This window comes from Netta rufina, assembly GCF_964035555.1.
Source record: "Netta rufina genome assembly, chromosome: 15".
Taxonomy (NCBI): domain Eukaryota; kingdom Metazoa; phylum Chordata; class Aves; order Anseriformes; family Anatidae; genus Netta; species Netta rufina.
In genome coordinates this window covers 9,653,003-9,707,651 of record NC_140138.1, presented here as the reverse complement: position 1 = coordinate 9,707,651, position 54,649 = coordinate 9,653,003, and the positions used below count along the sequence as shown (strand labels likewise).

Genomic DNA, 54,649 nt, shown 5'->3' with positions numbered 1-54,649 from the left:
CCTCATCAGCTGAGCTATGTTCTAGTAAAAACACTACAGGAAAACTCCTAGGAAGGGGGTATAAGGAGAAAGAACTGAATAACAGAAAAAGATGGATGAAACCAAGGTCCTTCCAAGCCAGAAATATTCAGTAATTCCACGTATTTCTTAACCACAGCATTGCAGTGCTTTAGAATACAAATTACCCCTTTAACCCACCAAGTTAAGGTCTACTGTGTGATACAGTATTTGCACATCTGCTTAATGAGATGGGAAAACCAGATGTAATGGTCTCTGCTGGTGTGACAGGATGATTGTAAAAGGAGCCTTTTGCAATAAAAACAGTCCTGCCCTTTTGAACCTGTTGAATTGTGAAGAAGACACAGGCATGTTTTTGCAAATGATGATTTGGTATTTGCAACTAAATGATCCTAAACTCATCTCTATAGCTCTTCCTTCGCGGCTCAGAAGCTGGTTTCATTGCTGTTGATTTTGTTTTTTTCCTAAGCCCTTAAGCAATCTCTTTTCTTCTGTTTTGGTCATTTGCTTCATAACTTAAAAGCTTTTCTCTTAGCAGCCGTATTTAAATGTTACTGGATAATTTTTGCTGCATTTTACAGCTGTACAGCCCTGGGGCTCAGTTAAAAAGCCCTGCTGATTTAGTTGAAGAAACTGTATTTGACCACATCTGTTTCTGTGCTAACTTGCATCTCTAGGCCGCTGTTGGAAAGGGGAAAGCTGTAGATGCCAATTCCTCCCCCTCCTCTGTTAGGTTTGATACATTTTTTAGTGTTCATGTGATTAGGAAACAAATATTTTAAGATGTGATTTATTAGTGTGAATCAAATAGGAAGAGTCACAGCACAGTTATATGAAAGAAATTGCAGGGGATGAAACTGTTTTTCTAGAATAAGTCCTCTGTGAGTTTTTAGTGTAACTCAAACTCTCAGCATTCGTCTTACAATTTTATCTTTGAGTCCCAGAGAGATGACCTTGAGTGCATGAGAGACCGAGTTTGCCTTATTCTATAAAATTACACATTTTGGCTGTTGTAGAAGATACTCTCACTTTTAAGACTTGACTTGAGCATCTTCCTCTCTAAAGGTGTACAACCCTGGGACTTTCGTTCAGCTCCCCATTTGCTCTGCCCCTCTCACCAGCACTGTGCTGTGTCCCCAGGGGCAGGGAGCCCAGCTCTGCAGCACCCTCGGGCTGGCAGCATGTCCCTTGTGCTGCCAGCAAGCAGGGACACTGCTCCTCTGCTTCAGAAAGCCCCACGGTGCTTGCTTCTCAGTCATTGTATTAAAATAAACACTAAATAGATTTTTTCTATAAAAATAGATTTCACTTCCTTAGGAATTTGCTTCAGTGGGGACTGTGAGATATTCTCCCTCTAATGATTTATATTACAAAAATAGCTCTGTCCTGTGTCTGCAAACAGTTAGAAATGGGAGCTTGGAAAAGAAATCTAGCAGCTAACTCTGAAGCCATGCAGCTTGAATAAACCAATTGTAAACAAAACGGATTATAAAAGCAACTGTAAAACTGAACTTCCTTTAAATACAGCATTCTCTCCTCGGAAGTCTGAAAATACCCCAGGCTTTTTTCATACTCTGTATCCAAGCGTTTTTGGCCTAAACGCAGGGAGTGAGTTCCAAGCAGAAGAGCCTGGCAGCGCTTTGCCTTCTCAATGGGACGCTCGCGCTGCCGTGGCTGCACCAAGGCAGCAGGCTGGCCAGGCTGCGACAGTCCTGTCCTTACTGTGAAATCAGGCAGGTGAAAGAATGTGGCCTTGAATTCATATTTACACATGTGACTTAGCACTTATATTTGCCTTCAGCACTGCTGGCTGGCACACTTGGTTCGGGCCTAGTGGCTACTGCAGGAGCCAAAAGCCACCGAGGGCTGCGCTCTGAGGGGACCAGGCTGTGGGCAGCGCAATGGGACCGAACACAACTTAACCCGGTGGTGACGGGCTCCTTCTGAGGCAGAGCTTGTATCCCAGGGCTTCATAAAATAATATGTGCTGCCTGCCTCCTCAGAGGCTGTGTGCCCTTTGGCTGTTTTTTTTTTTTTTTTTTTTTTTTTTTTTTTTTTTTTTTTTTTTTTTATCAGTGTTTACTATAGAAATAGCTTGAGGAGATTATGCTGCGTCATTCGGTTCCCTGCCAGAATGTATGTTAAAGACACACTAGAAAATGTGTGAGTGCAAGACAATAGCTGTAACTTCCGTGGCATGAGCTAGGACATTGTAAATCATGTGAGGCAAGGAGGATTTGAGCATTTTAGATCAAATTTACCCACTTTGTCTGGAGACTTAAGAAAAGAGAAAAATGTGCTTTTACCGGTATTGCCAATTAGGGAGCTGCCAGGTGGCTGGTTAATAACCCAGCTGCGCCACAGAAAATGCAGAATCAGCAGAGGCTGTTTGTGGGGGAAGGCAGAGGAGTGCTTTGAGGGCACAGCAGCAGGCCAGGAAGAGCACGAGCTGTAGGAGATGTGACAGGAGAAAGATCCTGGGGCAGGTAGTGCTGAGCTAGAAGGGGCCAAGAGCTTAGAAATGTTGCACAAAAGGAGGAGGGGAGTGTGATGAAATACAAAGAACAGTTTAGGCTCGCAGTCAGTGGGCTTTAACGGGGCAGGCAGGTCCAGTCTCTGCTGGGACACAGCCGAGGGCAGAGGTAAGTGAGCAGCTTGCTGCTTGCTACCTTGGCAGCTGGAGCAGATCTGCTTTTCAGAGCCTGGCTTGCACTCCCCAGTAGAGGTACTTGCCCACTTTTGTTCCCTGCTGTGTGCTACTTCACTGCTCAACGTCTGCATCAATCCCTGCCATGCCACTAGCAGTGCTCTCTGTCTCTGCTGGGTGCAGGTCGCAGGGGACAGTCCTGCAGCTGGTGGTCCAGAGCTTTTGTAATGAAATCTCATGCCTGATCAGAGTGCAAACAGCAAGGCAGAAAAAAGGCCTCAAAAACCACAGAGGGAAGCTGCGCTTCCATGAAAACCACAAGGAGACAAACTTGTTGCTAAAGAAGGCTCTGGAAGAGTGAACCTCAGATGCCTTTAGAGGGATGATGCTGTGGGGGAACAAAGCTAATCCTGCAATCAAAGGAGCATCTAGACTCTTGTGGGCTGCCAACAGCAGCAGGGAAGCACCAGCTGTCATGGCTTGCCATTTATAAAAAACTTCTGGAGATAAGGGTCTTATTTTTAGGCAGACTGGTAGCTGGCTATTCCAGCAGGCTCAAGCAATGATGATAAGGACCTGGCATATGAACAGCAGAGTAGGACATCTCATCTTATCTTGCAGCGCCACTTTTCTCCTCACTTTCCCTGTTGCAGCAGGAAGCGGTGCCAATTGCTTTAGCAGGACTCAGATGAAAATCCTTAGAAGTAGCCCTCAGACTTCTTTCCTCTCCTTCCTTCCTCTGCTTTTTCTGAGTGATGCTCTTCTCTGTTAACTTAGAGGCATGAAGTAGCTGAAAGTCTTTGACTAGGGCTGGCAGGACACATGCAGACACGGCTCTCTGAATACTGCTAGTCCTGATTTTGGTTTGCCTGAGAAGCTGCTGAACTCATTTCCTATGCTGGAGGTAGTTTTTGCTATTTGCTGGGCTGGTTGTAGTGATTCAAGTGCATCCTCTGGATGTAGCTGATGCTATTCCCATTGTGTATTAATACAAGTAAGAAGAGAAATCTATCATAAAAAAAAATCTGTGAACACGGTGTTAATTACATTGTTTTCTGTGTTGAAATCTTGCATTTGTAAGCCTCACCATCTGCATTGCAGCCACTGCATGTGGGAAGCATGGAATGTGTCTTATCAGACACAGAGTGTGCACAGCAAAGGACATCCAAAGGTTATGTTGTCATCATGTCAAATGGGTCTGTTTATTCTGAATGCTGTAGAAGCAGAGCTTAATCAGAGCATCAGCCATATGCAGATTTGAAATTAGATTTTACAATAACCACCTGTCTGCTGTTCTGAATCCATCAGACTCTTTGGGTTAGAGCAGTGTTTGCCTATTGAATATATTTGCTGAGAGAATGTAATCTAAAAGCCTTCATGTGACAGCGTAAAAGGCACCTGAATGCATGTATATGTATGAGTGTGCAGTGGCGGCACATCTATCTTGTGGTTTTGTACTAGTCTGCTACTAAAGCACGTGAATTCATTCACCGTAACAATCAATAGCATTAGTGAAACCTCATGTAAACTTCATTCTTTTGCTCTCCTTTTTGGGTTCATGATGCTTATATGTGCCAGCCAAAGAGCCTGTTGCCTCAGGAGGAAGAAGAGCATTGATCTGTGGACGTGCCAGGTACACCACAGCGAGCTCCGGTCTGTGAGGGAGGATGGCCACGGCATTGGGTCTTCCTCTCTTCTTTATGTTGTCAAAGGAGTAAGTACAAACGTGTGCGTGTTTGTATAGCGAAGTGTGACATAGTTTTTGTGACTCACAGCATTATGACTTTAAAGAGTCAAAAAAAAAATCTGTCTTAAAAGTTTAAGCCTCTACTATGTTGTAACATGAAAAAAAATCCATGTACTCGCTTATTGCAAGCTGCATTAAGGCGGTGGTGAGTCAAGATGAAAAGAGCAGTGATATTCAAAGTAAAGACTGACATTTTAAACACTGGCACTTGGAAAGAGGCTGTGGAATGACAAAGAATCCAAGAGCGCAAATTGACAAACAGCTTGTACCACGGTTTAATCATATGCTCAAAACTGCCTGAAACAAAGTATTACAGTTTTTGTCTTGCTTATCTCCGCTGTGGTAGATCTTCTACAGCAGTAGCTGCTCTCCCTGGGGAAAAAGAGAATTTATGTTTTTAACTGGGAGTAAGGCCCTTCCCACCCTTCCCACGGAAGTCAATGGGAGTTTTTCATTGAATTCAGTGAGAACTTAAACGGGCCGTTAAATGAGATCAGTGGGGCGAGAGCCTCCAAGTCCCCCAGACCCTCTCGCTGCCACAAGGAGCAGTAGTGACTCATGTTTTTAGGCTGGCCAGCATTTGAAACTCTGCCTGCTCTGTTCTGCAGAGCAGCATGCTTTTACCTCTCACCATACTATGGTGCAACACATCGGGGTGCTGGGCAGCAGGGAGGCACCTAGCAGCTTGCAGGTTCCAAATGCTCAGCTGGGCTGGGCTGCAAACCTCTGGCCTTCCTGCATCTGTGCTTTGCTCAGAGCAGTGTGCTCGAGGCTGGCCAACAAAGTGCCCTTCATCTTTCATTGGTACTGCACAAACCAGGCCCTTTCTGCATTGCATGGCGAACACGTTGGGCACAAGATGGGTTTTTTTCTTCTCCTCTCAACGCATGCCTTTGCTCAGGAAAGGAAAGCAGGAGGGTGCTGCATTGCAATTTCTCATGCAGGGCTTCAGTAGTTCTGGTCCCCTCCAGAGCTTGGGGCCAGGATCTGTCAGAAAATCTCCGTCTGGGAGGCTGTTTCCCATTGAAGGTATGTATTTGTGTGCTGGCAGCAGGATGGCTACAAGCCCCTGCCTGGTGGGCAGCAGTGCATCTCCCCAAGGAGCGGCACATGGATACGGGCACTCCGCTCCAACAGCACAAGCGCTGGCTTTGTGCAGGGTTTTGCGGAAACCCGCGGGCTGGGAAGGTGCCAGCCACAGAATTTCCTCCAAGGCTGTGGGCAGGAGCCTTCATTTAGGGCGGCGTGTAGGGATGCTGTAATTTGTGTGCTGCCAAGGCGGTGCTGAAGAGGAACAGCCCCATATCTCCACCTTTCCTGAGATTTCATTTTTGGGAGATTGACCTCAAAATGGGCCGCTTCCCTAACTGAGCTCCCTTTAAATGCTACCCAGGCCCAGCCACCTGCTTGGTGGGGTTTGCCCGAGAGTTCCCACCACTGGGCTGCATCCCATGCCCCCTGTTCGGCCTGGGGGCTGACCTCTCAGCAGGTGGGCACGAAGCCAAGCAGCGATGCTCAGCAGGGACTGTGGGCACCTTCCTCCAGCTCCTCCTCACCCGGGGAGACGCGAGCGTACGTGCTATAACTCCGTGCACTTAACCTCCTGCAACAACCGCGTCCCTGTCACAGCTCAGGTGCGTTTAGGACATCTCTTACCGTCAGCTCTTCGGGGGAAAGCACAGGCGCAACAACCGCGTTACCCAGCGCGGCCACGCCAGCTCCACACTTACATCCCTGGGCTTCTCCCGAGCGTCCCCCCGGGGGCCGAGGAGGGCTTCCCAGCCCTGAATTTCCACGCCGGGCCCTCTGGAGGTCAGTGTTTGCCCGTGCTGCGGCGGACCTGTTGCACCCGCGGGCAGCGCCGAGCCGCGCCGAGCCGTGCCGGGTGGCCGCCCGCCGGCTCCCCCCCCCTCAGAGCACGAAGCCCCCCTCGCATTTTCCCGACGAGCCGGGGATGGGGGGGCCTCGGTGGCGGCTCTCCCCGCCCTGACGGCGCCCCCCAGCCCCGCGGTGCCTTCGTGGCCGCCCCCTCCCCGCCCGGGGCGGTGCCGTGCCGTGCCGTGCCGTGCCGGGGGGCGCAGCGCGGCGCAGCGGAGCCCCGCGGAAGATGGCGTACATCCAGGTGGGTGCGGAGCCAAGGTGCTGAGGGGGAGAATCCGGCCTGGAGGGGGTCTGGGAGGGGGCAAAGGGGGGGTCGCCGTGCGCTGTAGGCGCCGTCTGCGAGGCTGGGGCGCAGCGCGCTGGGTGCGCGCAACTTTGGGGGAACTTCTGGGGGCTCCGGGCAAGGAGGGCGAGGGGCTGGCAGCGAGACCCCGGCTTTTCGTGGTGCTCCGGACATCGCAGACAGCCCCGCACTGTCCGTCCGTAGGAGCGGGGTGGCTCCGGCTGCGGGAGACCCCCCCCCGAGGACTGGGAGCCTTGAGCCAGAGAGGGCTGCCGAAGCCCGCAGGAAACCCGGGGGGTGGCGGTGACTTTGGGAGCCCCCCAGCCTGGGCATGGCCCGGTAGAGGCTGGGGAAGAAGGGGGAAAACGAGCGCCCCCGGCTGCGGCCAGCCCGAGCCCCCGGTAAGGCTGGGCTGAATTGGGGCGGTTTTTGTAAAATCCAGAGCGATTTTGTCCCTCTGGCCCTGCAGTTTCCAGCCGCTTGTTTTTCAATCTCTGTGGCTCCGGAGGCTGCACCCCCAATTTTAAGATGAGCAGAGCGTTTCCAGCTGGATGAGACGTCCAGGAGCTGGAGCTCTGTTACAGCCCCCTGCTGTCCCCCGCCATCTGTGACCGTTCCCCCCCTGCCATCCCCCTGTGGAGCCACCCCGGCAGCACCTCTGGGCTGGTGCTCACGGTGGTCACCCCCTTGTCCCCAGGCTGTGGCGTTGGGGTGGTGGGGCTTTGGGGACCTTGTTGTCCCCACACTGCTGTGCTGGGTGCCACAGGAGGGGCACAACACAGCCATCACTGATGGAGACCCCATCCCAGCATCACTGGGGGACACCACCGTGTGCCTTAACCCTGCTCTGAGTGCTGGCTTGGAGCAGATTTCCCTCCCGTGGGTGCTACTGGGGGTGCCGGCCCCCTACTGCCTTCTGTCACATCCTTCTGCAAGCCTCTGCCCTTCCCCAGCGCCCACCTCCTGCCCCACGCCACCCAGGTGGATGCACGCAGCTGCTCCTGTTTGCTTTCCTTTCATGGGTCCCTGCCCTTATACCCTGCATGGCACTGCTGACTTGGCTGCCCGTTTGCACAGTAATGCCTAGCTCTTGTTATTTCTGCTCTCCCCTCTCCTGGCGGAGATTTCGGGGTGGTCACAGAGTCACTGTTATGTTGCCTGTGGCACTTGTGCTCTGTGGCTTGGTGACACACGCGAGCATTCACCCTTAACTGGTGGCCGGTGGTGGCCTCCAGCACGGCTGTGTGACACCAGCCTGCCTCAAGTCCCCACGGGCTGCTCAGAAATACCACCTCTTTTGCACGGCGCGTGCTACGGCGTTTGATTGCGTGGCAGGAATCCAGCAGGTTCATTTTACAGCAATTTAAATATTCTTGTTGCAGCTTCGCTAAACCGCCGCCACTTTGGCTGCGGCACCTTGGCTGCAAGTTCGCATTAATAAGGACTGATGAGCCCTTTAAACCATTCAAGATTTCCTTAACCAGTTGGTCCGCGGGTATCTAATCGCTCTCGTCACATTGCACTGCAGCGTTTTCAGTCTCTAATTTTTGTTGCAAACGAGTTGCAGCCTTCCTGCCAGGCACTGGTTTTGGAGAAGTTTGGAAGGGAGGCTTGTGCTGGAGGGCAGCCCACGGAAGTGATCTTGGATCTGAACTCATCTTAGGCATCCTGGCTTCTTCATAGAAGCCGTCTCTTGTCCATATTGTCCCTGAGCATAGTTTTGTACACATGGATGGGTAGGGAAGAGGAGTTTTGGTTTTGCTGCTTTTTTTTTAAGGACTTCCCTTTTACAGAAGGACAGCCAGCACAATTAAAAAACTCTTAATCATTAGCAAGAGAGACAGGTAGGAAAAGCATTTCAGCAGGCACATGAAATGCTGCTAAATCTCCAGTTGTAACTGAAGCAAGGTGGGTATAATGTTGCAAGGACGGCTTCGTGATTAAAACACTGGCTTGCGCTAATTTCTTCCTTTGCTGTAGATTTTCTCTGTGCCTTCGGGGAAGTGGCTGCAGTGCAAGTGTTCAAGCTGGAGTGCACGACGCAGGCTTTGAGCACTTGACTTCGGGTCTTCTCTCCTCCGAGTCACGTCGGAGGCTGAGGCTGAAGAAGCCTGGCTACCTCGAGTGATGCGTGCACAACGGAGAGGCGCTCCTAGAAATGCTGCCTCTAACGAGCTGCCCTTGAAGCTCTGTTGATAAGGGCAGGATCTGGATAAAAGCCTTTTCCACCGCGGCGTGTAACTGGAACGTTTGGATGCGGTTTGCTGTCGGCTGCAATTAGAGACAGGTTATTAGGAAAAAGCAAAGTGGTCGCACATGATAGCCCTTTAGCAAGGTGGCACTGAGCAGGATTTTCGTGCTTCAGGATGGATTTGGGAGTTTCACTCCTCAGGAAGCAGAGGGAGCTTAGCGGGACAGGGCTGGAAGCAGTAGAAGCCGATGCCTGCCCAGGAGACCTTGCCTCTGCCGAATGTTGACCGTCCTGCCAGAAATAAAAGCCTGTCCCAGTCTGGGGCACACCATGGCAGAACATTTGAAGTTATTTGAGCATTGCTAACCTGTTTTTGTCTCTTTCATTTTGTTCCCCTTTGCTTCATCATGGATGTCTAAAAGGACAGTTGGAACCAATAAATGAGGTGAGTTAATCTGATGATTCACTCTCTGCTCTGTCTCCTCGCTCCATCCTGAGGGGATTGTCTCGTATTTTCTGACTCTTTACTGATGTCCTAGATATAAGTAATGCACCACATTCAGGGCTGGTAATTTTTAATTTATTTTACTTTTTGCAAGGCTCAGATTTTGTTTATGGAAAAACTGTTTTACTGAAGCTTGAAAGATGTTCCTGTGGAGTCTTCTCTGCAGACCTGCATTCTCAAGAGAAATCACATCCTTTTTGCAGTGTGATAGCGCCCTTGTACCAAGTACTTTTGGGGGATATCTGTGGAGAAACGCTCACGTGCTTCATTTCTTCAGCTTCTAATGAACTTTCCAAGTTCCCATACAATTGTAAAGTGATTCCACTCTGGATGGGGACGTGCAGTGCTCTCGCAGCTGTGTGTCCTCCAGGACCACAGAGCGATTCCCTTCACTGGCAGTGGCCTGGTGCTGCTCAGTAAGGCCTCTTACTGCAGAATTGGAGCTGCCATGGGTGGGAGATGGCCTCAGTTTGGGCTTTCTGCTCCACTTGAAGCAAACAGAGCTTTGGAGCGGGAGGAAGGCTGCAGGGATGGTGTGGGCATGGTGCAGTATCTGTCCTCCCTCCGATGGGGCATGTGATGGGTTTGTGAAAGCAGAGGAGCGCTGCTACAGGAAATGCTCCTGGTGCCACCATGGAAACCTCAGAAATGAAATACTTTTTAGGATAAGTAACTTAAAAAAATAATCATTGTAGGTTCTTCATTAAGTTAATCGTCCTAGCAGAGGGGAGGAATGCGGACAGTATGCTTTTGCTAATCCATTTTGGCGGTGAATTTGTTGGACTGTAATGCTGTATGCGAATGGATCATATGAATATTACATGCTGATGTATCTACAGGGATGGAATGTATTCATGTTGCTATGTTAAGCTTTTCAAATTAAATAGACTCTTGCAGAATTAAGTTGGGGCTTTCACTTACCTTCTGGTTTAAATTCCTTTTGTTATATATTTGCCTATCTATTAGTTTGTTGATGTGCGTGGTAGAACGAGCATGATTCCACTCCAGCATGTCATTACGCCATAGTGTTTTGCAAATCACCCTTTTGCCAACCTATGTAATAATACATCGCTACCAGAGGGAAAGTACCTGCCATGAACGCTTATTTTCCTGCCTTGTTATGGCATCCCTGAAGTTGGACTAGTAACTGCACAGCACATGTCTGTTGATATAGAGGGAATAAATATAGTTCTTTATAAATAAATATGTGCTGTTGCAGAAACACAAACATAAATACAGCTGAATGTTATTTCTCAATAGCTATTGATGGGTTGTAATCTTGTACTTTGGTTTCCAATGGCTTCAGGGTCTGCTCGCTAGGATCTCGGATCTCTTGCTGTGCCGGTGGACTTGTAGAAATTGTTGTCAGAAGTGTTTCGACTGTAGCTGTTGTCAAACAAATGAAGATGAAGTTGAAATCCTGGGACCTTTTCCTGCTCAGACTCCAGCCTGGCTGTAAGTTTAGATGCACAATCCCACAGCCCTAACTGAAGGGTAGGGCTGTTCAGCTGCGGTGGGAGAGTTAATACGAAATGGTGAGAGGACTTTCAGAGTTCAGAGGATGCCATACCCTGAGGAAGGGTCTCCTGCTGAGGGTGGGAGCATAGGCTACTCAATGGTAAAAAAAAAACAGCAGTCCCATTAGCTCAAATAATAATGGGAATCTGGAGAACACTTTCTGCTAGGTAAAACAGGAGTTAGCTTGTAAGCTAGCATAGCAAGCTGATTGTTGGGTTGGCATCTAAAGATACTTTTCTTCCGAAGTCCTACTTCCTTTGCACATGCTCAGCCTTTGGAGCACTTTAGCTTAGTTGAAATGCTGATGAGGTTGTTACAGAAAATTTTCTTGTTTTGGCATTAAGATGGTCATAACCTAGGAAGAGGAAAGGAATACCTCCTACGTGTTCTAAGGGGAAATCCATCTGACGGTTCATTTAGCAAGACCTGATCTCTTACGTCACCTTAGTACTTTTCAAGATTTCCTCTTGAATCAGTAAAGAACAAGAGTGACAACTTTTGGCTTTACCTGGTGCTTTGAAGAAAGGCAGTGATGTCTTCCCCATTTTACACCCTCTCCTTGGGGAATCACAGAGGTGGCTGTGGAGGCATTAGTGAAACCAGGAAGAAAATAGAGGTCTCCTGGATTTTAGTGCTGGCTCTGTCTGCTGGGCCGGGCTGTCTTCTGTGAGGGCAGAGAACTTGATGGAGATGGCTAAACCTCACTGTGTCCAGAAACTAGGGCACAGGAGTTGCCTGTTTAGCACATCACACGCTGCTGAGATGTTGTGCCTGGGCACTAAGGCCCTCGGTTAATTTCACCCACTGTTAGGTCTGGAAGGTCTGCGTGCTGTGGCTGCACGAAATAAGTTGTCTCATGTTTAAATCACAGTCTTGTCTCTATACCTTCTTGAATCATGGTAGAATAGGATGGTAATTAATACTGAAGCAATAAAAATAGAAATGTTCGAGATGTGTTAGAGTGGTTTTTAAATTTGGAGCAGCATATTTAAGAGTCTGATATATGCCCAGAAATGGATTCACCTGCAATTAGTGGGAAATGGAAGCAAAATCAATGCTAAATAGGAAAGCATTTGGGCACAAGAGAACACAGTGATGAGGTAGCAGTATTGGACGTAGAAAGATTGCTGCAGAAACAATTACATACCTGGGAACAAGCAGCCAGGCTTGGTGCGAGAGGGTGCTTCAGAGCTGTGCTGGGGAGCAGAAGGGATACAACGGGCAGGTGGGGGGTGACTGGCCCCATGGGTTTGGGCTGCTGGCTCCTCTGTCTGCCTCCAGGGCACTGTCAGCATGGAGGCTCTGCTCCTCTTGTGGCCTTAAAACTCAGGCATGTGGTGATTTTGTGGATGAGCTGGACTTTGCTGCTGGCTGAAAACACGGTGACCTTTGGACTCACAAAATGCTGTCTCCAGCCTGTATTATTTTCCCCCAGTCCATCTGAAAGCCTCGGTGGTTAGTTTCTTACAGTGACCAAAAGCAGAAGGCAGCACACTTAGGAAAAAAAAAGCCCAGTTCTTCAGCCACATCATGCTTCATGCTGCACTTACTGATGGACTTAGGAGCCCCCAGCCTGGGTCATGTCCCAGGGCTGTGCCTTTAGTGTCACATCTCTCTTTCCTTCCAGCTTCAGGCAGCCTGGTACAATTAGGGCTTCTCTTTTCTGCTGTAGCAATGAGAGGAGGCAAGTTTCCAAAGCTAGTGCCTGGGAAGGGCAGGCAGGAACCAAGTAATTGTGCTTGGAGTGGAGGCATGGATGCTGTCGTGCCTTAGGATGACGGAATCACCATCTCCTCTGGTACTACTATAAATCTTGTGATCTCTAAGCGTGGCTGTTGACACACATTGTTGTAGGGCTCTGCTTGCTGAAGAAGGCTGCTGGATCCTGCTCCCCAGCAGGGATGGACCCCAGGGGCTGCCAGGAAGGATGGTGATGCTTTAAGCTTCTGGGGTGACCTTGTTGGAAAGCAGTGAGGCAGCCCCAACTGGCTGGAGTGAGGAGGTGAGGAAGGAGCTGAAGAGATGCAACTGAGAGGAAAGGGATGAAGGTGAACTGTAGAGAAGCAAGGGTCTGGAAAATGAAGAGGAAGGGAGAGTAAAAGGCAAGAGACAGAAGTGATGTATTTTGTTCGCAGATCAATAGGAGGGCTGCGCTGTTTGTGCATGTGGATTTAAGGTGGAAATGATGCTGTGCAGCCTCAGCTGGCTTACAGCTCTCAAGTTGAAGGTTTTTACTTTCATTTTGTTAATCTTACACTTTTCAATCTCCTTATGCATTTTTGGAGGTAGGAGACAATATCTGGGGTTAGATGTGTGAGCAGAGCAGGGGTTGGGAATTGGTCTCAGCATAACGTGTTTAATGGGTGTGTTTTTAAAGTGCTCAGACATCCGTGTATGCTAATTGATACACACACACTTTTTTTTTATTTGTTTTTTAAAGAAGGCTTCTAGATTCAATGGAAACCTCTCAAATGGAAGGTGGATTTGATAACACTTCTGCATTTAGATACATGCATTGAATTTGGGAACAAATCAATTTATTGTATTCCTTGCTCACAGCCTGCAAGTGTTTTACAACCAGATCCAGGCTTTCTGCTGAGATCTTTCACTGTTGCCACTTCTTCATGCACCCAGGATGCAGATACATAGTGCAGTGTGTTCCTTCCCTACTTCCCCACTCAGTCCCTAGGGAAGAACTAATTTTATGGTCTTCATTTGCCTACTTAGCAAACACCTGAATGCCCATGCTTGATAGCTTGTCCTTTGTGTTTTGCCAAAGGTTTTCTCTTTGGCAGCTGTGAGACACCTGATGTCCTGGAAATTCAGGAGGGAACTCTAAAGCTGCAAGCTGAAATCTTTTCTCTTGGGAGGCTGTTTATTTTTCTCACTTCCTGAATTTTTTATAGTAGCCTCCAGTAGCAACTTAATAAATAAATAAATAAATAAAATCTTACTGAATTGAGGCTAATTGTATTGACCTGAATGCATGGTAGCTGCTGCTGCTTATTTCACGAGTGCTTGCATCCCAGTCCTGGCAAAAATGGGCTGGGAAGGAGGGTGTTTGTCAGCACTGCCTGTTATGGAGTATTCTCCCTAAAAACCCAAAGATAAATGCTGCACACTCTGTGAGATTAAATTGAAATCAGAACGCGACTCCTCTTCCCAAAGGCTCTGATTAAACAGAAACAGAGCTGCTTTAACCAGAGCCAAAGTTTATTTGAGGAAAAATTATTGTGGCTCAGTAGCAATTTCCTTACTAAAGGTCATCTGTACGTTATTAACTCACTATTACGTTTACCCGTTGTAGAACATCTTTAATGCCTCTCTTCCTGATTCCCTTTTCACCCTGCCTTCTCCTCATTTTGTGCATTTGCTTCTCAAACACAAAGATGTCCAAATGCTACATATGATTGTGCAGACCTGCATTTGGGCATGAAAAAGCTATTTGTGTTCCTAGTGCTGGTTGTATGTCAAACTGCATGGTTTGGATTGCCTTTAATGGGCTGCGGGATTGTGCAAATACTGCATGCCCTCTTTAATATAGGGTTTTGTTTTGATTCCTAGATTTGATTTGACGTGATTTATTTTTTGATGTGGATGAGTTGTGTGAGTCTGGGTTGGTGCATATTTGCATGTACGCTAGATCCTGACGGGAATTTTGTGAATTTTAGTAAGAAATTCTAGTTTAAGTCTATTTTGTATTCAGGGGGGCTTTTCTATGAGTTTCCAACTTTTTTTTTTCATTTTTTTTCCAGAACATTTTTATTGCTCTAGTTCAGTCATTGATTGCTAGAGCAAATGATTCAACATACTTCATTTATACCCAACCTGGCCATGAACATAGGATGAGTGAATCAGAAGCAAGGCTTAAGCAGTGTTCCCCTTGCTTTGCTCATTTCACGCTGATGCTTTCCTCGTGATCTGCTGCTATTTTTCTGAGTACTCTGTCTCATGGATTAGTTTAGCATGATGGTTTACATGTCTCATACCATCGCTTGATTTCATTTCCACCTGCAGATTTCTAGCAGTGGCTCGCCTCAGAAGGTGCAGCTGGGTTACTGCTGGCTCTTGCTCTTCCATACAAAGCTGGGAGGCCCTGGCCAGTGGTGCAAACCACCGCAGCTGTGAGAAGTTGAGATGTTTAACTGAACTGCTCTAATAGATGAAAACTAAGCTGAGATAGGAATTTTATGCAGGCTTCTTTATGATCCCAGTCTCCTACTGAGTCTTCTCAAGGATGCTACAGCTCTCACTGACATTTACTTTGTTAGTGAGATCCTGCTGACTTCCCTCTGTCCCTTTCCTCCCTCACCAAGACCACTGGGCAGTAAAATTCCTGTCTTTTGAGAGTCACCTCTGGTTTATGGAACCAGTTACTTAAAAAGATGTCAATAGATAGCTGTTAATTAATCCTACTTACTGAGTTTTGAAACCTTAGTGTTGTATTGCAAAGTAATATTTTACTCAGAGAGGGATTCAGGTGTCTGAGCATGGTGGCTCCCATGCTAGTTATTTCCTGGTGATGGCCATGCTTCCAAAGGGTGGCTCTGGATTTACAGCAATAAGCTCATGTTATGAGGGCTTTTTTTTTTTGCTTTTTTTTTTTTTTCCTCAAAGCTGAATTTACTATTGCTGATTGAGGTCCAAATCACACATGCCTCTGTAGCCTGTGTCACACGCTGGTGCTGATATGCTCTTGTTTGAAAGGCAAGCAGAAAGATAAAGCATCTCCCTTTTACATAGGCATGAAGTCAGTTGCTCAGCCTTTTGCTTGCCAAATAGATATGAAGGAGATACCCTGTGGCACCCAGGGATGTGCACACAAGATTAGACACAGAATATCTGAATACATTTTTATTCTGTATATTGTCCTTTTACTGGGCTGAATCACCTAAAGGTCTCTCGTTATAACAGGATAAGCAGCCAAAATGAGGACAAAGATGGAGACTCTGATAATACAATCAGTGAACTGCCTCCCACTCTTCAGGATGTTTCCCCTGACAGAAGGCGGTCGTCTTCAGATGCATCACGGTCCACTTACAGCCTCACCAGGCGGATTTCAAGTAAGGTCGTCCTTCCAACATTAATGTAATTCTTGTGGGGAAAAAAATAAAAATCAGAGTGTATTGCCTGCTCTTTCATCTCTTAGACAGGGAATCAAGTAGAGTTGAAGGTATGTTGATTAAAATCTTATCCTGCTCAACAGGAGCACAGTGGAAGGGGTCAGCCCTGTTTTTTTGCTGAAGCATGTGCGTGGTGAAAATGGACAAGGTGAAAAAATCGTAGTTGAGGTTGCACTGCAGCATTACTAAGGGTACTGTTAATTGTTTGCAAATGTAATGGTGAAAAGTCCCACTTAGCAATGTTTGCTGTGTGAGGCATTGCATAGATGCAGAATAGCTGAACTCAAAGAGCCACAATGTGACTTGGGTCTGTAATGAACTGAGTTTCTAATAATCATTTTTGTGCATTTTTCTCATTTAGGTTTAGAGTCGAGGAGGCCAAGTTCTCCATTAATTGACATTAAACCTATTGAGTTTGGAATAATAGGAGCCAAGAAAGAAATAGTTCAGCCAACTATCCTGCGGAAAACCTATAGCCCAGATGACTATTTTAGAAAATTTGAACCAAGACTGTACTCTCTTGACTCGAATAGCGATGATATGGACTCCTTGACAGATGAGGAAATCTTATCAAAGTACCAGCTGGGCATGCTGCACTTCAGCACTCAGTATGACCTGTTGCATAATTACCTAATAGTGCGAGTCATTGAGGCTAAGGACCTGCCTCCCCCGATTTCATATGATGGCTCCAGGCAAGATATGGCTCACTCCAACCCCTACGTGAAGATCTGCCTGCTTCCAGACCAGAAGAACTCCAAACAGACCGGAGTTAAGCGCAAAACTCAGAACCCGGTGTTTGAAGAGAGGTACACATTTGAAATCCCATTTTTAGAAGCCCAGAGAAGAACTCTGCTTTTAACCGTAGTGGATTTTGACAAATTCTCACGCCACTGTGTTATTGGCAAAGTGTCAATGCCCTTGAGTGATGTAGACCTTGTGAAAGGCGGTCACTGGTGGAAAGCCCTTGTTCCTAGTTCTCAGGTAACAGAATTTATCAGATTATTGCCACGTTTTTTCTCACTTTTTTTTTTTTTTGTGTGTGTGTATATATAGTTCCTTTGCTTGTTGGCAGTTGATACTCTTTCTGATTAGTCATCATCATCTTGTTAATACAGCATCTGCTGGGTTGAAATAACGTTGGGTCTGTAGCTGCCCTTGTAGCTGTTTTGCGGTGAGGTAGAGGAGCTGCCTTCTTTCATATTCAGGGGAGGTGGAATGACAGAAGATCTATGTCAACTCTAATGAGAACAAATCAAACCTGCTTTGGAAATCTGCATCTTGTGGAAGATCTTTCTTGTCACTGCAGTGACCTGCATCTCTTCCCAGATGCTGCAGTGACACTGTCTCAGCTGGGTCACTCCTGTGGTTGTACACATGGAGAACCACTGGCACCAGTTCAGTAATGATCTGATGCAAAGAAGGTATATGGAAGACAAATCTATCCCAGAGTAAAAAATTGCAAGATAATTTTATTTGTGTTGTGTCCCTGAAGGAAATTAAACTTGCCGCAGATTATATCTGATGTACATGGCCTGCTGCATGCTTGCAGGTTTGGGTCTGCAGTTTGGTCTGGGTGGGATGGGAGAAGGGTGCAGAGGGTCCTCTCAGGAGAGGGCCCTGGGCAGTGCCACCTCCTCTGCAGCAAGGGAAGGAGCTCTGAGGTCTGAGCTTTGCAACCAGGACCTGCCCTTAGCTACCAGATTTGCTTTTAGCACCATCACCTGCAGTGACCAAGTAAAAAGCTAAGCCAAGAGCTAGGCATGGGTGTCCTACCTGTTTGTGCTAAGGAAGGGAGTATTGCTGAAGGTTGGTCTAACACGGTTGCCGCTGTCTGTGTGTCACCAGCTGTGGGAGTGCATTTTCTAGGCCTTAGAGCCTTTGCTGAATCAAAAACCTCATGTGAACAGGGACAGTTCACAGTTCCCTTGATTTTTGTGTGTCCACAAAAGGGTGTCATAGCCACAAGTGTTGGATGAGATGAACAAGAAATTATTGACCTTGCCTCTGGTTTATGTTGGGTCTGAGAGGGTGATTTGGAGTGGGAACTTGTCATCAGGTGCTGGTGGGAAGAAAAGCCAGCCAGGCAGTGTTTGTGTGCAATCAGTGAGGTCTCTGCCCAGCTCTGGGTGCACAGCAACTGGAGAGAGCTTTGTGTTTCCTCAGAGCTCAGGGAGAGGAAAAGCAAGACCCTGATAACTGGAGGAGAGCTGGCTGGATTTGCTGGAATAGAAACAGTAGCATTATGGGATTAGCCAGGACATTTTTTTCATGCAAAAAGGAAAAATCTGAAAATTGAGTGCCAGTGAAAACTGTGGGCTCCTTGGTGTCTGTGCTGGGGTCTGCTTTGCATGATGGTTGGAGAGGCAGGGGCAAACGTGCATAAGGAAAATAAACAAGAACAGATATTCTTGGGCTCCCCTCACCACCTTTTTTCCCAAATGTTTATTCATGAATACACATGATTATTTTTTTCTTTTTGGTATTGGTGGTTCATCATGGGCTCAGCATTGATATATCTGAGGACAGAGGTCTCTTTGCATTCCTCTTATCCTCTCGTGACTCATGCCATGCAGCCTTGCTTTTTTTTTTTTTTCTTTGCCTTTGCATGACAAACACGTCTCTGCATTCTGCATCTCTTTATTAGTAACCTGGAGTCACCGCACAGCTAATGCCTACCCTGGTTCGCCAAGACCATCTCAGCCTTCACGTGCCTGGCCTGGAGCCAGCCCTTCCTCCGGCCTCTCCAAAGTTTCACTGAAAAGCTGCTGCTGCTTTCAGCAGTGCTGGCTGCTCCAGCAGGATTTCAGCTAAATTATTTATGCAGGAATTGGCATTTTGATTTTTGTAAAATTAACGAGAAAAATAAAACTCACTGTGAATGAACAGGCTTAACCTTACAAGACTTTTTCCATAAGATAGCAAGCAGATCAAGTCAAATCTTAATTTAACCAAAAAATCCTTTGCACCTTAGTCAGTTAAGTGCCTTGTTTTGTGGCTTTAGTTAAGTGTCTTCTCATATTTCCTTGTTCTTTCTGGCTGGGCACTATCTAACTGGCAGACTGCAAAGAGAATAGCAGTGCTTGTACCAGGACATCCAGCGAGGATGTTTTGTATCATTTTTCCATGTTTTCTCACTGATAAGGTTTTAAAGCTCATTGACTAGAGTTCATTTTCTGCTTGTGGAGATTAAAGATAAAAGCATTGATCAAAGGGTTAAAATAAATCTTGGAAGCAGTAAAACAATAAAGCTTATTACTTTGAAAGTCTGCATTTTAATGCCTTTCAATAACAGTAATGCTTAGGCTAGAAATTTGTAATTTTTGTTTGCCAATTGAAAGATTCTGCCTTTGATATGATAGATTTGACATGCTGACTTTTTTTTTTTTTTTAATACTTCTCTTTGTTTTGCTTGGTTGGTTGTGGAGCAGCCTTTATTCACTTCATGTTGGTTGAACCTGGGGCTGCCCAAGTGCGTTCTGTGTAGTGAGATCAGGATAGACTGGGACAGAACAACCCACCAGTGCTGGTACTTTCTTTTACAGAAGGTATCGTGGGCTTCCTGAGAGCCAGACAGAGCCGCCGTGGTGCTGCCCTGATGATTAGGTGATGAAAACTTTCCGGGCTGGGCTGGCTTGCCCGGGGCTGTGAGGCTGAGCAGCAGCTGGCAGCAGCTCTGCCACCAGTGATGGAGCCCGCATGGAAGAAAGCTCTGCAACAGGTGCTTGTAAAACCAGCCACAGAGGGAGAGAAAGACAGACAGGCGTAGATAAGAAATGTAAAGATGGAAGACAGGAAATATGTGGTGGTTTTTCTTTTTTTCTAACTGGCATTTATAGACTGAAGCGTGGTGAGATGGAGGGAAGTGAATCCAGGCAGCAGGAGCTGAGGAGAAGGGTTTTGATTCATCCTGATGGGGTGGGACAGGACAGGGTTTGCAGAAGAGCAGGGAAAGCATCCTAAATGGGCTCAGCTAAGATAACCATCTGCTTTGCTACCTGGAAACCATTGCCAAGGTACGTGCTGATAGGACAGGTGCTGAGCCCTGGTCCCACCCTCACTGTGAGCCCCATCAAGCCCAGAGGTGGGGCTGTGCCTCAGCACAGGACCATGAATGGGTGCCAGCAGTGCACTGAGGCATGGTCCAGCTCCTGCAGCAGTAACTCCACAGTAACACTGGGGTTGTACCGGGATAAGCTGCTGCAAGCTGTGTGTTGGGGTGTGCAGCTCCTGGGTGGGCACAGGCACGGTGTGTTTGGTGCCAGAACATCTCCATTACCCCCTCACAGAGTTGCTTGTTAACAGACAGCCTGAAAGTTACCTTGGGTCTAGCCAGTCGGATGAACCAGGCTGCTCATCGTACCAGGATGCATACAGTTGTTATACCAGAAGCCTGTCGAGTCAGCAGAGAAGCTGAATATGGGCGAGCAGTGTGCTGTCCTCTGGAGGAACCAGGGCAAGGAGATAACACAATGCTAAACATCAGGTGAAAGACTGTGCCTGTACAGAAGCACGTTTTTTGGTTTGGAAAGTGTGTACAGAATTTGGTGGGATTGTGTTCAAAACGGAGGCACAGGTGAGCTGCTGCCCAGTATATGATCAGGGCCAACAAATATGCAGAAGGTCTGACTCCTTGTAGGAAATGTCAGTGCAGGTACTGCCAAATTCGTTATCCCTAGTAGTTCTGGATGACTTTTTTTTTTTTTTTTTTTTTTTTTTTTTCCTCTCTAGGATAATTAGAGTGTTTCTAAAGTGCAGTAGATGCTCATGGAGGAGCACTGAGTCCAGTCCCCATAGGAACGCTCTGCGCTCCTTAAATATCCCCTTAAATGTGTGTGGCTTTGCTTAATTACCATGAATGAAGTTGGCAGCCCTTGCCGTGGCTGTGCTCAGATTCACACATTTCTCTGTTAAGATTAATTCCAAAACACATGTTCAGGACCCCAAGTTTTATTGACATATGATTCATTTCTCTTTTGGCAGATTTGAGTAGGCAGGAATAAACGTTTTAGACCAGCAGTAATGAGAGCTTGGAGATCATTCTGCAAAAGAAAAAAACTTGCGTGGTCGTAGTCGGGGAAAATAGCACAAAGATTCCTTCTCCCCTCAAATTAAGCCATTTCTATAATAGAGGGGATAAGTGTTGGACTTGCTTTTTTAACTTCATACTATGAGAGCAGTAGAGTGACAGTCTTTTAAGGAGCTGTCATCTTTGTCCATTCAAAACAGCATGTGCTGCACAAATAGCTCTCCTGTGGCAGGGCTCTACAGTTTTTGATTCCCATCTCAGGGATAAGCCTACGGCAGGCATTGTACTGTTGTTCTTACCATGCCTTGCCTGGGAAGGAAAAGCAAGAAGAGAATTTGAAATTCAGGTAATGATTCACTTTGGGGCAGTTCTTTTGCACATTACCTTGAATTGTGGCGTACAGGCAGGTGGCCCTGGCACGCCGCTTGGAGCCCTGCAGTTGTGCCTGCACCGGGTTTGTTCCTGGCACCGACACTCCTGGGCTTGTCCACTGCAGTCTGAGAAGGAGCCATCCTTGGGAACATGTTTTGCGCTTGGTAGCATGGGGTATTATTAAAAAAACCTGCCAGCACACATCTCTCATACAGGCATAGGACAGATGGAAAGGTATCCAGAGACTTTGTTTAGAGAGCCTTGGCACAGCATTTGGTTCACCCTCGTGTGTGTTGGTGTGGAAGGGGGCTCCATGCTGGTAAAACAGAGTTGGAGGAAATCAAATATGGAAGTGAGCATTGTCAGGGCTTTTTCTGTTTTTCGTTGTATCTTTTCTCTATTTTTTTTCCTGGGAAAAAAAAATCGAGCTGTGTTTTTTGGTTGGTTGGTTTCCTCCCTTTTTTCAGTCTTTAAAGCTCTAGCACTGGGAAGTTTTTCTTTCTGAACATTTTCTCTTTTTGCCCTTATCTGTCTCTTCTGCTTCCAGCTGTCACCTCAGCCACCTCCTCCCTTCACCCATGTGTCGTTCACTCCTTGCCCTTTCTGCAGAGGACTGCGATGCTGCAGGAATTATTTTGTTGAGGAGGAGCCCAGAGGAGGTGCTGGTGCTCTCTGGAGGAAGCCTTCCATCTCGTGCCTGGAGGCTTTTTCATGAGAGAGGCAAATCAGAGATACCTCCTCTTGCAGTTGCTGGTGGGAACAAGTGGCAGGTGGCCGTTCTGCTCCTGTTTCAGGTTCCCAGATGGATCCTTGCTTTATGGCTGAAACGTCAGGGCTGTTTGACTTGTACAGCCTAGGGATCTGGATCAGAAACAGTCCTTCCTCCAGGTACTCGTCCCTGCCCTGTGGGCAGTTCCCCTCTCACTGCCTCCCCATGTGAGGTGAAAATGAGAAGCTGCTTCTCCTCGCTGGTGTCATTATAGAGGATGTTGGTGGGTCTGGCAAAGAGGCAGAGCTGGGGGAACTGCTGCAGCCACAGCATCGCTGCAGGTGCCATGCAGAGAGCAAAAGCCTGCTAACCTCCCTTACCCCAAGGTGTGTGTTTGTAGAAGCAGGACTCGTGCCACGGCTCCTGTGAACACGCTGTTTGTGAGCTGCTTTTGTCCTGTTGCCAGAAAGCTCAAAAATATCAGAGAACCTCGAGATGGGCAGTATCTCCTGGGAGGGTGGGTGGGAATAAATGGTTTCCTTGTGGCCACGTGAATTTGCAAAGACTTCAGAAAGGATTTTGTGACTCTCTTCATCATGTATCTACTCAGCCTCTGTTACATAGGTAACATTCTTCTCCATTGGGGTGTGTGTGTGTATATCTATATATCTATCTATATGTGTATATATGTGTGTGTGTGTATATTTCAAGTTCTGGTCCTTAATAGCCCAGCCTTCCAGAAATGATCGCTGTGTGTCACGGGATGCTGTAGAGAGCCTGTTAGAGCAAACTGTTCTAAGCCATCAGTTTTCTGCTGTGCCTGGAGGTATCATCACAGATAACCTTGAGGAGGAAAATCAATCTGAAACTTCATTAGGAGCGTTGCATAGATGTCTGTGCTGATGTAATGTGCTCTGGTTCCCATCGGGAACTGGGGAGAGTTTTTAGCTGCAGGATTTTGCTGGTGTTGTAGCAGTATGAAACGAACAGCTCAGGGGGGCTGCGAGTAAGGAATTGCCCAGATCCAAACAAGATGTGCAAGTGGCATTAATTAAAAACTCTCTTTCCCTTGGGACAGCTTTGTTGTGTTTCAGAGAGGACAGAAGAGGAAAAAAAATATATCCTTTGTGTGTTTGGTTCATCCCAAGTAGTAAGGGTAGAAGGTTCTGGATCAAGGCAAGCCCAAGGCTGGCTGTGAAATAGGCTGTGGAGGGGAACAGCCAGAAGTGAAATGTAAATGAGAGCTTCAGGAGAGTCTCAGACATCTAGGCTTGTGTCACTTAGGCACCTAATCAAACAGGAAATTGCTTTCCCAGGGTCATCTGGGATCTCAGCACAAATCAGCACGTCATCAGCATAATAATGGTAACTCAACCATGCCTTTGCGCAGCCGTGCCTGAGGGGCACCTCTGCACATTGTGTTCTGTGAACATCTTGTGTTCACATAGGCAAAGCCAGCAGCGTTTCAGTTTTCCGATGCAAAGATGGAGGAAAAGGAAAATTCAGAAGCTTCTGTCCCCTGCCATGACCAATGTGCTGGTGACACGTCTTGTGCTTAAGCTCGCATCCCTCTCTTCTGCGCTCAGCTGAAACACAGGGGTGAGATTTGGGGAGGCTTTGGTGTGCCACAGAACAACAGCCATGCTGCTGTGCCTGGAGTCTCTCCAGGAAGACATGTCTTGATGTTGTTCTTGCTGATAAAAATACCTATAGACAGCATGGTGGCCACGGGGGGCAGTGGTTACGGCAGCGCAGTGTGGATGCCCAAGCTCAGCAGGTCCGTGTGCTGGAGGAGCACCCTGGCCAGCCCTGCGGGCCCCACCAGCCCCATGGAACCTCTGCATCCATCCCTGAGCTGGGTCTCCTGCCTGTCCCGTAATGAGAAGGGTCCTTTTTGTCCATCGTATGGTGAACTCCAGAAGCTCCCCAGTTATGTCTGTTCTGCCCGCTGAGCACCGAGTCCGTTAACAGCTCCTCTGCCTACATCCCCATTTTCCTGTCCGACACAGAGCGTGCCATCAGTGTGTGTTATTAGTGAGGCTGTCACGTCAGCAAAGGCACACCTGCTGTGAGCTTGCTGGGGAAAGAGCAGGGAGCAAAAACCTGAGGAGGTGCACCTTGGGTCTGGGGCTTCTTGGAGCACCCAGTTGGGTCCTTGCCTGTTGCTTAATGATGACTGCAAACAAGAAGTGGCCAAACAGCAGGGGAAGGCTGCTGAGCATGGTCGGGCATCGCAGGGTAGAGGTGCTCATCTGATGTTCTGGGGAGAAACGCATGGTAGCTACCACCCGTGGATGTTTTCCTGAGTGCTTGGTGTCCCCTTGGCCACTGTGGCAGGATTTGAGATGTGTTTCCTAGATCATTGCAGCTAAAGTAGAAATAATGTGTTTATAGGATCAGAGGCAGTTCACTGCTCGAGTTAAGTGCTTTTAAAGGCCTGAGTCACTCATACTGTAAGCTATTCGGGGAGCTGGGTTTCCTTCTGAAAGCACCTTTTGTTATCACTGGGAACACTTTTGTTGTTCCGCCTTGCCGTGGGGCTGCTTTGTTTTTGAGCACACTTATCCTGCCACGGTCTTTCTGGGCTGGCTTGTACCTTACCTCCCCTAAGATAATTAGCAAAAATCTGGACACACTTGAAAAGCAGCAAGAGACAGAAGGCTCTACTGGGATTTGGGAATTTAAGCCTGAGCTGAGACTCATTAAAGCCAGTTATAGTTTTTTGACTTTGGTGGATCACGCTTACAAAATAAAGTATTTTATATCTCTCCTCACTTAAATTTATGCCCAAACAGTCAAAAAGGTTCTTGTGGAGCTGCTGATATCCCTGGTAGGTTGGGTCCTGCTGAAAATCTGGGATTTAGCTTTACCTTTCCCCAGCAAGGTCTCATGTTGGGCAGCACCATGGTGCTTACGTTGCAGGAGCTCTTTGAACAAACTTGGCTTGGCTGCAGGGATACCCAGCCTGATTTTTGTGGGCGTGAAAAATGGAGCGATTTTGCTCCCATTGGCTCAGACCCTCGGGCGAGACCTGCGTGTCCCTGCTGAGCCTCCCCTCACCTCCCAGGGAGACCCCTTCCTGCAGCCTCTCCTTTGGCCGAGGAGCTTCTTAATTCCTGCACGTCTTGGTTAAGGTCCACAGGTTCCCCCATGGATGGGTCTGGAAGTAATTACCCCAAATTTTACTGTGGATTTCCAGCACTCTAAGTTTGAGGTGATCTGAAAAGTCCTACCTTCCTGCCCAGTGTCAGCCTGCCTCCTGGCTGTGTCAGGAGTTTGATATTTACAGGCTAAACTGTTTGACTGTCTCTTCCCAGCTGGTAATAGCATCACTAATTAGTTTCCTAATTTGTGCTGTCTAAATGTACCTGAATTTCTAGGAATTAAAGTCTGCATGGAGCCCAGCACAGCAGTGAATGCGAGCAGAAAACAAGCCTGGATGCATTAAAAACATTGTTGGTGTTATAAAAAAAAGAGGTGAGGTTGAGGGATACCTCAGGTGGGTCCTGTTTGTGTGCTGTGGGTGCTGAGTGTTCTGTTACCGTGCTCGTAATAGATTTTACAAGCCAGGTGTGAACTTTGAGATTAGCCCTTGTGGTTTGTTAGGCAGGAGGGGGAAGGAGAAGTCATCCCGAGTGACAGCATCGGGGTGGCTTTGTTCTGGCTATGGGCTCCTGGCCAGATCTGCTACCATGGTCCTGCTTGGGGTACCATTCTCAGTGATAAATGTGTCAGAGGTTTTGGGGGAAAGTCAAAGCAAAGATGATAGAATTGGTCATTTAAATTACCTTGCATGTGATGCTCTCCTAGATCCTTACTTTGTGCTATGGTTGGGCACAACGGTTTGTTTTGGGGTGGCTTGACCTTGCAAGAATTGTAAGCACTGTGTATGTGTTGGGTCAGGTGTTGGGAAATGTCTTTCTGATTGAAATAATTGAAAATACCGTATTTTGAAGAGAACTGTGATGTGGGGCTTCATGAAGGCTGATGGAAGCAAGTTGCCTTCCAGGAAAAGCAAAAATACTGCAGCAGCAGCAGAAAGGCTTGCAGCACATGGTGAAGAGGAGTCCGTGTGCTGTGTAATCACATCCTGCCATGTAATGTGACCCAAGAGTTGCTGTGACAAAAAGGGTTAGGGTTAAGAAATCAGATGCTTTCTATAGCGTGGGAGAGAGGCTGTAGCAAGGGTGCAGAGGTGCCATGGGGATGGCCAGTTTGGGGTTGATGCTGCTGGCGTGGCTCTGGGGCAGTCAAGTGTGTGAGTAGGGCACGTGGTTTTGGCTTAGGATCAGGCAGCCTATTGCCATATTTTCCTTAGAAGGCAAATACATAAATAAAAATAGATTGTATTGTATTGCATAGAGGTGCAGGGCTTCCTCAGCCTGCCACCTGCTCCTGCATGCTGAGCGCGTCCTGCGGCTTTGCGGGGAGTAGTCAGTGGGAACAGAGGAGACAAAATGCCTGGGGGAGAACTTTTAATATGATTACCTGACGTCAGATTTAGCGCTGGGCTTGTAGGATGAGGAGCCAAATGGCCTGCGGGCAGGAGGAGCTGCTGGTGTGCTGCCCTCCTGCCAGGCAGCGGGTGCAGCCCCGTGCCACACCGAGGACCTGGGGGCCTGGAGGGAATTTGGGTGTGCTCGTGTTCGCAGCTCTGCCCAGGATGGGCACCGTGTGTGCTGACCCGTCTGCTGATGAATTTGGTTCTTGGCGCCAGCTCAGGTTGTGGCTGTGTCTCAGAGCTTTTTTTTTCTTTATTGCCTACCCAGTCACTTTGTGATTTCTGTAATCTAATATTTGGGGCACTGTTAAAGATATTTAAACCTTTTGCTATGACTGCAGTACCTCAGCAGCTCCTCTTCTCCTGTGAGCGGGCGGTGGCGGTCATATCTAGTCTGGGCTTTGACCTGTGCTGCCACTGGGGATGCAGAGCTAGCTCTGGGCTCCTGCATGGACCTGGGATGAGTTTGAAGGAGCGGTGCCCTGCTGGGGCAGGTGGGTGTGCTCTGCACCTCCAGCATTGCTTCCTTGTGTTTATTTTGCATCCGAGAACAGCAGCATCTCTGAGCCAGGGTGTGCTAAGGGGAAGAGGTTGTTCTGTACTGCCATGTCTGAGGAGCAGTGCTTTCAATTCTCCAGATTTATTTATTTATTTATTTATTTATTTATTTATTTATTTATTTATTTATTTGCCCCAGGGATGCATTAACCATCTCCTGCCTGAGCCATACCTGAAGCTTCCAGGTGGCTGGTGGTGGTCCATGGGGGCTGGGGAGGGAGGAGAAGACCTTCTCCAATGGGGTCCGTGTTGTGTGCATTAATCAGGAGGTGAGGCTGATGAGTAGCTCCAGGGGGTTCTCAAAGTGAAGGGAGGTAGAAACTACTGACCCTGTATTCCTTCTTCCTTATGGGTCCTCTTTGCGGTGTCTTCTGAAAAGCTGATGAGTAGTCAGAGGTTTAAGGAACAGACCTTCATCTGGGGATAGTGTTGTTTCTTGTTTCTGCTCAGCACAAGATACCACCAGATGGTTCTTGGTTGCGGCTTAGAGTGTGACTAAAATTTGTTTTTCAGGCACTCAGGCAAATGGGTTTTATTTAATTTATCTTCCTGCTCTTTCCTTCCCCTCCGAGCTTTGTTCTGAATTTCCACGTTGCCTTTTCCCTGTAGAATGAAGTCGAGCTGGGGGAGCTGCTGTTGTCACTAAACTACCTACCCAGCGCAGGAAGACTGAACGTGGACATCATTAGAGCAAAACAGCTTCTTCAGACAGACATGAGCCAAGGTTCAGGTAAAGGGCAGGGTATTTCTCACATTACTCATGCACAGCTTCTGTGTGCTTCTAAAGCAGACCGGCAGCAAGGCTGCAATTTGGGGGGGACCCAGGAGGGTTCAGATACTTGGTTCCTATTAATTCAAGGCAACAGATCCTTATTTTATATGTATAGCTAGCAATAACCAGTGTCCAGAACACTTACCCTGAGCTAAAATAGAGAGTATGAATACCTTCATCTTGCTTAAAGTCAAAATCTCTGACCCAGAGCAAAGCGAGAAACCAGGAGCCCAGTTTACCCTGATGCTTTGTGCTGTAAGGCAGCCCATTTAAGGCTGTGCTCTGTTTTGCAGGTGCCAAGCACTGCATGAATGTTAATATTGCAATGGTTTTATTTAGGGTAACTAGCTACTCTGGAGGCAATGTTAGGTTTTTACAGTGTCCATGCGTTGTTCCCTGCTGTTTCTGAGATGGTAATTGCTTCGTGCACATGTCCTGATGGGTTTTTGCCATGCTCCCTGCCCCAGCCGCTGCTGCTGCCAGAACATTGGCATTTTCCAGAAAGAGCAGTGCATTTGGTCTGAGTCGAGGCTGTCATTAATTGTGCTCAGCGTGGTTTCAGCAGGGAGCACTTTTAAGCCAGCTGCCCGACTTTTGTCTCTCCACTGTGTGGCGGTACGAGTCCTGCTCCTTTCCCAGCGCTGTTCTCCAGCATGGTCCAGCCCTGTTCCCACATGCCCAGCTGTGCTGAACCTTCCCAAACCAGGAGCATCGGCTTATAAAACCAGTAACTTGCAGCCTGTGTTTTTTCTCTCATGTTTTTGCCAGATCCCTTTGTGAAAATTCAGCTCGTTCATGGACTGAAGTTAACCAAAACCAAGAAAACCTCCTGCATGCGAGGGACAATAGATCCCTTTTACAACGAGTCCTTCAGCTTCAAGGTTCCCCAAGAAGAACTGGAAAATGCCAGCTTGGTGTTCACAGGTAAATGTGCTGCTGTTGTTGGTCTAGCATGGCCTTGGTTGTCTCCGAGGTGAATGAAAAAGTAGTTGCAGGTGTGCAGAGGAACCCGTGCAGGATGGTGCCTGTCTGGTAGCTGCTGTGCAAGGGGTGACCGGTGCTGGAGTTTCCAGGGAAGCTCAGTCTGCATGCTGTCCTCTGTGAAAGCCTTTCCCAGCTGAAGGCTGGAGCTGCTGGAGAAGCACCATGTCTGCTCTGTGTTTGATTGGTGCCACTGGGAATGGTTTTCTGCATTAATTATGTTTCTTGGCAGTAGCCAACTTGACATACAGTCAAAAATTGGACAGATGAGAGAGGAGCACTGTGTAATCCCGAAGCCCAAGCATTGGCAAAGATAACTTTTGCCTGGGAGATTAGGCAGGTACAGGTGTTTGACACTGACATCACCTCTTCCATTAGTGAGTTCGTTCATACCTCAGTTTTCGAAAGGCTGGGATCTGGGGGCAAGCCCAGAGGAACATCGCAGATGGGGTCCCCAGACCTTGCAGGTGCTAACCTCACATGAGAGCTCTGCCAGCGCTGGAGATGCTTGGCTTGGATAGGAATTATTACTTTATATGGATTCTGAATCTCTTATTTTTGTTCTCTAGGCATGAAAATGTTCAGTAGAAACTGGCAGTTGGGTGTGCTGTTCAAAGCCAACGTAGCACAGCATGGGGATGTGCTGTAGGCTGGGAGCTGGGTAGCTCTGGTAGCGCTGAGACAATGTTGTAGACATCCAGGCAGTGCTGCTGTAGAGACCACTGTGGCTGGTGGCTTTTCTGCTGCTCCATGGAAATGTGGGACCCCCAGGAGGTGGTGGGTTTTCCTCCCACAGCGCAACTTCACTGCAGGTGCCCAGGACCTGGGTCTGAGTGGTGGGTCTGGGGACATACCTGCACCCTTGGCCACTCTAGGTTCCTGTGCTTCCCAAACCTTTTTTCTTACTTCTATTTTTCATAGCTTTCTACCCATTACTGCACTGTCTTTTTGAAGAACAGAAAGGAATCTGCATCTGAAAGAAAATATTTTGAAGTATTTTCTTATTTTATTTCTTACGTGGCAGATACAGGTGTCACAGCCTGCACACGAGCCTAATTCCAACCCATTAGCTTGTTTCCAAATGTGTCATAGCAGAAGTGATGCTGATCAGGGATTTAAATCCTACCCTTCAAGTACAAAAATTTCTTCAGCAAAAAGCCTAATTAATCACTGCTTTGCGTGCACATCGTTCTTGACTGTACCTTTCATGTGCAGTAATGAATTTGTTCTTGGAAGCTTCTGTCAGGTGCTCACGTGATGGATGTGAAATTCTTTTTTTCTTTGTTTTCCCCTTTTTCTAAGAGAACAACAGAAGGCAAACAGTATCAGCTCTGCGCAATCAGGGAGGATGAGTGGAATACACTGCTCCTCACAGCAGCTGATGAAGTTGGCATTGATGCGTGGATGCCTGATTTATTTTACTTTTTTGTTGTTGTGTGCAAATGGATGTATTTTAAAATAAGTCACTTGGAAGCTAGTTGATTCATAACCATACGTAATGCAGCCGGATTTCAATGGCATGCCTTTTAAGTGGCACTTCGCTGTTAAGTAACGCGGTGCTTGCTTTGAAAGTTGCAATAAATAATCCAGAAATGTCAGTGGCAGCTCCAGAGCTGGTGAGGAGTGTGCAGAGGAGCAGCGGGGCCAAGTTCTTGTGGCTGCTGAGGGATGATGCATGTAAGGCATAGCTGTGGGCATTGTTGCTGCAGTCGGGACTCTGTTGTCTGACAGGAGGTGAGTGGTGTTGTGACCATGGAGATGGCCGTCTGGATGAGACGGGAAGGGATCAGGCAAAGAGCCTGCCCGAGGTCACACAGCAAGTTGAGATCAGCCTGCATTGTCATTCCAGGAGAAACCAAAGCTCCGTGCAGCTCTGTCCTGTCTCCAGCAGTAGCTGCTAGCAGGTACCTGTGGGAAGAGTCCAAAAGCCAAGTGTATAGAGATCAGCTCAGGCACTCGAGGGGTTTGTGGGTGCCAGAATAGAGAGGTGTCGCTCACGCTGCTGTGTTTGTAGTCTTCTGCTCGCTGGTCTGCTGTGAGCCTCCTGTCTGGTTAGCAGAGGAACAGAGACCTGTCCCATTGTGAGGACCTATGAGGAAGCCTGTGCAGACACCTGTGGCATCACGGGGATGTGGTGGTCCTGGGGACATAGTGGCGGTGAATGCTGAGAGCCACATTCAGTCTCTGGACACTGGTGGAAATGTGTCACCAGCAGGGACTGCAGCACTGATGGGTGGATCTTTGTGGTTTTAGTGAAATGAAAGTCCTGGGATGGGGAAGGTGGCATTTACCACTAGCCTGCTCTTGGCACGTTAGAGAAACTGGTAAAGGGCTTTGGGATCTTCCATTACAAGACAGTGAAGAGCAAATGGTTGCCAGAGTGGAGGAGCTCTCTGGACCTCACAGAATGAGGAGCACAGCTGAGGTCTTGTTGGTATTTTGCATCTATAAAAAGCAGGAGCACAAGCCACATTTTTACTCTAGTTTTTTTGTTTGTTTGTTTGTTTGTTTTCCTGAAATGGTGGTTCTTTGTTGTTTGTTTTGTGGGAGCTGATTTTATTTATTTATTTATTTTTTCAATCCGCAGCGCCAGTCCATTAGGTCAGTTAATTAAATTTGCTGTTGAGTCAAAGTCCAATTGAAAAGGAAAATAATCCTGCTTGAAGGGTGGCTGATGATGCTTTGAATGGATAGAGGGCTGCAAAAGCTGTTGCAGGAGCCAGAAATCAAGTATATCTTCAATAATTTAAAGGAGCCCTTTTTGTGGTTTCATATTTTGGACCCAGTCTGCAGCTGTCTTTACATTGGCTTGGCTTCATTTGAAGGCAGTGGAGTCATGCCAGTCCCTATCAGCTGGGGCTCCTGCCTCCCTCTGTGTAGCTCCACCGCAGAGTGGTGAGCTATCTAGACAAAGTATGATTATTATTTTTTCCATGGTGGTGGCTTTTTTTTTTTTGTCTTGAATAGACTGTCTGGCTTTCAGTGCACTGTAATAACAATTTGTGCATGTTTTTCCTGTGGCTTTCCCAAAGACAGCGCGTGCCAACCCTGAAAATGGGCAGCTCCCTAAAAGCCACTTCTCTGCTCTTTTCCTCGTGGTGTCCTGTCCTTTGGACTGACTGTGGGGTTGAGGTATGGCCTCTGTGGGAGATGGGCAGTACATGCCTCCAGGTCAGGGCACACAAACTGCCTTAGTGAGGTTTGGGGCATTCTGGACCAGTTCTTAGATCTCTCCTCCTCCTTGGGCATATTGGCATTGTACACAGGAGGTTGTTGGCCTTTACAGACCAAAGTGCTTCTCCTTCCTTCTCCATTGGGGCAGGGTCCCCTGTTCAAGTTTTCTGTCTGCCTTCCCCTCTGTGCCTACCTCAGATACTTGCTGGTGGTGTCACTGCCTTGGTATCCCTCCCTGGTGCCTAAAATGAGGCGGGATGAGCTCAGGGGGAGGCTGTCTCCACCAGAATGTCAGCTGTACACGGCTTCTCACCAAAAGAGGCTAAAACCAGGAAAATGATTGGTACTCAAACAAAGTCTAACGTCCCGACAGAAAAAAGACAAAAGAAAAGTGAGGCAACACTTCGAGGGGAGGATGTTTTATTTTTAATTTACTCTATCAAACACCTTGCCTGGGTGATGAGCATCTGTTTACAGGCAGTGACAGGCAGGCCCATTTCAGTGTGGTCCTTTGTTCCACGTGCTGCTTTTGGCAGTGTTGCCACCACCTGCCATGGGCCATCTTCTGCTTGGGTGCAGGCAGAATTTGTCTCTTGCAGTCAGACAGGGCTTTAAAGGACAACGTGTTCTCCTAGCCACATACACCTGTGAACAAGGGCATTAATTATTCCTTGTCCCCTGCCGACGGGAGTGTGGAATTTGGGCCCAGCACCAGTGCTGTTGGCTGCTGCCTTCCAGTGATGCTCCGAGGGCATTTCTGAGAGCACAGAAAAGGATGTTTGAGGGGCTGTGCCTTGAGCCCTGGGCTCCATAGGCCTGGATGCTGGCGTGTAGAGGTGTGCTCTCCCTGTTGATGGGTCTTGGGCAGGCTGTCCTCTAAATCCCAGCCTAACCTTCCGAAAGCCCCGGCTGCACGGCAGGAGGTAAGATGACACCTGAAATCTGAGCACTGTGGTATTTTGTTAATGATTATAACGTTGTTAATAACAATCGGCGGTAATGCTGTTTGCGTTGCAGCAAAGCCCAGATGGCCCAATAAAAACCACCAGAGCTCCAGGGCAAACCACATCTTGGTGACTTGTTAACATCTTCAGATCACTTACAGCTTGCAGGCACTTTCTCTTCTGATCCATTTGTAGGATTTTACGAGTCTCTTCACTGTTCAGTATGCTTTAATGATGATTTAGGACCAAGTTAGTTTTCTTTTTCTTTTTTTGCTTTGTTTGTTTGTTTTTTGAGTTCCCAAGGAATTGTTGTTGAACAGAGGGATATTGAACACCTACACCTATGGTTTCAAGGGCTTCCACGCACCACAGGGGCTCTGACAACACCACTAAGTGCTGTTACAATTCATGTCTTCAGCCCACAAGATCATGCTGATGCTTTATCCCGCGGCTCTAATTAACTTCCAGTTAATAGAGAGTGCTTAATTAAAATAACAGATTGCTGTTCAATAGTAATATACCTTGTTCCTCTACTGCCTCGTTTTCCCTTTCTCTTGGCCTTTGGAAAATTTGAGGACCATTTAATGAAGTTTGAATTTTTAGAGGAAGAAAAATCCTTGTCAGGATGTGTTGATAATGGTTTAGTTTGGGGTAGTTCAGTTTGCTTCGGCTAACGTGATTTCTTTTTGAGGAAATACTGCCTGCTGGAGCATATTCATTCTTTTTGTGCTGTTACAGCATTAGAAAAGAAGAATGGGATCTTCCTTGAAATCCTGACTTCTTGCTGGAGGCGGATATTTCAGGTTGATCAAGATCTGGAATAAGCAGTCACTAAAGGCACAAACAGACTCTTGGGAGCACAGGCTCACAACTGTAGCCCTTAGCTCTTGTGGCTGGTGGAGATGATCTAGTAGAAACCTGTTTGATTTTGTACACTGCCTACTGAGTATGTTTTGCATGGTAGAAAATGGTTTAGAGTGCTCTTGATCCACATGACAGCATTTCTGGGACAGTTGTTGGTGAAGATGAAGGGGAGAGCAACATTAACCGGGCAGAAAACCCTGGAGAGATGGGCCAAAGCTGAAGGTCTTCATCAGCACCACACCTTCCAGGCGAGCCAAAGCTAGGCAGACAGGCAAACCGTTGTACCGAAGGCTTACAGATCCCAAAGCCATGTTTACCCAAAGCAGCTTGAAATAAAACTAACCAGGATTCATTCTGGATGAGTGGTCAGATTCACGGTGTAAGCTTTGGAGTCAGGGTGATGTTTTTGGTTTTTGCTAGGACTGCATGAGATTATTAAGAGTCCTGAGAATGGAACGGAGACATATCAAGTCATTTTAATGGTATTTTTTTAATTATCAGTTTGGTTTCCAAATGTCCAAGTTAGCTGACCATGTTGAAGGCAGATAATGGATATGGCCTCAGGCTTCTCTGGAAATACATGTGAATTTTGATTTGCCTGGCTGTATGTTGGCATCTGAAGGTCATGCTTTCATCATCTTCAGGTGCCCATTTGCAGGGATGGAAAACCCAATCTGTTTGGGGTCATTACACATCTAATTTCTGACTTGCTGCTTCAGATGATGAACTCTTGTTTCTCCTATTACTTTTTATGAAAAAAAAAATATATGTATATTCAGGCACTGTCTTTTGCACACATGTATGGGGGAAAAATTGTCTCCTTCAATAAGAATCAAATGATTTTTTTTCTCTGTGCTGGCACACAGGAATAAAGGGTGGCTTCTAATTTTTAATGCTCTCATTTTGGGTACCATAATCTCTCTTAGATGAATAGATAGTTAGGCAATTTGCTGCTAGAATTTTTTTCTATTAGACCTGTGCTTCTGAAGCACTGTCGTATCTATATATTCCATATATCAGGAATATATAAATATTTCAGGTCAGAAGTGGAATCTAATCTGTGTTTAAATCTGTGTAATCCTATTCTTAGTCAGAGGGGGGAAAAAAAGAAAAACATTGATGTCAGCAGAGGATTTTCTCAGGATTTATACCTGTTTAATTTAGATCAGAAATTGGCCTTTGTGTCTGGCATTATAAAATACTTAATGCATTTATGCACTGGGCACCATATGGTCTGTGCCCAGCTCTAGCAAGAACAGCGATGCTGCTGCTTTGCTCCGCACGTGACCCAGCAGGTCCTGTGAGGGCATCTCCGCTCTTGGGGTGATGGGACCAAGCAACCACACACAGGATTATTATAAAAATAATCAGATATGACCTTGAGGCTGTGGGCAAGCTGCTGTGGTGAGAAGATGCTGGTCTCCCTGTGATGCCAGGGGTCCGGCAGCCCCTGCCTGTACCGCATATTTTGGGCTGCTCAGGGAAGATGCTTGGGGCTGGATTTAGCTTTTTGCACAGACTGTCCGCTTTCATGAGTGACACAGGATTAATAGTGGTGAGAGCACCAAGATGTTTGTGCTTCCCGAGCCAATCTGTTGCTTGCAAGCAAGGCAGAATGAAGACTCTTCAATCTGACTGACCTTGTTAATAAGAAGCCTGTGCCTTCAGTCTGTGCATCACTGCAGGCATGGCAGAACAGTATTTTTCTGGAGGTCTCTCGAATTTTTTAGGAATCTTTTTTCTCCTAAAGAAAGAACCAAAGCTTCTTCTCTCCAGGCCAACCTCCAGCACTCACTGATTTTCCCAAGCCCATTAATTTAAACAGTGTCACGCCTCTCTCAACCTTTCTCCTTTATCTTGTTTTGCTCATGCCACTGTGAAAGAAATTGCTGAAGCGTCTCACTGGGTGTAATCTTCCTGTGTATCAAATGAGGAGAAATCTGCTTGGGGCTAGCTGCTGAGGCGCCGGGGCAGCCTGGAGATGAGATGCCCATGGCTGCTGGAGGTGTGGGAGCGTGCTGCCCCCCTCCCAGTTGGGATGCTTCTGCGCTGGGGCTTGCTGCCTTGTCTGCTTTGTCTCCAAAGCTATTAAAACTTGATTGCATCAAAGCATAATGCACCATGCATAAATCTAACCTCTCAATTTCCATGTCTTAGTGGTTTTTGTTGCTGTTGTTGTTTTTCCCCTCATTTGTTTCCAGTGGTCCATCTATGACAGGTGGGGAGACTGGTAACATGGTTGCCTTGCCGGCACAGGTTAAGAATTTGCTTTCTAACTGCTGGGTATGAAATACTGTGCTGGTTAAATGTCCCCGACCTGGAAGGGATCTGAGCTGCCAGGGGTCTGAGCCCCGCAGCGCCCTTTGGGACAGCACACACTTCTCTGGTCACTGCTTTAATTTCTGCATGTAGTTTGGCTACTTGGAGCTCTGCTTTGATTAGATCTGTCTAATTAGAAAACAAATGATTGGACATGCAGAAAAAAAAAAGTCCTTTGTATAATTGATTTGCTGTTGTGAATGCCACAAAGTGCTGCTTACCAGGAGAAAGCCACACAGGAGTTTGTAAATTGTTTTTGCCTTTTCTCAGTTGTCTGCACATGCTCCAGCTGGAGCACGGGCTGCCCTTGCAGCAGGATGAGGAGGGGAGATGGTTTTCCAAAGAATGTTCCCGTGAATTGGTGGTGGTTTCCCCTGTGAAGCAGCAGGTGGATACGTGCATGGCTAGGATTTGGCCACACGCTCAGTTGGTTCAGATTGCTGATGCAGCTGGGCATCCACAGAGGATGAAGGAGATGCTGGGAAATGAGTTTCCCATGCAAGTTGGAGCCTGGTGGAGATTAAATTGATAAATGTGAAACCACCATGCTTTGGGGGTTATTTGTTAGAGAATATTCTGTAAATAAGCTGATGGCAGACATATAAATTGGGTCAAGGTGTTCTGCTTGATGTCTAACCTGAAGGAGAGCACAGATGAAAAACCAGAGGCCAATTCCTGCTTGCCATTTGTCCCCTCTCTTGGAGCTGTGAGGTTCCACTTGCCTTGCAGGTAGCTGATGGAGGAGGCTGGAGAAGTTATATTCTTTGTGCCCACCCGCTGCTGTGTGCTGGGATTTGTCTGCCAGCTCTGAGGTTGGGGCTGGGGCCAGTGCCTGGGGGGAGGCTCTGGGGCTGGGGCCCTGGGCCCAGCATGCCTGCAGGCGGCATAAGAGGCACTCAGCACCACGATGCTGGGAACTGCTCAGCCACATCTGGCCTGGGGCTTTCAGGGGATGCAGATGCTGCATGGTCCCAGCTAAGCAAGATGCTTCTGCAGATAGCTTAAGAAAATGTTGTGAGTTACGTCTTCCTGGCTATTTCAGGGCTGCTAATATGCTCAGTTAAAGGAGGAATTTATATTTGAAATGCCAGCTTAAACTTTACTGTGCGCATCGGTCATAAATCATAAATACCTTGCTGTCATGCTCTTCACAAGAACTTGTGTGGAAGTGTCAGTGCAGAGGCAGAGGAAGGCAAAGGGCTTTTTGGCTGGATCCAGTGCCTGGGCTGATGCCGTCCAGGCAAACTCAGGGGTCAGAGGCAAGTGCCTGGTGGCGTAGCAACAGGCAAAGCTGTCAACCGGATAAAAGCAATTTGATGTGACGAAAGCTGGGAGGAGAGGAGGGAAAGCTCAAGCCGGAGCCAATTTCTGGAGTGATGGCATCAGGCTGATGGCAGTCGTGGTTGTGTGGTCGTGCCCAGCCTGGCCCTGGGGTACGATCCAGCCCATCCTGTGCAGGAGCCCCATGGGGAATGGGGAATGGCAGCTGCACTGGTCCCTGCCCCAGGGCTAAGCTTCCCTGAGCACACAGGCTACCTCCAGTTTGATACGGATCACTTAGGATCAATGCATCGATAAGCAGGAAGCATAGAAATGTTTGATTTACATCACAGTGCTTGTCCTCAAGAATTCAACCATTTTAATGGACATGAGTGAATCTAATTTTCTTTTATATTTCAGCATTTCTACTAGAAAGAGATACTTTTTTTAAAGAAGCGTTTCTGATTCCAAATGCATCCCTCAGTAAAGAGCAGCTGCAGAAGGAATTGGTTTGACCTCTGCTTCCTTAATTGCTTTTTGCTCTGTGTTGGCCTGGAAATGGATGTTGCTATTGTGTAAATTACTGCAATGGTGGAAAGAGAGCTGATGAGATCAGGTGTGTGGCTTCTGTCAGTGAAATAGGCTTCTTAACTGGAAAGCAGTGCCTACCTGTCCGTGACCAGAGGCTGGGTCACTCTGAAAGACCCACGTGGTAATTACCACATCGTTTGCTTCCGAGCAGCCCCGCAGAGTTACCGGGAGCACATTAGTCTGAAAGCTCCTCTGAACTCCCTTTTGGCCACTGGAAGGCAGTGCTCAGACCTCAGGCAGTGCGGCTCAGCCCACTCATGGCCTACCCACGGCCTGGAGCAGCGCCCAGCTGCTGGCGTGTGGGACCGGAGCTGCAGGGGCTCCTCTGCCTGGTGCAGGAGGTGAAGAGGAAGAGCCAGGGCTTTCCCCCTCCTGAGGTGGTGGCCGGCACATGCCAGTTGGTGGTTGGGGAAACAGTTCCTTGTTTGTTTGACTGAGAAAAGTATTGGCTGCAAGAGGAGCAAAGAACAGGAGTGGGTTGTTCCAGCCCACTGTGCATTGAGTGCGACCAACGGAACCGGGCTCTGCTTTCAGTTTTCCTCACCTGGCTTTGTGGGCTTTGCAGTTCTGCTTTCTGAGCCGTTCTTGGAAGAACCAGTGACAGCAACAGGGGAAATGGTGCTCTTGAGTATGGACAAAGGGCTTATTTTTGCGTTGGTACTGTCAGCACCTGCTCCTGGGTAAGGTCCATGCGGGAGCTCTGTGTATCTGAACTGTAAGTAAACTTGCTCAGCAAACAATGGCCTTTTTGAGAGCGGAATAAAGCAATTAACCTCCAAGAAAGGCATGTCCTAGAATTTTAAAGGTTTGTGGATTTGGACTGTGGGCACACAAATGGCAGGTCATCTTTTGGGAAAGCTGCCATGGGAAACTGTAAGGCTGTAAACCTGTGTGGGATATAGTGCTGCTGCTTACGGTCCGCAGATGTGTTGTGAATAAGCATTTGGCCTTGAAAAACATCTCCTCTGTTCTTCAGCAATAGGTCTACCTCTGTGGTATCTAAATTAGTTAATGATAGAAGCAATGACTCTTGTATAATTAGCACATTAATACCCTGAAGGAATCAGCATGCTAATTACCCAACAGGATGAGATTAGAGGTCACATTCTCCAGTAGAGATGAGGGGATGAGTCCTATGGATTCAAACAGCTCCATTTGAAATGTAAAAAGCCTTCTCTGTTTAACAGGTAACACTTCTAGCGAGGTGCTTTACATTATAAGAATTCAAAATACTTGGGTCAATGGTAAAATAAACTGTCCCAAAATGAGGAGCTGTAACACACCTTCTCATTTTACAGTACTGACATGGATTATTTGTGAAGAATCAGTATGCCTGGGATACTTTGCCACTGCTAATTTAAACTGAGTAATTGGTGGCTTTAAGACTTCATGGTTTGATTTGGTATCATCTCCTAGGATTAAGCTTCATCTTCTTTCATGTTTGAAATAAAGAAGAGGAGAAAAAAAAAATAACACGAGGAAAAAACATAGGGAAGATATGGGGTACTTCTATGTGATTTTATCATAATATTTGTTTTCACTAGGATAATAAATCATAGCAGGTCATTTAGCATAGTCATGCTAGCTACATTTGTGATCCATTGCCTTGTAGTAGAGCTCATTAATAACTCTGGCAGGCTGTATGCTGGTTGGGAATGAATGGCTTAAGGTTCCTCACCACATTCTTAGAAGATGGCCTTTCCAAAGAGCACAGAGCTGTCCCCTGGACACTGGCACTTGGAGGTGTGCTCAGAGAGTTGATGGCATTGCCTCGAGAAAACTGATGGTGGCAATCTGGGAAGACATGGACTTCCTGATGTGGGGAGGTACCTCCTGAAAATGGTCTGAGTTGTAATGCAATGTTTTTATTGCATTAACTTGGAGAATTGCTGGGGATGTGTGAAGGTTTTGCTTGCATGGCCAAGAGCATTATGGTGTAAAGACAGCTGAGCTAGTGGCAAGTGGACTGGCCGTGATGCTGGACATGCCATGGCGGCACAGAGCAGCCTGCATGGCTCCTGTGTCCATGAAAGCACCATCTTTGATGTTGCCAAAAATATCCCCAGGTTATTCGATGAGCAGAGAATCTCAGCCCTTAAACTGCATGTGTCAAAGCTGTCAGAAGGCATGAAGTGAGATGCAAGCTTGCACAGTTTTATTTCAGGACTGCACTAGCAGGCAGCACCTGAGTCACCCAGAGCAAGGTCCCATCCTGGTACAGCAGCTTGCAGTCAGCACTTGCATAAGGATGGAGATGGCAGATATGCTAGGTAGCATATTAAAGCAATATTAATTAATCACAGGATATATTATGATAGCAAATGCACCCTTAAATAGGGGTCAGGTGCTTGCTGCTCAGTGACCTGCCTGCCTAGAAGGGCGCATTTGGTACTGCCATGAGGGATCCTGGATTTGGCTCTGCTGGCAGTGCTGGAGGGGCTCTGTGCCAGTGCCCAACTTTGAACCTCCTCTGGCTGCACAAACCTGCATGGATTTTGGAGCCCCTGCAGACATTTGTTCTTAAAACTCCCCCTCTTTCATGGGAAAGGTTTTTAATCTTTAATATTCTAGCCAGTGCCTGTGGATATCCTGGCTTCAGCTTTTGCAGACTTTTGGTTCAACTTTCTAATGATATGAAGCTTTATTTTTCAAAACACAAAGTGCTTTTATGCCTGTCCAACAGGAGTGCGCAGCATTTGCCAGGATCAGGCCCGTAATTATAGTTTGCGGCTGTCTGCAAGCTTTTGTTCCGCGAGGCTGGGCTAATACAAAGGACGGGGCGTTAGGCTTGCATCTCTCCCTTGGTTACTTCCCTGGACTTTTAACAAGTGATAATTATGGAAAATTGGTTCTGTATAAACATCCTGCTGACAGCCTGTGTGTGTGTGATTCGTGTCTTTAATTTGGGAATGATACGATTATCGTTAGAAGGAGTCATTAACGTTTGCGTTTGGAGGATGACAAGGATGTCATGCTCCAGAGGGTGATTCTTGTTCATTCACCCAGGTCTAGGCTGTTCCACGTGTTTCAGCATCCCAGTGTGCCTGGACAAAGATTCTGGCTGTTCTTCAGAAGGTGTAATTGGTCACCATGTTCTTGCTAAATACCACCCTGGATTTGTGGGCCCTATTTATTTGAACTGTATTTTAACCTGTAGTACAGCTTCTCTTATTGCTTCCAAACTGCTCAGTGGGTCTTTTGGATGATTTTGAGGTGCTGAGCTACATGCTGAAAATTATGGTGTCCCGCCATCCGTGTGTGGCAGGCAAGATGCTCACTGTTAAGGGTGGATTTGGTCTTGGAGAGGCCACGGGAGCCGTGCAGCGCTGGGGTGGCACGGCCACAGAAGATGGCCATCCTCGAGCAGGCAGGGCTCAGGGTGGATGTGTGGTGCACTGACCTTGACCTGTCCCTGTTTCTGCTTCCTGCAGTGTATGGGCACAACGTGAAGAGCAGCAATGACTTCATCGGGAGGATCGTCATCGGCCAATACTCCACGGGTGCCCCCGAGTCCAACCACTGGCGCCGGATGCTCAACGCGCACCGGACGGCCGTGGAGCAGTGGCACAGCCTGCGCTCCCGGGAGGAGTGCGACCGCGTCTCCCCGGCATCCCTGGAGGTGACATGAGCTGTGGCACCAGCGGCAGCCAAACCGAGCAGGCGGACGAGGTGGGGGAAAAAACCCCAACCACCAAAACACCCAACCTCACACCCACCCCACAGCAGCTCCATTGGACTGAAGCAGCTGCCGGTACCCGCCTGGCTGCACTGGCCTCTGTGCAAACCTCCGCAGCACCAACCATGTCCCACCAGGTCCCATGCCAGCAGCTCCCCTGGGGCCACCAGTGGCCTGGCCAGCTGGACCTGTTACTACCCGCGTCCGGCTCCGCTGTTTTTTAGCGATGGAGAGCATCATCCAGAGCAGGGCGGGCTGCAGGCGGAGGTGCCGCTGGACATGCCGAGATGGGGAAGAGTTTTGAGTTGCCTCTGCTCTCCTTATGGTCCAAATCCATGACTTGTCCTCTCGGAGATATACGTACCTGTGTGCTCTCGTTGGTGAACGTGGTAATTAGGCTAGGATGTTTTTTTAAATGGTAGAAGCTGTGGTGAAATCGACTCTGGCTCCAGTTTTGTCCTTGTACTTGTTTCAACAGAATTAAGCTCCTGTTAGTACGTGCCAGGCACACGCAGCCCCGTGCACGCGGGTCTGTTGTACCGTCAGCAGTGAGGTCTGCCACTCTCCATAGCAGTCTGTGTGTGTCAAGTAGATACCGTGATGATATAGCGAAGTAAACGTCTCCAGTAGCACTTATACTTTCCAATACTTCCCTATGTTGTGCAAAAGAAACCTGCTGTGGGGACTTTTGCAGTTAAGAACACCCCAAATGCACAATTTTAATTCCCTGACAGACTGCAGTGGCTCTTTCTGTGTTGTGTGTGTTAACCGAGGTAGTTTTCGAGGTCACCACGTGAACTTAGCTGCAGTCAGGCTGTCCTGTTGGTTGCTTCTGTACATTTTTTTTCCCACAGCATATTGTCTGGTATGATGCAGATTGTATATTTATTGAAAATAAAAATCTATTTAATTGTGCCATGCATGCTGAGATGGTACTTGTTGGCAGAGTTCATCGTTGTGTTGAGCTCAGTTACGTCCATGGCACAAGGAAAGCTGGCAGGTTGGAGTTCACCCCTTCCTACTGCAGATGATCCTGGAGTTATTTAGGGGAAACTGGGGCAGAGCTGATGACCTGATGGCCAGCCCAGCGCCTTGTTCCTGTGGGGCAGGGCTCCTGGCCAGAGTACATACACCTGAAGCACAGGGGTCTGACACGTGTCTGCATGGGGCTGTGGGTTTGTACTCCGCAGGAGTGGGCCCCAAGTTATTATATAGTTTGAAAATTGTTTAATTTATCAATGGTGGGTCTGCGTGAAAATCCATTTCTTGCTTACAGCTCATTCACAAATCAAACTACAGAAGGATGTCACCTGCAAGACAGCAGGGCTCAACACAGGACTTTCTGGATCTTCATTTTGGAGAAGGAACCCCATCAGCTGTCTGACAGCCAGTGCAAACATCAGTGCTCTGCAGCTGGGGAATAGAGGCACCCAGCTCCGTGCTGGAGCACAGAGATGCTGCACAAGGAGATCTTTCTCATGGCACATGTGCAGGGTGACATCGGATGGAGCCAAACCCCTTGGGAGCTGTGAGCCCCTGTGTCTGTTTTCTGGTATTTGAGTACCCACTGTCTTTGAATGTTGTTGAACAGAAGCTCTTCAGCAGCAGCCATGATGGGTTTGAGCAGGGAAGGGATGATTCGGGTGCATGTGGTTTCCTCCAAGAAATGTCCTTGCCTCCCTGCCTCAAGAAGCCATCTTGCAGCAGCTCCAGGGCAGAGCACCATGCATCCCCAGGCACAGGGTGGCGAAGGGCCGTGGTGGCCTTGCTGTGGTGCCATCACTCACATGCTGCAGCTGGGGAAGCCCCCGGCTGCCCACCTGTGAGGCACAGCTGCAATGCCTGGATCCCTCCCGGCTGCTCCCCAGCACAGCTGGTGTGTTGGCAGCCCCAGCTGCAGGGACAGTGGCTGCCACTGGGCTGCCCGTGGGTGTCCTTGCCGAGCTTCTCTGCCACAGGTGATGGATTTCAGTTCTGGTCTGTCTCTGTGAGTTAAAGGTAATTCTGCAGGTGAAATTCCTCTCCTGTCCCACAGCAAGGGCAACAGCAAATCCTTCTCTTCTCTGGCTTTCCTCCCAGCTCATCTCATTGCTAAATCACGGTGCAGAGGGAGCCCTGGGCAAGCACACTGGAGGATGCCGACCTGTTCCTGCAGCCTGCAAAGGCTCAGACAAGGGCTGGTGGTTTCAGCAGTCACTGGCCTCACTATTCTTCCACCTGTCATCTATGGGCAGCAGCACGAGCTTTGTGCATCCACTGAAGACGACTGGAGACCCACCATGTGCTTTGCTTAAGTGCTGGAGATGGAAACTTTGAGTGAATTAATGTGTACCAGAGTTTTGTTCTATAGTTTGCTGATAATTGCCTGTAATACCAGCTTTATCTGGGAGTTGTCCACAGCTGAGAAAGGAGAAGGCACATGATGGTCTTCTAATGCTAAGTCTGAACTCCTTCATTTGTAGTAGTCTGGTGTATCAATAGACCTTTCCTTGAGCAGTATAGTTTTGGATCAGTATATGGAACTACAAATGAAAGGGGGAAGGAGTTCTCTTAAAATGTTTTATTTAATGCAAAGAAAATCTAATATAGGATCTCATGAGCTGCTGGCTCTGGATTAAGTCCGGATACTTTACTGAAAGCTTTGGGGCATCCCAAATTCTTTCTACTTGAATCCTGCCTGTAAAAACAGGAGTCATCCCACCTCAAGTCCCAGAAAAACTTGAAAATGTTAATCTGTAGCTGAGAATAAAATGTGAATGGCATTGACTGTGTTCCCAAGCAGCTCATTCAGTGCTGGCTGAAGGCAGAAATTGGAAGTGGAGCTGGACCACGGCTTTTCATAGCACACATGTGCTGCAACTAGAGAAGGACTTTACACAAGATTTTCAAAAACTGAAGTTTATTTCCAAATACAGTTCTGACCATGGAAAGGAGATGTGGAAGAGCCTCCGTCCCATCACTGTTTGTAGCTGCAGACTGTGTGATGTTACAGGGCTGCACGAGCACGGTGGGGGCAGCGTGTGAGCGAACGGAGCAGGCTTTCTCCTGCGACATCACCAAAAGAAGGTAAAGAAGGTGCAAAAAGAGGTGGCAACGGATTAAAAAATGAGAAATAAAAGCCATGAAAACCATCCCCGCCTTGATCCTGGGGGGGGGGGGGGGGGGAGAAACCCACAAAAAGCTTCTCCGCCTCACTCCTAGGGTGGAGAAACCCACGAAAAGCATCTCTGCTTCGCTTCTGGGGCGGGGGGGATCCACGAAAATCATCTTTCCGCCCCCGCTCGAGGGCCGTGGAGGGCGGAGGGCCGCAGCGGGGAGGTGCGGGGCGGTCCCTGCCCGCAGCCGCCCCCTGCCCGCAGCCGCCCCCGTCCCGCCGCGGAGCCGCCCGGTGCCGCGGTGATGGGCTGGGGCCGCGCCGTGTGCGCGCTGCTGGCCGCCGCGCTGCTGGCCGCCGGGGCTTTCCCCCAGACCAACATCAAAATCAGCCAAGGTGAGTGCAAAGCGCCCGGAGGGGGTTTAATCCCGCACCGCCCGTGCAGGATGGGGATGGCCCCTTAGGGGGGGTTTAGGGGTCTCGGAGGAGCGGCAGCTGGCTCGCCGGTTTGTCTCGCTCCAGAAATCTCAGGCTTGCCTCGAAATCAACTTTCTTCTTCTCCTGGGTGCCCCAAGCAGCCCTGCTATCTCCCTGGACGCTGAGGCTCTCCCTGCTGGCTTTGTGTGCAGGCAGCTGGGCTTTTGCCCATAGTGATGCGAGCTGGTGTGCCAGGGTGCCAGAGGAGCACCTCCTGTCCCTGAAAAAAGGCCACCGATGTGAGATTCCCTCCCCATTCCCCGTTTTTTCCTGGGCTGGTTGTAAACCTGGAGCATGGTGTGGCGGCAGCCGCTCTGTGTCACTTTGGTTTCCTGCAAACTTTCTGATGGGGCCAGGGGGAGCAGGAACCTGCGATCATTGCACGGTGCACCCCGTCACGTTTACGGCTGATGCGAGCAGAAAGGGACCCTTAAGTGTCATTCAGAGAGTTTGTGAGAAAAAGGAGCAATAGAGCCTGGGTTTCCTCCCAGCCGGCCAATCAACGGGAACTTCACCAGCACTAATTAAGAAGGAAAAATGCAAGATAACTCCTATCTGTTACTGTGGGCTGCAGGGGGGCGGCTGTGGCAGCCTCGTATCTCCAAATGGATGTGGCAGAAGATTTTAATCCGTAGGGACAGCTTGGTTTTGTTACAGAGATTTAAAAAGCAAAACACTCTCTGCGTGAAGGGGAGTCACTTTCCCAATGTGCTTCAACAGCTGTTTAAAGTTTTACTTGGACATTTGTAACATGCGCTTAAAAACCCACTTCAGGGTGTGTATGGTACCGTCGGGTCATTAAATGGTCTCCGTGTCCATCAGTGGCTGCCCTCCCCTCCAGCTCCCTGCGTCCCCCAGACACAAGGAGACCAAAAACCCTCCATGAGCTGCTTGTTTTGAATGTGGCCACTGAGCATGAGGTTTTTTTATCTGTTAAGGAAAGATCTGTGTTACAAATGGCACGAAGGTGGGGCTCTTTGTCAGTAACGAGCATGGTGTCAGTGTTAAGGATGTGCTCCTAAAGCCCTTGGTGACCTGAGGCATCTCAGTATCACACAGTAGCACTGTCTTAGCCTCTGCTACATGCTCCTGCCCATCAAACTCCTCTTATTCTTTGGTTTTAGTCAATAAGGAGGATGTGGGCTCTGCCTCATTTGGCATAGTGACCCCTATCCCCAGCCATGCTTCAGCTGGAGCCGTCCTGGAGGGTCCTGGGCTGCCTGGTCCCGGCCCTGTAGTCTCAGTTTCCCCTCTGACCACCAGTCAGCAGCTCCAACACAGAGTTAGCTTTCTCTTTGAGGTCAGAAGGCAGCATCAGCTTACAGATGTGCCAGGAGGGGTGTTTTAAGACCATACACGTCAGTGAGGTCTCTCCTAGAACCTACAAGCTTTTGGTAAGCCATCAGCTGCTGACCTGATCCTACCCACTGTCCAAAGCGCTTCGGTGGAGCTGCATCCCCCCAGGGGTCTTCCCTGCACGGGCATCTCTCACCAGCCCTGTCCTGGCCCCAGCCTTTGTCTCTCCAAGCTACTGGCTGCTGGAGAAGCAGCACGCAGCCTTGGCATGGAGCTGGTAGGGAGAAGCCTGCCCTTCGCCTTTGCTGCTGAGTCGGTGAGTCGCGCAGTCAGTGCTTTGCTTCTTCAGTAGCATCCCGGGACACAAAGGCTGATGGAACTGCCTGGGGTTTTCTCCCTCAGTGATTTGTCACTGGAAAGCAGCCATTCGGGGAAGTGAAACTTTCTGCCAGAGCTTTGTCAGACTCTACACAGCTCTGACACGGGATGTTTCCTGTTAGGGGGATCCTGGAGCCTCTGAGCTGGGTTTCAGCAAATCACTAAATAGGAAGAATCCAGTTGTATTGGCACCAAAACACATTCAGAGAGCACAGAGCTCTTTTCCTGACCCCAAATTCCTGTTTTCCAGCTTTTCTGGGTAAGTATTATCTGCCTGACACAGATCTTATCTTCAGCCAAGTGTGGACAACCATTTTGCCACTGATGCATTTAAACACATCCCTGGCCATAAAACTGCTGCACTGCAAAAGGCAAAGGAAGGACGGAAGGATTCGTGCCCTCATTTTCTGCTAGAAATTTGGGGACAAAGGGATGGCAGGGACATGGTCCCATGGGTGGTGGCTTTGCTGCAGGTGTGGCTCCAGCCCAGAGGAGCTGATGCTGCCGAGGGCAATGTTTTGCTGGGACGCTTAAAGGTGAGAATCTTGTCTGAATATCCCCCCAGTGCTTCCCCCATTTCTTTTTTCATCAAATACCACTATCAGCTGCTGGCTTAGGTTATGAAGTTTTCCTACAGAGCTGTGAGTATGCTCATACACACATGCATACAATTTCTTATGGCTTTCCTGCTAAAAATAGCCCCTGCAGTTCCCAGATCAGGGCTGCACCCACAGTTGCTGCTGCCTGTAAATGTAAGAGCAGAAGTTCTCCTCCAAAGAGAGTGCCAAAGCCTCTGATCCTGACCCGACAGAGAGGATGCTAATTAAATGCTGACCTCCCTTCTTTTCCTTTTTGGTATATTTAACCTTAAATTCCTTCAGGCACCTCTGGTTCGTTGAAGCTCATCAAATTAATGCTACCTAATGGGAAGCAGCGCAGAATAACAAAGGAGGACTGTCTCCATCTCACGCTAGGTTTTGGCTACTCAGGACAAGGAGGGGGGTGCTGGGGGCCCGCTGTGATTCACAGTGCCATGGGAAGGCAGGGAGCCGCTGGCTTCAGCCCCGTGAATTTTACCACCATGCTGCTGGAGGTGAAGAGTTCGTCAGGGCTTTTTACACCTCTATAAAAGAGCCAGTTGCTGGTGGTGTCTGCTGCAACCCCGTCCCCTGGATATGGTGCTCTGCCCCTGCCCCGGGCTGTTGGCGGTGGGGACAGGGGCCCCTGGCCAGTGCCATGCCGCAGGAAATCGCATCAGCTTGTGGCATTCCTGGTCCTGCTCTGTTGGCACACCACCAATAATTCACTCTTCTGAGGGCTGTTCTAAGGTTTTTCCAGAGAAAGGCTGGCTGGATATGGTTCTGAGTCCCGCACCACCTCTGAGCTGCCTTTGGCTTTGCCACGCTCCTCTAAAGCTGCTCCCCTTGCTTCTGACCAGGTGTGCCTTGGCGTTACTCCTCAGAGGCTGTGCAGCCCCTCTGAGCTGCCCAAAGCCACAGCACCTGCAGGGAGTGCAGCAGGGGGATGAAGTGGGGCTGCCTCGGGATGTCAGGGGAACAGAAGTGCCCTTTGCCTTTGTGGCTTGTCTGCTGTGTGCTGTAAAGCAGCTTCAGGAGGGGTGTTTGGGAACGGCTCAAAGAACCTGTATGAAAGAGCTGATGATACATGAAATTATCACTTGGAGCTGCTGGAGAAGAGTTCAGCTCCACTCAGCTTTGAATTCATCTAATTTCTCCTTTTTCTCCCTACCAACATTGCCTTCACTGCTGCTACATTGAATGTGGCTGTTGGCAGGGATTCACTCTGCCCACCCATGACCCGCAGTCACAGCGATTTCCCCCCAGGCCCTTCAACACCGGATGCCCTTCAGCAGCGCCCTGACCTCTTTGGGCTTAAGTCTGTTACCTGCTTGGGTAGCTCAGTGGCATCTGCCTCTCCCAAGGACTCGGTGTGCCCTAACTCCTGCTCCCAGCACCGCAGTCGCTCTGGCAGGATCCGGTGGGGATGCAGAGGCTGGCTCTGGAGGAACTGGTGACACCCCAAGGCTTAAAAACCAGGAGCTACAAGGGTTAAACCCATTTACTACATGATTTTGGGGACCCTGCATGTGTTAGTGTTTGTTGGGGCATGGTGTGTGTTGTGTCCTCCCTTCTGCTCAGAGGAAGCTGGCAGAGGGACACGTTAACGCTGCTGCAGTGTTTATATTATGCAAAGGCCCCAGAAATGCCTCCTGTGCCCCCAAAATAGCCTCACTGGGGGGAGCTCGCCAGTCCTACCAAAGAGCCATCATAGCTCTGTGGGGCCCCAGCTCTTATCTCCCAGGGAGGCAGATAGAGCTGCACCACTCCCTGCGGCCTCCACGGGGCTATTTTTGGTCCGAAATCCAAGGCGTGCCTACATGCACGGCTGCCGCCAGGCCAGGACATGGGGGCGGTGAGGGGGGTTGCTGGGGGGGAAGATGCGATCTGGTCTTCTAGGAGGTGTGAGCAGGAGGGCAGTATGTGGATGTGACCCTGCAGCCCCAGCGCCAGCTCTGTCCTAGCACGGGCCCCAGTGCTGTCTGATGGAGGCGAGAGCAGCCCTTATCTTGTTATCTGCAGTAGCACAAGTGAGCGCCTTCATTTAAAGCACCCCCTGCCTGAAGCCACATCAAACAGGTTTGCATTGCAAGCCTCCTGATTTTCCTAGGCAGACAGTAAATTTCGAAACTCGTGGCTGTTGCAAAATTTCTTTGGGTTTTAGCTAACTTACACTTGGCTTCTGCAAAACCTGCTTTTTTTTTTTTCCACGTATATGGCATTAGTTTGTTGGTGGGGAGCAGGGCTAGGTGCTGCTTCTCCCGTAGCACCTGCATCCTGCATGTTCTCTGCTCTGCCCCAGCCCTGCCAGAGCCCGTGCACGCCTACTCCTGCCCTCTCTTCTGGACAGAGTATGAAGGCCACTGCTACCGGTACTTCCCCATCAACAAAACCTGGGCTGAAGCCGACCTCTACTGTGCTGAGTTCTCCATTGGCATCAGATCAGCGAAGCTGGCCTCCATTCACAGGTGAGAGCCACGGGCATGTCCTCCTCCTGGGGAAGCAGGGACGCAGGCATGGTGCCACCAAGGCAGCACAACCTCTGTGCAACAGCTAGGGCAGGCCCGATGCCTTGGGCATGCAAAGATGGTGTAGAAAATGCCTTTTGCTGCACTGGCAGGAATTCCCCAAATTCCCTCCAAAGTCCGTTTTTTATCCTTGAAAAAGGGGTAGAGATCTAACACGATTACACATGCTCCCTCTCCCTCACCCTACACACCTTTGGCAAAGACCCGGCCCCAACTCACTAGCAATCACAACACAGAGGCCTGTTTGTCCAGACCTGGGGTGGAAATGAGGGGCATGTCCATGACCCTTTGCCTGCCATAACCTCTCGACTGCTGTGTTTTGTGCTGTTTTGCCAGCTGGGAAGAAAATGTGTTCGTGTACGACCTGGTGAATAGCCGTGTGCCCGGCATCCCCACTGACATCTGGACAGGGCTCAACGACCTGCGGCAGGTGAGCTCCCCCTGCCTCTGCTCCTGCAGCGGTCCTGGGCATCACCTGTAAGATTTATTGTAAAACTTTGCTTCCCTGTAAGTTTTCAGCTGCACAACCCCAGTGTAGTGCTTGGCCCATTCTCCCCATGTCCTTGAGCTGTCTCGCACCTGTCTCTGCTTGGGCACGTGGCCATAGGTGCCTGGGGGTTGGCAGCTCTGCGGTGACCACATTTCTCCCTCTGCCCGTGCCCTGCAGGAGGGTAACTTCGAGTGGACGGATGGCTCCTCCTATGACTACAACTACTGGGACGGCAGCCAGCCCGACGACGGCATCCACTCCATCCCAGAGGAGGAGGACTGCGTGCAGATCTGGTACCGGGCCAGCAGCGGTAAGCGCGGCGTGCGGCGCTCAAGGGCGCACTGAGTGCTGCTTGCATGCGAATAAATTCCAGCTGCTGCTCGGGCTTTTCTGGAGAGGCTGCTGGCAGGGTGGTGATTTGCATTTTAAATCTTTATTATTATTATTTTCCCTTTTTCTTTGTTGAGAAGGGTGTTTTCTTTATAAACACATACACACGCACACACATATGCTTTCCCTCTGCTTACAGCCCATCTCCTCTCCCAGAGCAGGAGAACATCACTCTAGAGAATCCCTAAATTTAGTCAAAGATCAAATTTTGTCATCTCTCCCTCTCACACATGGCCTGCTGCAAAACCCATCCCTTGGCCATCATCCTGTCCATCACTCACACCACGGGCTCTTGCTGAAGCACAGCCTTGCCTTGCCTATGCTGCAAGCCAAAACCCTAAAGGCCCTGAACCTCGTTCCTCACTAATGCCTTGTTTTTGGGGCAGCACTGCGCTCCTGGAATGACAACGCCTGTGGCCGAGCCTTCCCCTTCGTCTGCAAAATTCCCTCTCTGGCCCTGGACTGATCCTGCACCCCGGCTTTGTGCCACCTCAGCGGGGACGAGCCGGCCGGGATGTCACAGCAAGGAGGAGGCCTCATGCGAAGGAAAGAGCCGCGAAGCTCTCCCTGCAGGGAAGCAGTGATGGGAGGCGTGCTGCAGAGCAAAGGAGGCCCCAGATTTAAGCTTGGGGTTGGGTTTTAAATAAACTATTTCACCATGTTGGAGGAAATCTGTTATTTTATTAATGCAACAAACTGTTAGAAAAAAAAAAAAAAAAGAAAAAAAAAGAGAGAAAAAAAAGATTTTGTTTGTTGATGTGAGATGAGCAGGGAAAAAGTGCCAGTCTTCTGTTAAGTTACACAAAATGCCTTTGTGTCGTAGGCATTATTTTCTCCCTGCTGAAGTAAGTGATGGAGGTGGCTCTGGCTCTGTGGTGAGCAGGAGCTGGGGGCAGCAGTGGGTTCTCCAACTTGCCCCCTGGGACAAGCCTCATGCCTGGCACTTGCCTCACCTGGAGCCCCCCAGGGCCGAGGGCAGGTGGGCAGCATTGGGCCACCAACACCCGATTTGGGCTGGGTGGGTGGCAGGAGGGTGGCAGGGGGCTGATGTGTGCCAGCTGGGGGCGGCAGGGTGCCCTCACCCAGCAGGGGCATCATTTTGGGGGACACTTGTCTGGGGGTGGGGGTTGAGTTCGAGTTGCTTGGTAGGAATTGGCACCCTGCTTCTTGCATGTGTGTGGGGGTTTGTGGGGTTTTGGTGAAATTGGGGCTGTGGGGGAGCCCAGCAGGGTGCCTGAGGGGAGAGAATCGCTGCTGAGCTTCCTTAAAACATAAAATCAACAACTAAAATAATAATAATAGAGAAAAAATTATAAAGGAAAATATGGAATTAAAAGAGAGATTAAATTATCAAGTAAAAATGAGAAAATAAAAAAGAATTAAAATATAGAATAGACAAATAAACTAATAAAATTAGTAACAGTAATAACGAAAACTAAATTAAAAAAGAATAAAATAAGAAATAAAAAGAAAAAAATACAAATAATGATACAATAAAAATAGAATTAAATAAAAATGCTCTTCTCCCTCAGAGCATGCAGCTCTGTGAGGGCACCACAGGCAGAAGCGGAGGAACAGGAGGCAGGGGACACGGGGAAGGGCTGGAGCCGGGGCTGGGCGTTGCCTGGTCAGGACAAAGCAACTTGGTGTGGGTGGAAGGGAAGTGCCCCGAGCAGCTGTGGTGTGCTGTAAGGGGATATCTGCGTGTATGTGTATGCATATAACATGCACACGTGCTAAACGGCATGTCTGTGCCTCTCAGCTGTGGGCAGGTTCAACTTTTTGCTGTTAAAGAGAAAATGTAATACTAATTCCTCCTAATTGCTTCCTATAAACTTGTCACTGGCATATAAAACATCATTGCTTTCACAGATCCTTTGAATAGAACATACAGATAGATAGCTATAGATACAGATTTCCCCACACAATAATAAAATAAGAAACCAAATTTCCTTCTCCTTTTAAAACTAGCTTCAAGACATGGTGGTGGCTTCTCTGGACGTGCAGGAGCTTCTCCACAGGGTGTCCCAGGCAGGGCAGGGACCTTTTGACACAAAACCAAGGCAAATCCCTTGTGAAGATGAGTAAAAGCATCCACATAAAATTCTTTGGTCACCCCTGATGTCACCATCTGAAACACATAACATCTGAAAGCTCACACTTTCCAGAGTGATTACATTGGGTGCAATGAGGTAAAGGGCAACGGGGCTGACACAGCTTCCCCCAGTGTCACTGCTGCTTTTGGCTGAACTGGGAGCTTGGAGTGAAAATGTGAAAGCTGGTGGGGGTAAGGCTGTGGTTGTTGGTGGGAACATGTGTGTAGGAGCCAGTTTCTAAAATGAGGTAATCCCTGGTGTGTATTTAAAAGATATACATATTAAAATGTATTATATATATAAAATAAATTTGTATTTATATATAATATATATTGGGAAGGCAAGGGAGAAATATATATGGGGAGAAAGTGTGTGCTGTTCAGGCTCTCCCAACTCCCCTGTGCTCTGGGCAGCACAGAAGCTGAGGACCATGTCCTCCTGGGCCTGTGCAGGCTGTGATGTTGAACCTGCCGGCTGGCCCTGGCCTCTGCCCTTCCCAAGACTGGGGACTGGGGCTCAGTGCCATAATCCCCCCGAAAATCAACTCTTCTGGTATCAGGGTGTGAGGAGGGGAATGCCTCGTGCCGCTGGGCTGTCCTGGCACTGGGCTGGAGGCTGTGTCTTTCCTCAGTCACAGGCGCATGAGGAACCTCACACCCCGGCAGGAGCTCTTGGTTAAGATGTGAGTCAGACAGGAGGCAAGCACACGCTTGATGTTTTGTCAGCCTGTGAGATTCCAGAAGACAAAGCCCATTTATTTCCTCCAGGACAGCAAACCTTCTCTATTACTTTTTAGTTATTGCTGCTGCGTAGCCTGAGTGAGTCAGCTGGGGAGGATTCCCCCTGCTTCCCCATGGAGAACAGCTTTTGTGGGTTGGTTGCCTTGTTTTCCTTTTAGTGGCTAAAGGGTTAGACAAATTGGTGTCCCCTGGAACTGGTGGCTGAAGAACAAATGGTGCTGAAGGGAAGAAAAAGCAGATGAGCCAGGGTGGCTGCATCTTGGGGTGGGTGCTGTGAGCAGCCCCTCTCCTCAAAGGCACCATAGTCACTGATGCATGGGTTAACCCATAAAATGATACCAGTTATTGTTGATACCATGCATTCATTACCTTTGCTCTGTGCTTTTCCTCCTCCTTTTATATGTGAAAATAATTTTTTTTGGATGGTTTGGGCTTGTGGGGCAGGAGGTAAAGCATGTGGTTTCCCCAGGCATGGGCTTCATCTGCCATCAGAATACAATGCATGCAGATAACCAGGGTTTGTAAAGAAACCAGCTGTGGAAACAGGGCCTTCCTGGTTCCGACAAGTTTAGCAAAATGCTGGGCACTGGAGGAGGCAGTTGGGTACGGGCAGAGCTGGGCCTGGGGCTGGTGCTGCCTCCCCACTGCTGCTTCCTCTGTGCTCCTGTTCAGAGGAGCCGGGAGCTCAGCACCGCAGGGCTCGGCACCCCTCAAGCCAATAACCCCACTTTTCCCTGCAAGTGGCTCGAGACATTTTGAAGGAAAGGTTTGACAAGTTCCCTTGGGAAAGCGTTTGAAGAGTTGGACCCTACAGTGACTAAAAATATTGCTAATGGGCAGAGCCTACGGAAGCTGTCAGCTCCAATCAATGTCTTCATTTCCAGGTAAAAAGAAGTGAACTTGCATGACCAGAAAGTTGGGG

The 54,649-nt window shown here is 48.5% G+C and overlaps 2 protein-coding genes across 2 annotated transcripts; both read left to right on the top strand.

Annotated features, from left to right (window-relative positions):
- Window positions 1–6,519: 6,519 nt before the first annotated feature.
- Window positions 6,520–41,612, top strand: SYT17 (synaptotagmin 17; the record flags this gene model as incomplete). Its single annotated transcript, XM_084296264.1, has 8 exons — window positions 6,520–6,534; window positions 9,195–9,212; window positions 10,579–10,727; window positions 15,705–15,853; window positions 16,275–16,894; window positions 27,689–27,809; window positions 28,620–28,775; window positions 41,416–41,612. The coding sequence occupies 8 exons, from the start codon at window positions 6,520–6,522 to the stop codon at window positions 41,610–41,612; spliced, it is 1,425 nt and encodes a 474-aa protein (XP_084152390.1).
- A 3,447-nt stretch (window positions 41,613–45,059) lies between these two features.
- Window positions 45,060–51,357, top strand: CLEC19A (C-type lectin domain containing 19A; the record flags this gene model as incomplete). The annotated part of the gene is made up of 5 exons (XM_084296271.1): window positions 45,060–45,150; window positions 49,786–49,951; window positions 50,348–50,441; window positions 50,679–50,811; window positions 51,278–51,357. 5 exons carry the CDS (start codon window positions 45,060–45,062, stop codon window positions 51,355–51,357), a joined length of 564 nt encoding a protein of 187 aa, XP_084152397.1.
- Between the last annotated feature and the right edge of the window lie 3,292 nt (window positions 51,358–54,649).